Genomic DNA, 59261 nt, shown 5'->3' on the forward strand with positions numbered 1-59261 from the left:
GATGTATACAAAACCCCACTCACATCTTGGCTTCCAATTCTCCCTGCTCTTCCTAAACACTCTCTCACCAGCCACTTCACCTCTTTCATCTTGGTAAACTATCCTATTTCTAGCCCCCCTAGAATCAAATTAAATTCAAGAATCATGTGGGTGAATTTCACGATTCTCCCTGTAGCTTGAAGAGGCCATAGTTCATGCACCTATGCTTCATTTTCAACTCGCAAAATCTAGGCAAAACCACCATTTCCCCACCTATACTTCAGTGCACTAGCCGTTGATTCAACTTCGTAAAGAAAGTTAGTTGGTACTTATTTTTTTACTCTTTGTTGTTTGCACTTACCTCCCCTCATTTTTGTTAACATAATTTCATTTTTTCACTAACACAACTTATACATATGTATGTATAAGGGGTATTTGTGAAATCAAAATTTCACTCACCTTTTTCCTCAAAGTACTTTCTGAATGGTACTTTTTCAGACTCGAACCGATTTTATTATCAAAATCTTAACTTTAGAAGAGATTAATGTAATTTTGCAAACTTTGGAAAAGGTAATTGAAACTGTTAGAAACCTTGAGGGAGGTTTATGAAATTATCCCTCATATAAGGTCTTGAACAGTTGAGAGCCCTTGGCTTGCATGCACCTGCACTATGAAGTATGCATCCATAAACACACCCTAAAGTACCATACTGCATCATGACTTTGACACTAGAGTCGTCTTTATGGTGTTCCTACATAGATGAATTAGGGTTCTAAGCGAATCGAACCATCTCATAATTGCTGGAAAGCTAACTTGGTTATAAGATGGATTTTAATTGGTATTGGTTGATTTTCGATTGATTTCAAGTGACTCGATCAGGAAACTGAATGAGCATGAGTGCAAAGATACTAATGGTTAGAACTTGACTAGGGATAATATATACACATATTAGACTCAAGTAAATTCAAAGTATAGCTCGATTTGAAATTTAATTAGGCTCGACCCCTTGTGAAAAATACTCAAGTCAAGTTCAAGTTGTCATTAAAATCTGGAATTGAGTTTGAGCTCCACCTTAGGTGCTCAAATGGATTCGTTGGGGCGAGGTTGAGCCGGTTGGTAGTCGATGCTACTAGAGCTTAAACAAGTTGAATCGAGCGGAGTTTTGATGTAATCAAACCGAGTCACGACCCAATTTTATTGAGTTTGAATTTGAACTTGAATTAGATGAGCTTTCAATGTAAAATTTGAGTTCAAATTCGACCTTAAATTCGAATCTAGTCGAATTCGAGATTGAGCCTAATCGAACTTAAAAAATAAAAAATAATATATATATATATATATATATATCTGTGTGTGTATGTGTATATATATTCGGGTTGACTTGCAAGCTAACGAGTTGAGTTTCTCTATACTCAACTTGAGTTCAATGGCTCGACTTAGTGGGTTCAATTTCGACTCGAGCTTGAGTCGAACTTTTACCGAATTGACTTGCAAGGGACTTAATTCGTTTGCAACTCTGGGTGCAACCCTAAAACTTTGAAAATTTTAGGTCCCAGCCCCCCAATTAATAAAATAATAAGATATTAACCCCTACCTTCCCATCCTCACCGCGAGTAGAATCTCAATTTCAAACATGATAAACGAGTACAGCACCACACATCATTGGATTAGAACCATTTCATTTTTGCCATCTATTTTCCTAGTTTCTTTTTACTTCTTGCATTAAAAAGGACACTCAGTTTTGGCCAAACTCTCAAATTCTCATGTATCCTTTTCTTCACAACTGTAGCAGGATAGCTCTGGAAGTGTCCCGGCCCCTCAAAGTTGAATTCTGGCACTTGCTATCGGTTTCAGCTATTTAATCTTGTACTGATTGATGAGCCGGTCACCCAGTACAACAATTGATAAGCTCCAAATTCTCCGAATTACAAATTTGTCAAGGATCAGCAGATTATATGATATACATCGTTGGACTTCACAAAAAATGTTCTATGTTATTTTTGTTTTCGAAATGATTCACATGGTTGAACAAAAAGACTTGTGATTTTTCGTTGAAAAACATTTTTTCGTCCCGCTCATTCGCGTACATCAAATCGTTACAATATATTTTTTTACAAAAATTTTTAAAAATTTACAACACTCTCATGTGAATTTCATACACCACATGAAAAATGAAATAGTACATCATCTCAACGGTTCGCCTGCGGCGCCGATTCCACAGTTTTCAAACTCGTGCATCATAAAGCTAGGCGATAGCCGATCAAATCTTCATCATTGATGAAGATGTGTAATGTAATCGGTGTTTTTCAAAGCCTCGTGTGTAGTGTACCAAACAACTTTTCTGTTCTTGATTTTTCAAGTATTCGGTTTGTCCTCATTTATTGATTGCGCAACCTTTTCTCATCAAAAATTTTGATGGCGAGATTTGTCTATTGAAATTAAATTGGCTAAAGTAGTACATGTTTTATCGGTACAAAATCATTTTTCACCAAAAAAAAAAAAAAAACACAGCAGGCCAGTGAACTGTGTTAGGAAATTGGCTTAATTTTTTTTAGTCAGATTTTTTATTTTATGTGGAAATAACTAGTTTTCTAATTGATTTTAGTTACGTGAAATAGTAACTAAAGAATTTCCCATTTGTATGAGTTTAAGAATTGGGAGTTATTTCCTATTCTATTTGAGATTAGGAATTAGGAGTTATTTCCTGTTATTACTTAGATGTTGACCAAATAATTGAGCTTATAAATAAGTGGGGGTTGGCATACCATAAGGTAGCACACAAGGGCGACACGTAGCTTTACACATGGGGGGTAAGAAAGGGTTCTTGAAATATAAGAGATGATATGCAAAAGTTGGATTTGAATTCAAGTTGTATTCTTGTATAATGTTTTCCTCTCATAATAAATAATTGATTTCTCTCAATGGACATGGACTCAATAATAGAGTCAAATTTCTAGTTTGTGATTAAATTGTTGTATGTTTGATGTCTCAATTTATGTACCAACAACGTAATGGTTTTTTTTTTATACTAATAGTTACGGATGTATGGCACATGCGCATAATTTGAATTTTATATGAATTTAGCATTATGATCTAAGCTTGCTATTATACAAAAAAAAAAAAAAAAATTGTATGACAGTGTAAAAAAAAAAAAAAAAAAAACATGCTCCTAAAATAATAGTTATACTTATATCACAAACACATTTTCTAAATATTTTTTATTTTTAATTATTTTTTATCCCACATATATATATATATATATATATATATATATCATACTATAAAAAATAGTACTATAATAATTCTAAATAATACTAGTTATCTCAAATATCACTCTGCCTGGAAGCCAGCACTATTACTTGTTATTAGTAGACAAACCAGCTGAAAAATATGGGGCTTAGCAGTGAGAGGGACATTGGGCAATGGGGCACGCAAGCTTTGCTTGTAGCCTCCCAAAGTTGTTCTACTTCATATGCCTACGTAAACCATTGCCCAAATTGAAAGCATTGGGCGTCAATTCCAAGGCCTCATTTCAGATCCAACAAATTGACACTTTCCAACATACCAATGGGAAAATTCTCTCTCAATCATCACGTTATAATCGATGATGTTTCAGACACCCCAACCCAAATGGTTCCTTACAGTTTGGTGAGCAATTTCGACCTTTTGGTGTCATATGTATTCATGGTTAGGTGTACTGTATTCAGGGTTAGGTTCCTAACAGTTTGGCGAGACAAACCATGGGACTTGTGTGGCCAAATACCACCAGAAAGGCATATATATATATACATTGATCCAAAAGAACCCTGGATGCATTATCCTCCACCACAATAGTTTTAGCTAGCTGCTAATCCCGATCCCATGCTTTGATACATGAATCTTTTACAGGAAGAAGAACACAAAAAATGGTCAAGTAGATCTCAGAATTTGTCAAATCTTCAAAGATATTAGAATTCATGTTGTAGAGTCCAGGTATCATTCTTAACTACACCCATGCGATTTTTGTTGTAGAAAACATTTCCCAGCAGCAATTAAGACAGACATTCTATGCATTGCAGCATTACATATAACAAGTAGAAATACTCACCTGAATTGCAGGCAAACTAGTAAGTTTTGTTCTCATAAGATAAACCAAAAATCACAATCCTAATCCAAAAGCAAAACTTTAGATATATGACCAGTATCGAATATACGATCTGGATTTTAATGTACATATCAAAAATATTTCAGGCTGTGAAAAAGGGGTGGGCCGGAAGAAACAAACACAGTTGAACATCCATGAAAGGAACAGAGTGGAGCAGGGAAAAGCATCTTTTCAATGCTCTTGTGCAGTACCCTCCTGTTGCTGAGTAGAAGATGCAGGTTTCTGGGATATTTGAGGGGACGTTTCGTAAGGATTAATAGATTTCGCAGAGGGAGGCAGGCACCTCTTGGAAAAAAATGTGGCAATGCTCTTTGTCCTCCCGCCGCCTTTTTCTGCAGAATATCAAGAATCTCACTCAACCAAACAATACAATGCTGACTACTGGTGCTCTCAAATGCAAAAGAATAATTGAGTTCACAAATGGAGGAATAAGTAACCATATAGTAACCAACTACCTGGTGATATTGTTAAACCGAGCTTCACCACTACCTCTTTCTTAACCTGCATCAGAAGAGTAAGCCAACATAAACAACTAAACTGCAGTCTGAGAAACAAGCTTCAGATTAATTAAGCATGTCCCTCCAGAGGTCCAAGAACTAAAAGTCCAGAACAAAGGCACCAAGTCTTCCTAAGGGAGGAGAGAATGAAGCTTAAAAGAACTGTAGAATTGTATTGCAGTTCAGATTAGACTTGGACGCATAATGCTATGGACAACCCTTTTTTTTTCAGTTCACAAACAGATGAAGGTTGATTATTATCAAAACTCTTATGTCATGCGAAAAACATTTTGGAAAACGAAAAAGCAAATATAACCCGCCATATCTTCTTATTGGCAGACAGCTGGAGGTGTGGGCAAGCAAAGCATAAGAACCTCCAGAGTGCATGAACTTGCCTTTGTAGTGCCCGATATTTCTTAAACTCCACATTACTTGTGCAAAGGGTTTAAAATAGATAAATATCTCAGAAGTTAAAGAAGAACCTATTATTATTCAAGATGCCTGTTTATTATTCAGCAAATTCGAAAAGTCACGAGTTTAATGTAACCATAAGATCATGTTACATGCTAAGAGTGAAGCAGCTTTTCAATCTATTGTCATATAAAGCAACAGAAAATCATGGTTACCACCTCAGGTCAATAAACTTTGTGAGATTGAAAGGTCAGGTCTCAAACTAAACAGACAAAAATCATCAGAAAGGGAATTTTAACCTCCTAAGCTTGAAAGAATATATACATGAATAATTGAAAATAACCTGCCACCGATTGTCAACAAAATCTGATATTTCTCGCACTTTGTTTCTCAATTGAGACTTGGAAATGGTGGGAAACTTCTCATGTAAACATTCCACCACTTTGTTTATGCCATTGGAACATGATTGAATAACAGATACCTGAAAATTCAGTAGAAAATTAGTCTGGCATTGCAAGCTTTATCAACATATGGATTTTCCAAAAGAAAACTCCAATCCACATAATTAGGCCAATCTTTCTCCATTGTGAAAGAATGTTGACAAACTTATAAATATCATATAGCAAGAGCCATGGTAACTATACGCGAGCAAAGCATTAGAAGCTTTTGAATGAAAACATCAATACTAAAGGCATAAAAATAACTTACAATCTGAGCCAATTCAGAGTCCAATATGGTTGGTGGACTTGCAAAAGTTGTGGAGTTGGTTTTTGTACTTGAGGTGCAAGCCCCTTGATCTTCTGTGTCATCACTGATTGAAATCTGTACAAATGTGCCGACTGGGAATGCACATATACTCAAAGCTTGCAAACATATTTGCTCATGTTTTTCAGCGCCAGTGACATTATCAGCAGAAAGCAAAGGGGCTTTTTGATGCATTATATTCAGAACGACTAAAGGCTGGTTTTTCCGAAGAGCATGCTCAGTTAAATTGTATAGACACTTTTGCTGTCGAAACAGCTGATTTACCACCTCCTTGGAACTGGGCGAACTTTTGGTCTCCTCAGCCAAGTGATTCGCCTCCAATTTGTCAACTTCTACTCCCTGCAAGACGGAGTGTTAAAATGCAGACGGATGAGGAAAACTAAAACATTGCCTAAAAAGAAATAAAGAAAAAAAACACAGAACAAAATCCAACAACAGCTGATAATTCTTTCATCTTGTTCGACCATGCAAGTTTGGTTCACATCTTTCCTTTTTTATCACACTTAAAACCAGCATTTGGCAGCTCAATACAACAAGGATGATACATTACATTAACACCATGTCACTGCTGGGCATTTCTGTACTGGACAGTTAACAATATGGGAACTCAGGGACGCAATAACATATAATACATACATTGTTTGAAAAAAAAAATCCTCATCTCAAAGCTTGAAAAACTCCATTATGAAGATCTACGAAAGGACAGGTACGTGACTTCCTCATTGCTTATGAGAGAAGAAGGCTAAGTGGTCAATTTAATAAGATAGACTTTGAAAGCATACACATGAAAGCACCAAAATTGATTATTGACAAAAAAGAAAAACATGGCAAATAAAAAATAAAAGAACAATGAGGAACCTAAGCAAATTTTATGTCAAAAATTGCTTTGGACAATCATGGTGAAACTTCCTTCACTAAATGTAACAAACAACTTAGCATGATATTCTTGGTTCACAAGTGAGTTAAACATGACTTCTTAATTTGTCACACAAACATACTCCATTTCTTTGGTTGAATGCCCAATTAATGATCATCTTTATGTACTGATTATCATTCTGGCAATGAATACAATAAAGATACTAGAAACTTTTACGCAAAAGCTCTTGGAAATACCTCATCTTCTGAGAGATATCCATCAGGAACAAAGAAGCCATCTTCACTTTCATCATCACCATCATCCCTTGAGCATCCTTCATCCAAACTTTCCTCTTCTCCATCCTTTTCACAGTCTGATAAGCTCTCACCAGGTTCCTCCTGTGCAAACAATTTTGTAAAGATAGTTTTCGAGACAATCAAGCAACAATTAAGCTTAAATATGCACCATACCTCTTCCCATTCTTCATCACTGTCAATCTCATAATCCAACTCTGGATCCTTTACGAAAGGGTGACGTGCACTTACAACTTGACTGAAAAGAGAGCAATAAATGAAATTAGAGCCACTCTCAACCAACCTCCTGGATGACATTCAGCTATAGCCACAGAACCAAATAACGTAGTGGCTACCATTCCGCAATAGACTTACCTTTTCTTCAGCCTAAATCCGTAAAAAGCAGGCCTATGACTCTTATCAAATTGCAATAACTGTTTACTTTGTACATGTGCTCGGCCGTTTGCAGTTATGCTGTCTGAATTGGTAGGAGACAGTCTACTGTCAGTACTAGAACCAACCCATCCATCAACAAGTTTCTCAATATTCATCTCTTCCTCACGAGCCAGTCCTTTATTAGCAGTTAGCTTAAGTTTCTTGACAAGATCAGTCTTAGGTTTCCGACGAATGCCCCAATGCATATGTCTGTTTGAACGAATTGAATTGCCTAGGCAGTGCCAAGAATTTAGATGCAGGCTGCAAAATGTAACCAAAACTAGTTATTCTTTTGGAAAAACAATGGTTGCTTCATTGCATGAGCACAAATGAGGAAAACGGAAAAAGGGCCTCACTTCCATATATCTTCCACTTTAACTTCAGTGTCCATGGAGAGCACAGAGTCCATTGCCAGAGTAATTGAGTCAGTTTTCTCTTTGTCCATCTTAGGAGACGGATCAGTTGCACTTCTTGGAGGCTGATCATTTTTTGAAAATGGATTTGCACCTCGTTCAAGAAAACGCTCCATGAGTGATGCTTGCTTTTGCAGAGAAAGTTTCTTTTTGTTTTCAGCTTCTTCCTTCTCCTTGCGCCGTTGATCTTTTTCAGCTTCCTCTTGGTGCCTTTTTATCTGTTTCTTCATTTCAGATTCTTTTTTCTCACGACGCTTCTCCTCTTTTTTTGCCTCATCTTGAGACCGCTTTAGCTCTTTTTCCTTTGGAGGATGTAGACAGTAAGAGACTTGAGGATAACAAGTATCACATACAGAAGAAGATCTCAAGAATCTCAATTACACAATGTTCCATCAAATTCAAAATGGAATATCAATTTTCTCCATGGAAACATTGCATAGATACAGTATCACAAATCTAACAAACCCATCAACTGGTATAAAAACTAAACCTGTAACAACAGTTATTGAAAGACAAACACTTTGAAAGCAAGGGCTTACATTTTGCAACTTCTCCTTCTGAAGCTCCTGCTCCATCCTTCTCTTCTCTTTCGCCTCCTCCCGTTTGTTTTTCTCCAACTGCTTAATTAACAACTTTTCTTCTTGTTTTGCTTCCTTTAATGACCTTCAACCATTACAAGATCACCCTAAGATAAGGGAAAACCATCTCTATAACAATCAATGGTACATAACATAACTATGGATGCCACATACCCTTCAGCCTCATTTTTCTGCAAAGAATTACCAACAAGAAGACGAATCTCTGCTTCATTAAATGTTTTACCTAGCTTTTCTGCAGCTTTCATCAGCTCTTGGTGGTTCTGATGGTTCTTTGATTTTTCTAGTGCTGCTATCATTGCTGAAACAATTCATAGGTATCAGTAATCCACTGGTTGAGAAAATCTTAGAGGAATGAACTAATTATGCTACTTTAAACAACATTGTGACATTTTTTATCATATCTTCCTACAAGATTAGAAATAAAGCTTAAGCATCCAGCAGGCATCTGAAATTGTTTTTCCACAAATATCGCAAATACTGAATTAAAAACGGATGAGAAACACATACACTCTATTCCCACAAAAGCATTACTAAAAAGCTTCTAGATTCACCAACTTGAAGAAAAACTCTATAATGCCAATCAAAATTTCTAGCAAACATCTCATGAAAGATCACATTGGTTTGAAATTTATCCTTTGTATATGATAGATTAATGAACAGGGTATAAACTCTCAAGAGACCAAACAAAACCCTGGTTGATCCAACTTAACAGCGTTGCCTCAAAAAGATCATAATCTTTTGAAGATATGGGCCACACAACTGTAACAATTATATGATAAACCTCTTGTTTGGTTAAGCAAAAAGCCAAGCAGTAATTATGGACTGAATGAATGATCGGTTACAAACTTGAATTAATCCAGGAAAGGAACCAACTGTAAGGCCTACTGGACCCACTTGCATCAATTAAACAAAAACGCGCTTCTCATCTTAGTGGTACAAAGTGAGTCAAGATTACCACCCGTAAACTACTCTTAGGTGACTTTCAAGTACTGAAAAACCCAATATGGGGCACCGCCCCATATTGGTTCTCCAATCTGTAAACTAGTGCTTGCATATGTACCAACAAGAAACTGCCCATTGTACACTAAAGGTTCCTACAATCTTATCGATGCAGAAATCAGAGGCAGTTGAACAATGGCAGCTCGGTAACTAATTCGTATCACTATATAGGCAACAGGGGCTAGTCCAACAAAGCGAGGAAGGGGAGCTATTTCAAACCATACACCAGTCGAAATGTGAAATCCTAAACTATTTTGACAGATGGGCAAAATTCTTAAATTCCCCTCTTAAGAACCACATAAAATTCAAAATTTTAATCAAAAGAAGTAGAATCCTTGATTCATTAAACAAAAGCAAGTTAACTTTTCCAAAAACAAGAGTTATTTAATGCAGGATCCCTCCTCCATTTCTTTTTTATTTGGTGCACCAAACCAACTACTGAAGGAATACATTAGACTTTCATTATAGATTTGCTTTTGCCCCCTATTTTCAACTACCCCACCAAATAAAAAACAGCCTCATTTCTCAATTTGGCATAGTGCTGCTGCTCATAATAATCTTTCCCATGAACAAATTGAATGTAGAAGGCTTCCTTGCTTACTTACCTGAAATAGCAATTATCCTCTCCTGGATCTTTTTCCGATAAGTTCGACGACTTTTCAGCACTGCTCGCATAGATTTTGGCACGAGTTTCATATCTCTTGTCTGCAAAATGAAATGTTCAGACAACAAATCAGCAAACAACTCTCTAAACACAAACAAGTAGATGACAGCCCAATAGTAATGTGATACTTTCTACTAAACATGGACCACAAAATGGAATGAACAACGAACGCGTGTGCTTTATAAGGTTGCTGTATGAAAAGACAATCAAGGGTCAATATTTAATGATAATATGAATGCATACACAGACGCTTACATGTCGATGAATGACAACTAATACGTGTCTCGCATTTAAATTGGACAGCAAAAGCAAGACACTATACTACACCAAACCAAAACATTTTAGTAACTGCAATCACTTCGAATGTAAAACTGCACATTAATGCCTCACCAATGCAAAATCTTACGCACGGCACAACTACATTTAAATCATAGTTTCCATTTCTCACAAAAAAGGAATATGCTAAGATGGGCTATTCCCAGCTAGTTCTGAGCTACTACTAGAACAGCAAGTTTACTAAATACAACTAGTAATAGCAACGAACTTAACTACCATATAATGCTACATTTAAAGAACCCATTTCAACTAGCACATAATTAACCCCCAAAACTAAACTAAAAAACAATACGAATCACATAAAAACCCTATTAGTAGATGGTGAAATAAGGAAATGTAATTTGACCTCCCAACACCAGAGAGCGGACTCAGAATCATCTTCCAAGAGATCAGCATCCGCATCTGAAATCCCATAAAAAACCCTCTGCCCAATCAAAAGAAGTCTGCTTTTCACACTAGCCAAACTACTCAAACCCCCACCACCACTATTGTCACTTCCAAATTTTCCCCTGAGTTTCTCTAAAATCTCAACCGCCAACCTGCTCAACGGTAGCCGACTCTCCTCCATCAACACTGCAATTGCCGAATCCACATTATTATTATTCAAAGAACCATCCTCCACATTCTCATTTTCTTTATTCCCATTTAATTCCAGGTAAAAATTGAACAAACTTTTCATCTCCTCCTTCAAAGCTTTGATTTTTGCCGATTTTTCTTCTGGCGTGAGGTCTGGTAACCCTCCAGCAAACCCCCGCTTCCGCTTGAGGGCTTTCCTCTTATCTGAGCCGCTCATCTTCCCCGTCGGTGCCGCCTCGTCAACGTCGATTACCATGGGCTCCGCCATTTTACTATTCCTGATGATAGATATTGAAACCCTGATTCAAAATCACTACATGCAAGTGCTTAGATTGAAAGAAAAATGAAATGGAGGAAAATGGAAAAGAAAACGAAAGAAGATTTCTGAAGAAGATGCAGCAACCTTTTGCCCTGAATAACTACAGAGTATAAAGCATTAATTAATGGGTTATTTCCCTTTTTTTTTCCACATTTGCGAAAGTTTAGTAGATTTTACAAATTGGATTCCCGCCGAAAAATTGGTTTGGCGCCCAGCGCCACTGTAGTAAAGGATAATTTTAGAAACCTCCCCTGAAGTTTCTAACTATTTCATTTGCCGCCCTCCAGATTTCAAAAGTTACACTAACATGCTTGAGATTAATTATCTCGTAACATTTAAACCCAATCAATAATTAAAAAGTTGTATTATGACAGAGAAAATAATATGATTCCATCATTGCTCCCCATCTACTACATTATTTACTCAATTTAATACTAACTGACACATTAAAAAAAATACTAAAATTTGTTATTTATCATTTGAGATCAAATCATATATAACATCAAAAAATAGCACACCTTTTATATTTTTGACTTAATACAATATCCAATTTACTTTATCAGTTACATATACGTTGTCCAACATGATTAATAGCAGATAATCTAAAATTTTGCCACCAAAATATTACAGAGAACAAACTTGAACATCAAAATTATCCTTGTTAACATATTAAAGTTAGTTGTTGAGATTTTTATGGTATTAAAGTTCGTTCTTTGTAATATTTTGGTTACTGATTTTTTTGATTATTTGTTGTTAATCATATTTAACAATAAATTTGTAACTGAAAAGAGTAATTTGGATCATATATTAAGTGAAATATACAAAATAATATACTATTTTTAATGTCATATGTGATTTAATCTCTAATAATAAACAGTAAATTCTAGTGTTTTCTTTAATATTTGGACAAATATTAGTTTGAGTAAACAATTTAGTATATGAGCAGAAATGGTGGAATCATATTATATTTTCTATCCTAATATTAAATTTTAATTATTGGTTAGATCTAAAATACTATATGATACTAGAGATCAATGGATGTTAATGTAATTTTTTAAATTTAGAGAGAGACCAATGAAATAGTCAAAAACCTCAGGGGAGGTTTTTGATATTATTCCTACAGTAATTTAGAATCTGGCTGGTTTTATCCAATCTTTACCCAACAAGTCCCAGCACTGTATAATTCAGCTCATATAGTCACATGCACACGTATGGAATGATCATATACTCTTCCGTCTCACTTTGATTGTTTTAGCATTTTTCCCCCAATTAAAAAATATTAGTTAACTTGATTGGAAGCATTAATTTAACCTACTATTTTTCTAAAATGCCGTTACATTAATATTAGTAGCATAATTGACCATTATATCTTTATATTAATTGCAACAAGTAATATTGATAAAAAGTTGTAACAATAATATTAATGAATAGGATAGGTTATATTGACTGATAACAAAATACGTCAAATAAGTACATTTTAGAGAAGTTAAAAGTTAATTATATTTTTCAATTGAAGAGTTGACTATAATTTAGAACAGATGAAAATTAAAAACAATATTATCAAATTAGAATGAAGGGAGTATATGGTTTTAAAAATACATATATGTACATATTGTAGGGTGAATTACATTTACTTCTTTGAGGTTTGGCCAAAATTAACATGATGACAGATATCTCCCATCGGTGACTTTTATTAATTATTTCAAATGGAACCCAATGAAAAGACCAAATGGCACAACTCCAAAACAATTACTAGTTTAAATAAAGGGATAAATTCAGAAACCTCCCTTGAGATTTTTGACAATTTTACTATCCTCCTTTAAGATTTTAAATATTTCACTTACCGCCATTGTCAGTCATTTGGGATCCAATGCTTACATCACTAATGGCTAAATAATTTTATTACCCTTAACATTTAGGATAATTATACATATATGTGCAGGAAAAGAGTTAAAATTTTGCAAACTACATTAACCATAATTTGAATTGTAAAAAGTTAATTAATTTGCCATCTAAACATAGAGTCAATATTAGGTACATCTTTTTTAATTTTTATATACTTGACAAATAAAAGAAATTAGATGTAATACAGCTGATAAATTAAAGGATTTAGACATGAAAAGTAATTAAACAATTTACCAACTAAATTAACCGTAATTTGAAATTTTAAAATATATATATATATATATATATATATATATATATATATATATATATAATTTGGCATCTAAAAGAGGATCCAATACTAGGCATCATTTTTCCAATTTATGCACTTTATAAATAAAAGAAATAAAAAGCAAAGAGATTTTAATTGAGATAATTTTTCTTATAATTGTGATGATAGCAAGAATCTTAAGGTACGAAAAAAAATGCTTTGTTAAATTTTGGAAGTTGTTATTTTTTGTCAGGGATAATGGACATTTTTTGGTGACCATGTATAGTAATGGCCTCCTAAGTAAATTAATAAGTTAGATCAAATATTTAATCTAACTAATATAATAGTTGAGGGGTACTTTTGGCATAAAACAAATCTTTTCACATCTGATTTTTTTTTTGTTTTTTTTATTGGACTAAATTGTTACAAAAAAATTGGTTCCAAGGGAGGCTAGTGATATTTTTAGAACCTTAGGGGAGGTTTTAGAAATTATCCCTTAAATAAATTCTCGTAACTCTCACGAGTGGTACTTAGTGGTGGTGACCGGTCACCTCGTTACCTCACGTCAATAGCACTATTTAATCCATTTGGTCACTCCCATTTTTTCAATCCAAAACATTTTGTAATATTGGATAGAACAACTATGATACTTTCTAAAACATGAGATTTATTTAAGGGTTAATCGCACTTTATCCCCTTCAAATATAGGCCATTTTTCACTTTACCCTCAAACGTTTGCTTTTCCTCAATTTACCCCTTTCGTTAGCAATTGCACCATTAAAAACTTCAAGATTTCGAAATTGCCATACGAAAAGGGCCGTTGGTTTTACCTGACAAAAAATGTCCCTCAATGGCGTTTGATGCTTTTAGCCTATTTTTTCCCTCAAAGAGCCGTTGGTTGGTTTTAGTCGTTGGTTGGGTTCTATAAAAGGTGATATTTTGCAGCCAATTTTTCTCATATATTTTAGCAGATTTCAAAGTTCCTAAAATTTCTCTCCAAAGTTCCTAAAATTTCTCTTTGTCAACCAAAAGCATCATAAAATGTCACAAAGTACTTCAAATAATGTTGAAAGATCACCCCAAAAAATGTGTGGATGTGGTAAAAAGGCACCATTGTGCACCTCTTGGACACTTGAAAATCCGGAAAAAAAGATTTTACGGCTGCTCAAATTATAATGTAAGAATTTTTCATTAATATTTGTAAATATTGTCTTTAATTTGGTTCTATACCTGAATAAGTTGGAAAGAGTTTAAACAACTAAATTTTTTATTTAGAACCGACATGCATGTGGGTACATTCATGGGCAGATCCTGAAGTTTGTAGCAAAACAAAAGAAGTAAGTGCAGTGCTACAATCTAGACTGGTGGAGCGAAAGGAGAAACCAATGTACTTGCAAAGGGAGCATGAAAAATTGGCAAATGAGCATGAAAAATTGAAAAGCAGATATAAAGCCTTAGAAATAGGGATGTTGCTGCGATATGTTTATTAGTCAAATAAGAGGTGTGAAAATGTGGGGGAAGAGGAGGTGTAAGTGATTGTGGCCACAAACGGTAGGGAAAATGTGTTGGATGGTCACGTTTAAAGATTTTTTGTGACTTGAAACCTAAAGACCAGTTGGGCGTTGCAGTTAAGCAGAAAGGGGATATGAAAAGTTGAAGGGATTCCAACTGTAAATGTGAAATGTGGGGCTCTTTTATTCAACAACGGGTTTATTTTTATGTTATCCGATAAATAAATTAGAAATTAAGGAAAATGGGCACTGTGTAAGTATAATGAATGAAAGTCATAAAGAGTTGGTATTTTATTCAACAACAGGTTTAAATTTATTTTTAAATGACAAGTAACTTTCTATTTAAGGCACCCTGGGTACTGTGTGAGTATAATGGACGAAAGGTATAAAGAACTGGTCTTTTATTCAATAACGGGTTTATTTTTATTTTATCCGATAAATAAATTTCTATTTAAGGCACCTTGGGTACTATGTTGTTGTAATGGTGGAAAGCCATAAAGAACTTGTTTTTTATTCAACAAAAAGTTAATTTTTATTATATTCGATAACTAAATTTTTGTTTAAGAAAAGTGGGCACTCTATTCTTATAATGAATGAAAACTTTGAAAAGTAGGGCTCTTTTATTCAACAACGGGTTTATTTTTATGTTATCCGACAAATAAATTAGTATTTGAGGAAAATGGGTACTCTGTAAGTATAATGAACGAAAACCATAAAGAGCTGGTATTTATTCAACAATGGATTTAAATTTATTTTATCCGATAAATAAATTTCTAAACCGCCCGCTCCTATTATAGGTGACACTTAATTTTTTACAAATATTCTCTTCATCCTCCGTATATGTCAGCTTTTTTACAAATATTCTCTTCATCCTCCGTACATGTCAGTTTGCAACGTGTCTGCTTCTTTGCCATATTTTTTACCTTTCCATACCTGTCTTGTATTAGTTGAATACACTACAGAATTTACCTAGAAATAGAAGTCTATGTCTTACAAGTTGAAAACCAACAGTTACAGCAACAATACATGATGGTCAAAGTTGCTCGATCTTCATCATGAAGAAAAACACTAGCCATTACATTTATAATTGCTAGCATTATGTATATGTACTCTATTTCAGAACCAAAAGGTAACATAAATCTGTTTTATCTACCATAGTTGTAAGCAAATATATATGAAAGAAAATTATATTAAGTTAAAAGCATTTTGCACATCATATTACATCTTAGCATGTGTCTGCATGGCCACCCAAACAAAGGCCATTTTAGTAGAATCTAACCAAAACATATGGGTTTTTGTTGTCTTGCACAAGTCCAGCACATGCATGGACATATGGAATTCCTGTCATATCCCACTCATTACATGTGCAAGACCTTTGAATTGCATTAACAGCAAAAGTTCCTACTATACCAGTCATCTCATACACCTCTCTTGTAGACACAAGTGCATCAAATTGAGTTACCTGTTTTTTCCTCTCTTCAATTTTTTGACAAATCCTAGGACAAATATGAGACTTCACCTTTTGAATCCAGTGTCTTTTTTCTTGAAATCTGCACATTATCTGCCTTCGAATGGCTTCAAACATAGTTAAAATAGGCTCCTCCCTAGCATCCTTAATGTATTGATTGAAACTCTCACATATATTATTATCTAAAAGGTCACATTTTGTCATTGGAAAAAATGTGTGTCTACCCCATAGGTTAGCTAGTATGGAACTAAGCCATGCATGTGCTTCTGGGGCTACTAATTGCAACTCTGTCATTTTGCTTTCATAGTGACTGGATAAATAAACCATGGTTGCCCCCCACATTAAATCTCTTAGGTGCTTATCCTTGAATTTCAGCTTGAAGTTAGCATACATGTGTCTAACACATAATATATGCTCCATTCCAGGATACTTATTCTCAATGCAATCAATTAATCCCTAACATAAAAACACAAATCACAGCAATTAGTGACAGGAGCAAGTAAGGAATAAAGGAAAGTAAATCAGATTGTAGTGGTGCTGACCTTTTTGTCTATATGATAGAAATATCCAACCCCTTTCAATTGGAGTCCCAATGGCATCGGTAAGACTGTCCAAAAACTACACCAACTATCTTTGCACTCAGACTCAACAAGAGTTATAGCAATTGGAAACATATGGTTATTAACATCCCTACCAATTGCAGTCATAAGCTACCCTCCCATGATTCCCTTAAGATGACATGCATCCAGCCCTATTACAGGCCTACATGCATTTACAAAACCTTTCTTTTGTGCAAAGAACATCACAAATATTCTCTTGAAGATTGGGCTTTTACAAAGTTGGGGTTGTTCAATTAAAATAAATGCCATTGAACCTGAATTTCTTTGTAGAAGTGTAGCACAATAGTCTCTTAATCTTACATACTGCTTTTGCACATGACCTTTTCTTAGCTTCCTCTGCATTCTCTTTTGCTATATACATTTGAGAGTTTGTACAGTTCAGGTTATGCTTTCTTTTTATGCTCTTCTTGAACCCTCTTACTTTCATATTTGGATGGTCAGCAATCCCCTCTGTAAACATCCTAGACAACCACCTAGAATTTTGGGTGACAATCTACTTCACCACTATCTCTCTCTACATCATCTATAGGATCACATGCATTATTTAAATCATCCCCATCTAGGAAAAAATCAAAATCAGAGTCATATTCAACTTCCCTACGACCATCCCTATCACCTTCCTGCGAAGCATCTGAAGCATCACTTTTGGCCTCATCATTTTGGGGTTGTTCAGCATTAGGATTTAGATTTTATTCACCATCAACCTCAATATTATCCTTTACAACAGTTCCATTAGCATGCATATCTTCTTCATGGATCTCACCAACATAAAGTTTTATGATGCTTTGAGTTCTATTTGCCTCAAACATTTATAGAACTATCTGGTCACTGTTTAACAGTTTTAAGACCAACCTGAAGGTCAAGATTTCTAACCCTATAGTACACTGATGTTTTATGTGAAATTCTAGCGTCTTTAAAAGCATCTCTTAACTAAAAAATTGACATCAAATCAGGGTCAACATCATAAAAATTAGCAACTTCTCCCCTCACATATTGTAAATTTGGGACATGGGCAAAATGACCTCTGTAGTGAACCTTTTAAACATAGGTTTTAAAATCCATTCTTCTGTAATTACACAAAGGCAACTTTTTTAGTGCATGCACAGGTAATACAGAGCAGGCATCTTTTATTGTCCCATAAAAATAAAAAATCATAGTTTGTCCATCTAACAGGACATATAACCAACCAAAGTAAACAAAGAATTCAGCAAATTAATAATTAAAAAAGACAAAAGTTGATAAAAACCCATCATTTTCATCCTAACCCGACAATGTAGCATATCTTCAAGGGACCATACCAACAGATGATTCAAACAAATAATTGTCTACACATTAAAGCCCATGCAGCCATTAAAAAAACCCATACCATTGTTTCTGTGCAATACAATTGATTAAAAATTAGAAATTTCTAAAATCGAGAAAAAATTGCAAAATCGAACCGTAAGGGCTGCCCAAGCTCTCATAATCTCCTTTCACAATCCTCAAATTCAATTATGTCATCTGCTAACAACTTCATCGATTGCCCGTTTTTCCATTCAAGATGCCGGTGAATTTTCAAGTTTTTTAATGGAGGTTTTGCTAAGGATTTGGCCACAAGTGAAGAGAAAGCGACCTGACAATGGCAAAAGGGAAGAGAAAGTGACCTGACAATAACAAAAGGGAACCTTCTATCTGTTCCCTGATTTTTTTTTTTCCTGTCCCGTGCCAAATGGAGGGAAATTTCCCTCCGTTATTCCAGGGTAATTTTGGAAACTTGCATTTCATAAACCAGCATATATGGGTATTTTGGGTTGTTCAATATTTTCATAAGGATATTATTGTCTTTTCAATATTCCGTTTATGTCCATTAGAGTTGACAATTAGTTTTTGGAGTAGACTGAAGAAAAACAAACGTTAGGGGGTAAAGTAAGAAATGACATATACTTAAAGGGGATAAAGTGCGATTAGCCCTTTATTTAATTACATCTTATATTTTTAGTAAAATGTTTACCACCCTAAATAGTGAAATATTTGAATTTGGACACTTCCCCTTTTTAATCGAAAACCTAACAAATTAAAAATGTGAGTTCGGACAATGATATTTTAGACCTGTATAGGCCAGATTTGAGTTCCAGCATTACTTTTTTCGTATTGATTTAGATTTGGACTTATAAATACCTGATTAAATAAAGTGCAATTTATATAGCTCTGCGATACGAGAATATTTTTTCAAATCTCGATCTTAGTATTTTAGAGTAAATTTCATATACACTGACGGTATATATATTATTGTCATTGGATCTATACTATGTTTTCAGAACCGGACCGGATATCGACTCGGCCGAGGTCAGGAGTCAGGGGTCAATGGGTTCGACCGGGGGTCGATAGGGGTCGAACCGGATGACGTCATAAATAAAAATTATTTAAAAATTAAATTATTGTATATAAAATATCCAATAACATATTGATATTAATAAAGGTATATTCATATATATTTGATGTTTCAAATATATTTAACACGAAAATACAAAGAAATTAGAACAATCAAGTAACAATTTATATTATTTAATAAACTTTAACAAGTTTAGAATTAAAATTATGGATTTAATTGAAAAATAACATCAAATTTTAGGACAATATTTATAAAGTATGAAATATTTGAGGTATATTAATAAGTTTCACATTTTAGGGGGCCAAAACATAATATTAAAAAAGTTTGAACTTTTTTAACAAAAGCTCCTGTTGGATCGGTTTTTCCGGTTTTGTACCGGTCAAACCTGATTTTTGACCGGAGTTGACCGGGTCTTGAATCTCCCGGTTCTGATGACCAACTCGGACCGGACACTTGGCCGGTTTCCGGTTCAACCGGTCGGACCGCCGGTCCGGTCCGAGTTTGAAAACACAGGATCTATATTATTTGTACAAATGTTGAATTTTAAATTTAAATTTTATATAATTATCAATTATTTAATACTGATACTGTTAGTGTAAGAAAGATTAATCCATTATTTTAATCATACAAACTTACAACATAAAAGTTATAGAATCCACCCGATGCTAGTAGGATGGCTAACTTGAAGAATGTTGATTGAACCATCTTAACACAGAATCAGTAGACTTTCTACAGCGTTAACTGAACCCATCAGAATTTTGTAATTTATGCCTATATTTCGTAAGGTAAGAGGTTGTTTAACCATTCATAGTACGTTTTTGAATATCCAATAAAAATTAACATTAAGTGTATGACACCTAATATTAATAGTATATGATGTCTAAATTTGTGTTAGAAAACTTGTGTACAGCATAAATTTGTGTTGATTTTGATATTCCTATGAATCAGATTTTTTTTGTGCCAATTTGTGGTGGTCTCGGCTTGTTATAATGGCTAGTATAGTTGGCAAGTCGTAAGATCCCATTTTCATTGCTCTATTTGTATCTTACAAGTCTCCTTTGCCAATGCATTGTCTCCTACAGAGCATTTCAGTCATTTGGAAATCCAAGTCTGAAAGCTTTCTAAAAGAAAACCAATACTAATTAACATAAGGAAATAAAGATTATGAAAGGGCATCAAAATGTATGGGAGGTAAAAAGATTGTATGAGATGTGAAATAATTTATGGCATTCTTGATATACTAAAAAAGGAAATTGAAATTTTCGATTTTCAAACTAAAATCAAGTGACATCGCTTAGGTGCTTGTCATACTTGTTATATGTCATGGTAATAATATGTGGAATGGGTATGATTTAAAATATTATGCATATGTATATTATATGAAAATTTTTAATAAGTATGATAAAAAAAATTTTGGTATAAAAAAATGAATTTGACAGAATCACACATATAAATCCCTACATAAATGTATGCATGCATTTAAAGTTACAAAACTAAATGTACAAGTAATAATTATGATTTAAAATATTATGCATACGTATATTATATGAAATTTTTAAATAAGCATGATAAAACATTTTGGTATAAAAAATGAATTTGACAAAATCACACATATAAATCAGTACACAAATGTACGAATGTATTTAAAAGTTACAAAACTAAAAGTACAAGTAATAATTACTACAATGAGTTTTAAAAATGATGCTATACTAGTACAAATTTTGATTCTAAACCTTGTGTGTGAGACATTAAACTTGTAAAATTTTATCACTTAATTTGTGTATATATCGATAGATCTATAAAAATTATGATATACATTGTTTTTATTTTATATACAACTCAAAAGAGACGTTATGTGATATACATTGTTGTTATTTTATATATAACTCAAAAGAGATGTTATTATCCTTGCACAAATATTAAAAAATCGAAGCATAATTTGTAAAGTATAATATGTCAAAAGTTTATCGTGTTGTATACTATTACTTGAAAATTATAGCTATTTTAAGAGTATTTTTTAAATCTATAATATACAAAATATTTTCTCAATTAGAGCTAGGTACGTACAAACATGTACCATACGAATATAGCACAAGTTTTTACTAAATGGGGCTTTTGTAATAACTTTTTAAATGAGGGAGCATACCTTCCCTTCAAGAAAAGAGGTAAAGATTAATTGTGTTAGTTAACACATCATAACGAACCAATAAAAAAGGCCATCCTAAAGAATTTGATCAAGAAAATTTGTTGAAAGTACCCAGTTTACATCCCAAATACTTTTGTGGTCATATTCATGTAATTTAACATTGCATGTCATACTGGCTTTTTTTTAGCAAGAAAGAAAGTAATATGTACATTATACAATTAATGAATCCTGCAAGAAAGTGCCAAGAAATTAAAAATTGTTAGTAATTGATGCATCAATCTTGAGATTTTAGGTATGAAGGAATAAAGTAAAGATGGCGATAATACACCAAGAGCAAACACTTGATACAAACTAGCCATGATTACATGTTGCTCTTTTACTTGGTAGGGGAATTTTTTCAAAAGGGCATGCCACAACACAAAGTTCATGAAGAGGGCATAATTTGACAATTCAAATAAAATTTAAGAGTACATGAGAAATTTGTCCAAAAATTATATTAACGCATGAAACCATAATTATTGCTAGAAATAACAACAGTCGCAGTGAAGAGGGAAAGATCTTGTATCTGCTAAGAAGCTAAGAAAACTTAGAGCTGGATAAGTTACCTTCCAAAGAAACACTAAGAATAATGCAACTGAAAATGATCTAACAAAGAGCAACATTCAAGAATTCCTTAACCATAACGCAAGTATACGCAGACACCAATTTGAATGTGTTGTGTTAAACTGAAATACAAGCAAGCCTGTCGAATGTCTGTAAGAAAATGCACGAGGCTGTTGGGGTCAAATGTAAGAAAGGGGATATATTCAAATTTTCAATTGACTTGCTGACCAATTCCACTTCAGTATTCACATTGAATATATCGACAATATCTCCATTTTATACTAATGCTCCATGATATGCTTGCAAAACCTTCTAAGAAATGCATAATGATCCTGAAGAATCTGGGGGATTTTCCCCTCTAATGAAGATTTCTCTCAAGTACGTTTGGTCCATGAAAGAAGAAGCCGCTCAAGGTACAATGGTTGATTAAATTTTTATCCATGATTTTCTCTTGTAATCAGTTGAAGGTGGTTAAACTTCAAGAACTAATTTGTGCCACTTACATTTACCCCTCAGTTATTTTGAAGGTATCAAAACAAGTTTCTGCGCTTTTACTGGCTGGTGTTGTGATGCCAATAACCACGTTAATCCAAGAATACGATAGATTTTTATGGACAACTGGCAATCGATGCTCCTGGTCTCTCCTGCTATCCATATATGGTATAAGACATCACCAAGAAATTCCAACTCTTTAAACTAAAGAGACAAATACTAGATACCCTGTATAGTTTCAGAACAGATGTGCAGTTTATTGAAAGACTAAACAGGATAAACAGAAACAGGTTAACCTACACTGAATAAACAGAAACAGGTTCACTCCTATTCCTATATGCTACTCGTTGAATGTAATCACTGTGATACAGGCATATCAAAGGTGCTGCAGGTTCTCAGGAAGTATGAAGCGGATTATTGAAAAACAATTCTGGCCCAATTTAACTTCAGCAAAAATCAACTTAAGGTGGATAAGGAAAGAGATATCAGATATCCCTAGAACTTGATCATAGATATTGTAAGAAAAGGGCATATTTATCATATTTGAAAGCAAACGGAAATTGTTCATTCCAAAATGTAGACAAAGCTTGGATTAGTACAAGACATACAGATCATGGTCCAAGTAACTGAAGTCTATCCCAAGCTCCAGCAATCCTTTTGGAGTGGATCAAGTACTTGTTTCATGGATCCCTAGACGATCTTAAATTTTTGTCTCTGAGATCCCACCAAAGGTTATACATTCATTTGCTTCGCCCTTGATCGGTAAGCCCTCTTCACTATAGTGACGCCAAAATATTTCAAATAATTTTAAGAACCAATGAATTGATGACATACCCAACATAAAGCACACTCATACTATACTACTATATTATCTTCATTATTATCATCTGATATATGAAATTAACAGTTCGTTAAAAGGCCTAACCAAGGCGAAGCTCCAAATCCACCTCATCTTCTTCCTCCCAAGTGTTGTTCCCATAGCTTTTACTCATGTTTTCGTGATGATAATGATCAATATGCATACTCAGGTTGAGACCTTCATGGTGATCCCCATACAAGCTAAGATACTCCTGCCTTGGAGCAGCGAAATCACCCAAATGATCATACCCCTGTGAAAAATTAGGGTTTGATCCGGGAAAGAAGTACTGATAATTATTCATCTGGCTTTCCGTAGGAACAGCATAATATTGAGGTTGCTCAGTTGAGAGCCTTTCATAATTTCTCGAACTCATAACTTCTTCACTGGATTTGCTCGCAACCGAAGACTTTCTCGCTTTCTGCTTCGCCTTTGCCTTGTCTTTCCTATGTATATTCATGTGACCTCCCAAGGCCTGAGCATTTGTGAACCCTCTTTTGCAGAAAATGCACTCATAAAATCGACCAGCGCTGGTGTTTTCATTGGTGAATTTTTCAGCTGGCTGATCATTTTCTTCGCTTGATGTCTCAGAATTGCTAGGCTTTCCTTCGTACTCCACGTCCATCTTGACAAATGATGATCAAGAAATGATCAGTACAGTGAACTTCTTGTCTTTCAAGAAAACTTCAAGAACAAAATTTGCTAGGTGCAAAAGGGCACAAGATCAAAAAGTATTGATGATATTATCTCATTAGCTAGAGAGGTATAAGATGATGTTGAAATTATTTAGGGTTGAGAAAAGGGAGAGAGAAAAAGAGAAGGGGACAAGTTCAGAAGACTTTGAAATTTCCTTTGTGTCTTGACTGTTATTTGTATTGATGCAGACATGTTAAAATTTTTCACCTCCTAGCCGGCTCGCAGATGCCCCTTTTCTTACAATCTTTGTCAAGACTTTCTTTTTGGGAGTTTGGAAAGAAAAGAACCGGTTTTTCCTCCCTCATTTCAACGACAAAGGAGAAAAGTATGGCTTCTAGTGAATTAAAATAAAGAGACCAGAAAATCAACCCTTTCACATGGACAAAAGACTTGATGGTGATTACTTCCAAGAATTAAACCTCATCCATCTATAAATCCGAAGTGAGTATCCAAATAAGGTTTTAAAGTGAGATTAACATTTTACATGCTTTCAATTAGCCTGATTAATATGAGAGAAGTAACTTTTTTCTTAACTAAAGTGACAATGTTAAGTTTTAATTGCCTTCTGTCATTGTCAGCATTAGTGCTAATTCTATTTTTGTGCTTTGCACTCCAAAATCCAACTTTTAAACATCTGTGCATGCTTTTAAGCTTATCTATCCATATCTAGTCTGCACATAATAGCTCATGCAATTTTGCATGAAAATTTGGCAATTGTATGCTTAAGATACGCTACAAAGAGGCTGATGATCATATCTTCTAACCAGATGATCTCGTTCATTCTGATTTCTTGAAATTTTTTTTTATCTAATATTGTAAAAAATGAATTGATTGCTCATGCTACTGAGAACTGGACACAAATTAATGTTCACAAACTAGATTTTCGCCTATAAAACGTCCCAAGTCAGTAATTTGAAGGTACAAAGAGTAGCTTTGGATCAACTCCTAAGTGGTGTAAGATCAAGAGAGATCCAATTTGTGCTTAAACAAGAAAGAAGAGAAAAATGGGAAAAACGTCAAGCTTCCTTCTACATGTGTCGGTAAGACTGTTTATACACGAGGAACGTAGTTCTTTGTTGTTAATACTAGACGTCGACAACCAGCTGGGAAAAGAAACGAGAAAGTGTATCTCTTAAGATCCTTTTCACAGGCTAAATAGTTCCTTAAAGCCAGCATTATGGAAAGAAAAATTAAATGGCATTAAGGGAGCTTAGAGGAATTACTCTGAAACATGTATCTCACTATTTACTACGGAGTAGTAATCTATCTGAATTTGATGGGATCCGGTGCATTAATTAATGCGAGTATAATGGTACCAAAAAGAAATCTATCTGAATTTGTTATGAAATTAATTTACACTAGACTTTTAAAACGTACACAATGAAAAGTTAAGTGTTTTTCTCTCTTTTTTTTTTCTTAGTTATTTCTTAATTTGGGAACTTCTTTGTTTTGTTACATGTGATGTAACCCTGAAGTCACAGGAGTCCTGTTGTTAAAGATGCAAACAAAGCATAAAAATCGAACAACATATAATATTTTAAGCCCATTTTTGTTAATAACTAGGGAATGCATTGGAAAAAGTCCTCCTATGACATATTCTTCAACTGCTGTTTTAACTTGCTAGTTCTTGTTCTTGGAGACCAATTAATAAGACACTGACTTGGACGGTTTCTTCCACCTCTTACTATACTCCCCAAATGAGCTGCATGGAGTGTGCAAATGAGCATCACTGATCACGTTGAAGAAATACTGGCTAGCTAGCTAAGAACTTCCAAATGAGATAGCTGCATGGAAATCGTAAACTCCATAGAAAGGTTCAGAAGAAGAATTAGTACTCATGACTCGTGAGAAGAACGAGGGCTGCACAAATGCATGCATAAAAATGAATGTACGTTCCCTATTCGAATTTAGTAATTGTCCTACTGCTACATTCCTAGCTTCTGGTCCTTCTCGATGGCAAAGACGGCCAAATTACGCGTCTTAGTTTTTTTTTTCTTTAAGTGTTCTCTGCAGGGAATTGTCTTATGAGGAGATGCTCAGCATATTTACCATATTTATATAGCTTTGACCATTCCATGTGATCGAGCGATGAAATCAGTACTTGGACTAATGCTGGAAGACGGCCTCTTCTTCACAAAAGTTTTTGAATCAACAATGCCATTAATGGAGGAGAGAATCCATGACAATTACATAAGTGCAGCAAATTAAATTTTGTGCAATTCAATCAATTTAGCACAAGATCGTCCTTTGTCTTTTGATAGATAAGGGATATTTATTAATTAATGAGATTTTTGGAAATCGTTCAGCACGATTTGCTTAACAAAATTAGAATTGGCGTTCCGTAGGAGTCACTACAATTGGCAGATTTTGCACGGAAGCTAGATTAATTATGAGACATTTCCTTTTCCTCATGGATTAATTACTTCTCAACCAAAAGTTAGTTGCACAAATCTGATTTGCACTAAAAGTTGAAGTCTTTAGAAGACACATTAATGACATTTTTGATATACTATTAAATTGTCAGCTACTGCACAAAAAAAATATTTATTGTCAAGGTGAATCACAATATAATTTTGTTACTCTTGTAAATATCACATAACCAATTCGTATACATATTGTATTAGCTCAACTTATTTGGCCAATAATTGCTTTGCTCCTAGTTCTTGGGTAAGATTTGTGTTTTACTGCTTTTGTTCTCTGCTAAGAACAATAAAAAAAAATGCTTATTATTTTGTTCTTAAAGAAAAATAGTATATACATAATGTGTTTGATTCATAATAGCATTTTGAAAACAAGACAATATGTCTATATTTGGTTGGACATTAATTATTATTGTGTTTTAAAAAATGATTATTGGAGCTTAAGGGTAACACAATCTTAAAATTGATGCATAATTAAAAGTGGTTCGGCTTGGACCAAATTAAGCTCAACGTAATATGTTTAATACTTATACATGTATAAAATAAATAAATAAATTCAGAAGAAATAATTGTGTTTTTGATAATAATATATTTATCTTAAAGCATTATTGTTTCTATTAAATAATACATAATTCAAAAATTAATAAATATGTATAGTAAGTATATGAATTTAGCACTTTTTTACTCGTATATTATATGTAGGCATTTTAAAATCGTACAATATGTATGCTTTTTTTTTTTTTTAAAGAAAATTTAACCTAACCCAATCCCCCTCGAAACTCATTTTGAAAAGATGGACCAAGACAAGGCTCACGCGTGTGAGCTTTGGATGGGCCGAGTTCATGCTAACAAGTGATTTGTTTTTCCTCTATGCAGTTTGGGCTTGTCAAAGCCCAACTGAATAAGACCAAATTGTAGGTTTTAATGACAACATATGAGTCGAGCTTAGTTGAACTAGGGGATAAGTGGTTGAATAGGATGGAGTATGGTAAGATAGATTAATGGTCTGAGGTTTTGGCTCGTTGATTAATTATTCGAGATTATTTTATCATAGCTGACATTTTGGGCTGCATTAGGCCGGTCGCAGAGAGGCCTCCCTGTACACAAGTGGTCAATCCAGCCCGAAAAAACCGTTAAAGTCAATCTTGGTCCAAAGAGGGAACAACAGAAGTCAACAAAGGACGTGGTTTGCCACTTTGCCAGTGGGGTCGGACTATGCCTGGTTAAAAAGTATTGAGCTCGAGTCAAGATGGGCTGAACGTGGACTGGAAAAACTAGTTCGAACCAAGCCCAACACTTTCTGAGTCAACAAAATTTGTCGAAAAATAATTAAATAAAATATTACTTTTACCAGGTCACTTATAAAAAAAAAAAAAAACGACTCTTAAAACACGAGCTAACTCAGTGATACAGAAGTGTGCGAGGGCGGGCAGGAGGGTTAAAAAAATAACAACCCTAGATTTCTTATCAAGAGATGAACCATCTTTTAACTTGTTCATGTCATATAAGTCGTGTCTTGTCAATTATGTTGGTTAGTAGAGATTTTTCAATTTTTCTAGTATTTAAACTAACACTAGGAATAAATTACTCGATAAGTTACTCAATTAGTGATCGACTGATAGTGTATAAGTAGTGTTAAATTTCTTTGAAAAGCTAAAATAGACCACGAGAAATTTGGTAAATAGCCTTTCAAGAAATTTGGAATATTCTTACACCTGAAAGTATTAAAATGCTAGTTTTTTTTTTTTTTTTGGAGGACTTGATCCAAGCATATTAAAGAATATCATCCCCTTCAAAAAATTAAGAAGAAGAAGAAGAAACAGTCTAAGGCACCAATTTACTTCTTATCATCACATACGCAACTTTTTGTCTTCATTTATGTAATATGTACTTATAGTTGCACATTGAAAAACTCAGAATGCCCATGAATTAGACAAAATGACATTCAAGACTGTGGAGCTTAATCAAAATGACATTGAACAAGCTTGCAAGCCATTCGATTGAATTTGACTCGTTTGTAGCCCTATGCCACAGTTTAGAGGATAGTTCAAGCCAAAGCAATCCAAGTATTTGGAGAGCTGGAGATCTTAAAAGCAGTTCTAATTTATGCGATCTATTGAAAGTAAAGGAAACTGAATTACAGGACACCAAACCAGGAAACTCTTTCACGGATACATTATATGTTCTACCCTCTATGATTCAGTGCTGCAAAACTGAACTGCCAAATCTCATGCTTCCCTGATTCGTCACAGTGCAAAAACAACAAAGCAGTTGAACAGCTCACATGCATCAGGACTCACATACAACAGTGATATTTACAAGCACCGTTTCATGATATTTCCATCTTTCAATCTTCACAAGAAAACTGAGATAACCACCCCGTCAACATCTTTTCTTTTCTTCTGGTCAGTGGTCACGAATCCTTCTTCCATCTTCTGGAACGAAACAATCCCCATTGACCAACAATTAGCAACCATAAAATCGTCCGAGAATCTTCATTTTTTCAAGAAAAGACTTGATTCAATCTAGACTCTTTTTTTCAAAGCCAATCAAGAATCAATCAGCATCATCAAGATTAGTCACGGTTTCTTCTGAAGAGGAGGAACAAAAAAGTATGTTTCAGTATCCACTGGACTCTAAAGGTTATCAGATTCTTGATGAAATTGGTCGAGGAGCCAGTGCAATTGTCTACAAGGCCATCTGTCTTCCCATGAACTCTTCAACTGTGGCTATCAAATCCATTGATCTTGATCAAGCTAAAGCAGATTTTGACAATGTCAGGCGTGAAGCCAAAATCATGTCACTTCTTTACCATCCTAATATCCTTAAAGCCCATTGCTTTTTCACCGTTGATCGTCGTCTTTGGGTGGTGATGCCATTCATGTCTGGCGGTTCTCTTCAGTCCATCATCACCTCTAATTTCCCTGATGGATTACCTGAGCCATGCATTGCTGCGGTTCTTAAAGAAACCCTTTCTGCTTTATCATATCTTCATGATCAGGGCCATCTCCACAGAGATGTCAAGGCTGGCAATATTTTGATGGACTCAAATGGTTCGGTGAAGCTTGCTGATTTTGGTGTATCCGCTTCGATTTATGAATCAAGCTCATCTTATGGACCGTTACAAGGTTCTCCTTCATCAAATTTGATGCTGACCGATGTTGCTGGAACCCCTTATTGGATGGCACCAGAAGTAATTCACTCACATACGGGTTATAGTTTTAAGGCCGATATATGGTCTTTTGGGATTACTGCATTGGAATTAGCCCATGGAAGGCCTCCTCTGTCCAATCTTCCTCCTTCGAAATCTTTGCTGATGAAGATTACCAAGCAATTCCGGTTCTCTGATTATGCTAAGTTTCATGAAAGTAAGAAAAACAAGTTTTCAAAGTCTTTCAAGGACATGGTGGGACTATGTCTCGATCAAGATCCATCAAGAAGGCCTTCTGCTGATAAATTGTTGAAGCATTCATTTTTCAGGTACTGCAAAGGTCCCGAATTTTTGGTCAAGAATGTTCTTCATGGTCTGCCCACCGTGGAACAAAGGTTTCGGCAGTCGAAAATTCAGAGACTTCTGTCCTTGAATAAAACTGAGGAGGAAGATGAGGAAGATTCATTGAGGGAAAATATCAAGCAAAGAAGAATCAGTGGTTGGAACTTTAATGTCGAGGATTTTGAATTGAACCCTGTTTTTCCAAATGAGAAAGAAGAAGACAGCATTGTAAAACAAGTCCGATTTGGTGGTGAAACTATTATACAAGAGAAGGGAGGGGACACGGATGGATCAATTTCAAGTAATTCTCCAGGGCAGACTGTGAGTGTGGCTGGAACTCAGATTTTGTCTGATCAAGTCTCTGAGGTTTCTGATGATTTGGTGCAAAATGTTGGGAGCACTAGTGAGGCTGAATCTGTGATTAGCGCCAGTGATCAGGGTAGTGTGGATGGCGAAATGATGTTGAGTAGCCTCTTGTTCCTGAAGAAGAGTTTGGAGGATCAAAGGAATGAGGTGATGACCATGATTGGCTTGATACAGGGGAAAAAGTTCACAGAAATGAGCAGGGAAGAGCAACTGATGCAAGTGATTGAGAAGATGAAGGTGGAATTGGAGAATGAGAAGAAGAAGAATGCTGCACTGGAATTAGAATTGGAGTTTCTGAAGTTGCAATACAGCAGTGGACAGTAATATGATTAAGCTGTATTTAGTTCTACATGGGGATTTGAATCAATTTCTATGCAGTACATGGTTTATTCCACTCCAAATCCTGCTGCCATAGAGAACCATATAGAACCTTAGTTTCATATTATAGGCGATCTCCTTTTAAAACTCCTATATGATGATGTTACCGGTTAAATTTTATACAGCCAATTTCATATTGGTTTGATTGTTAGTACAATTTAGTTCCAAAACGTCAGTGATCATTGTCGACCAAAATTTGTCAAATCACCTCAAGAATCAATGCAGATTACAAGATGTTTGGTCATTTCATCAGATTTCCCTTGTTTCCCTTTTCTTGCTATTTTATAATTTCTATGATCAGCTTCTGCTTCTTATTTTTTTTTCCTTCCTTAATTGGTATATTGCCTAGCATATATAGGAATCAAGGCGAATTCAAACCCGTCTGGATTGTTATTTTTTGGAGTTTTTATAGAGAAATGTGCTATAGCGATTTGATGTACGTGAGATAAAAGAAGTGATTAAAAAATGTGTTCATGGAAAAAGTAAAAGATTTTTGGAGGAAAATAGCAATCCATACAAAAGAAAAGAAGCAAATTTGCATTGAACAATTTTATATGTAGAGGAATTTGCAGTTTAACAGCAGCCATAGCCAGGACTTCAGTTATTCCAATTGTGTCAGTAGAATAGAATGTCAAGATATTGCATCTAATCTCATGAGATGAAGAAGTTATTATTGAATTAGGAAAAAAAAAATAAGTTTTTAGTTGAATCACACAAATGAAAATTGTAATTAAAGAAAATAAGAATGCAAAGAAAGCAGGTATTCTGGGGGGTTTTTTTTTTTTTTTAAAAAAAACAACAATAAATGAAAATAAAAATTTCATAGGAAAGTCAAACTATTGACTGATCCAAGTCAATGTCAAGCAGCTCATTCCCACATCGACTACTCACCGCAAAAATTAGTGCTTTACTTGAAGAAATGAGCGAGCCACCGTGGCATACAGCGGAGGTGGTGGAGCGGGGGCCGGCGCATGCAATTATTAACCCTAAACCACTCTGTCATCAGAGATGTTTAGTTCTCAAGGGGGTGGTTTACCCCGGTGTTTTCCCCCGCCGGAAAAACAAGAAACACCGATGTCCGGCATGCATCGGTCCTCAGTGGCTGAAAATTAGCTCCAGAGAGGCTTGCAGGGAATGACTGCCGGCGTGTAAGAAAACATGCCTCGTGGTTGTTGATTTGTCTCCTCGCCTCTCAGCCACCTCCATTTTCATTATCTATGTGCCAGAATTTTTGTTATTTTTCTTTTCTAACTTTGAAGAATATAATTCCATCAATTAAAATGGCAGACCAAACTTTGAATTATGTATGGATTAGTCGATTCAAGGTTTGTTATCAATATTACTTCAAAAAAAGAAAAGGTTTTTTATAAATATCATCGTTGCTTTATGCTTTCAAGGATGAACAACAAGACAAATTATTTCAAAATGTGTAAAAACTAGCCTGACAATACAAACAATATCATGAACAAATTGGAAGGGAAAAAAGGATAAATTTTTCATGTACTAATAATAAATAAACTAGTAGATGTAAATACATGTCACATAAATTTTAGATTTTAACTCTAAAGTAGAATCATATGGGATATTTCAAAACCCATTAATTTATATATTATCAGTGTTTACGAGATTAATATATATATATATATATATATATGTGTGTGTGTGTGTGTGTGTGTCTCAAAAATTTTTGGCAAATAAGACTATTTTTTTTGTCTTGTACAAGCTAGCCCGCCCTCCATTTACACTCTAATCTCAAGTTCCACCCTTCATGTTTCGATTGCATCAATCTCTATCCTTAATCTTTTTCAAGTGGATTATAATTCTTCCTCTGTCCCATTTAATATGTCATGATCAACTTTGCACGCAGTTTAAGAAAAATACAATTTGACCAAAACATAAAAGCTAGTATTAAAGTAACTTTTTCCATTATTGCCCCTCAATTGACATTAAATATTTTGTTAGTTGAGTTAAATGTCTGAAAAAAAGAACAACTGCCAAGATACAGAAATGATTTGTAACACTATTTATTAGGAGAACATGACTTGAATGTGTTTTCTTGGAAATTGTATAAAGGGTACAATAGGAAAGTTGGGCATTTTTCATTTTTATTTTTAAATCATGACAAACATTTTACCAAAACATATAAAGTGAGACGAAGGGAGTAGTACCATTAATTACTATTCTGACAGAACATATATTTGCACCCTTGATTGTGTATATATATATATATATATATATATATATATATATATATATATATATATATATAGTTATATTTTTCTGGGTAAATTTTTGCCCTTCAATTCCTAAAAGTTATTTTTGGGAAAATGCATGCTAGTTGTTAAAGTTTCCTCAAATCCAACTTTAAAGCTAACAAATTTTTTGTTACGCTATAATTTATTCATGTCATGAAATTACATAGGGAACAAAGGCCGGAGTCTTATTTCATTGAGTAGATTACTATTTAACGGAATGAAATGAGTTCATGAACGCATGCAATATGTCATTTTAATCACTAGAATAACAGCAGAATTTTTTTTATCGGAAGAGGGATGATACCATTCTTCTTTCCTACTAAACTAGCAGATTTTATGTCTTTTCCTCTAAATACAAAACTTCAATCACATCCCCAGGCTGATTGACTAACAAATTATTTTTCTTATCATTTAATGTTTTTATGTTAGCATATGTATGTATTAGGATTTTTCAAACCGATGGGCAAAATACATTGATTAATTTAACCATCCAATATACTAAAATCATTTTGCTTTTAAATTCAAGAGAATGGCACGAAACTTGTTACTAACTAGTCTGGATAGGAAAAATTCCTAATACCAATGGTCTCGTGAAATTGAAACAAAGACGGAATTGCAAAATTAGGACAAAGTTGATGAAGACAAAAAATGGAAGTAGCCATCTTTCTTCATAGTGGATCTCCTGTCTCACTCCCGATGCCACTCTCTGTTTCATTTTTTATTAGATTGTTATTTCTCCTTCATAAACATCGTATTTTAATTCTTTTTTGTTTCTTTAAAATCCCATAACTATTAACATAGTAAAAGAAATAAATACAACAGTTTCAAAAGTAACATATAATAAACATTAACAAGTATAGCAGAAAATTCATTAAAAAATCTCATTTTTTTTGTGTATTTTAATTTTCTAAGATTGTTGAACTTTGTGTTTACTCGATGAACAACAAAGAATTAAAATATGACGTTTATGAAGAAGAAATAGCAATAGAATATAGAGTGACATAGATAGTGGGACAAAAAATCCGTTGCAATCTTTCTCTCAATTTCCTTTTCTCTCCGAAAGCGCAAACTGTCTCACTCCTGCGCCACTCTTTGTTTCACTTTTTTATTATATTCTTATTTTTCCTTCATAAACATCATATTTTAGTTCTTTTTCATTTTTTTAACATCTAATAACTATTAACTGACTAAAAAACTAAAAACAACAGTCTCAAAAAAATAACATGTAATAGAAAATTAAAAAATACAGCAGAAAATTCATTAAAAAAAAAGTCTCATTGTTAATGCATGAACTAAAGGGTGCATGGCCATGAACTAGAATGCAAGAACTGCTTAAACCAGAACAGGTGTAGTTTCAAAAAGCCCAGAAAAAGCTCACAGCCATTTGCATGGACTTCTCTAAATCTCTGATCAAGTCCATTTTTCAGCTCACAAGGCCCATCTATATGAGTTTCTCAACCTTTCTTCTTCTTTTTTTTTTTTTTTTTTTGAAAAAAGACTTTCAACTTTTGTTGGTGTTCAGCTCTCTAAAACTTATATTACAAACAGTCTAGCAAGTTAGCAGCTGTAAATTCTGAAGGTGAATCTTGTAAAAATAAAAAAAAAAGTGTGAAATTTTGCGAATGCCAACTGGGGTCGACTTTAATTTGTTTTCAGTTGTTACTATATTGTTCTCCATCTTCTCAATCTAGTGTAAGGACACATTTCACAGTTCATACCATATATATCAGTAGTAATTAGGCTGACATTTGTAATCAGACAACTTACTCGGCCATTTTGCCATTCACATGACAAAATTTTGCACTCCACCACCCCACCAAGCATTCAATCCTCAAGCCAAAAAACCAAACAAACACAGCAAATTCGACTACATATTTGAATGCGAACAAAAGTAAAAGAAGAAACAGAAGACAATAGCCATGATATTCGTACTACTAAAATCCATACCAATTATGTCTAATTCAAAGATATAATAATGAGTTTTACACACCAATTTTTCCAACCAAAGTTTAAAAATGGGCTAGCTCAAGGGTGTAGACTCCTATCTGGACCATCTTCAACTTTTGGTGTTTCTGCATACAAACAACACACAGGAGGAGGAGTACCAGCTGACTTAGATATAGCTGATCTTATCATCATTGTGATGGTATCTGCATCACTATTTAATCCCCATAGATAATGAAAAATAATAAGAGATGACCACATTAACTGCATCAAGATGCAGTGAAATGGGATGATTTCTTACTATTGATGAAGGAGATATGACCCTAACACATGCATCACCATGTGTTACGTAGCATGTAATTAGGGAAGAAGACATATTATTATCAGCACACTTCTTGATCCTACTATTACTTTTTTTTTTTTTTTTTAAAGTTTTTAAGGCCTCGATACTATTATCATCATTATGTTACGAGTAACATAACATTAATTTTTGCATACTTGGGGGTTCTGTTATCGTCTTCTGCCTCCCGAACCACTCTCCCTCTGGCAGTTGTAGTAAACTGCTGCAACAGGCGAGCCTAGATTGTAAAGTTCAGCAAAGTCCCTGGTGTTGAAGTTCTGGCGCCACCCAGGTGGATAGACCGTCTGCCGCCCAAGCTGCCGGAAAAGCACGAATATGAAGCGGTGGATTCCCATTGATGGCCGTGGGCTCTCATAGCACACAACTTCTTGGCCTACAGGAGGGTATCAATCACGCAAAAGAATGCAAAGTTATTTCTTCAATGCATTCATGACCAGCAAATTTATGGCTTAATTACCTGCTGTTATTTTAGTTTCCCAACTTTCGATGACTGCCATTTTATCATTTCGTATCACCTTCAAAGTTTTTTTTTTTTTTTTTTTTTGGTGCTAGTAGAGTAGACACTACTAAAAATGCAACTTAATTAATTATTATTGCCAACGAAGAAAACAAGCAAAAAGAAAAAAAAAGGGCATAATATATTAATCTTCAAGATCCTCGTCTCTTGTGGGTTTGATCATATATTATAGCATTCCACGATTTTTGATTCAAATACTAATAACATCTACATTTTTTTTTCTTTTTAGGAGTTATATATAAGAGGAGGTTTTGAATATATACATTTAAGTTTTTCAGCTGTAATATTATTACTATTTACATTTTCCAGAGTATCTGGTTGATTGAAATAATGGTCCTATCATCATCATGAGTTCCGTGTAATCTTAGTTAAAAAGAAAAAGAAGTAACAATGATTCACATATCTCTTGACAGAGACATCCTTTGACTAAATATGATTGAGAGAAAAGGCACAGAGAAGAATAGTGATCCTGGTAAAACAATAATTGATACAAATGCCATAATACCAGCAGCTGTCACAGTCTACCATTTTTTCAAAAGTTCCACAAGCATGTGGCTTATAATGGGAGCAATCAAATGTAGCTAGCCTCTTTTTTTTTTTTTTTTTTTTTGGGTTGGTTTTTCCAGGAAATAAATCTCTGGGCTGGCTGGCTGGCTGGCTAATCAAAGTCCTTTAGTTTCAGCACCCACGACTTCGACTTTTTTTTTCCTCCTTTCATTTTGATACTCAGTAAGTACCCACGTCTTAAAAGAAAGAAGGGTAGGATAATGTTGGTTCAAAAATGGAAACAGGAGAAAAGGAAAGTTCGAAGGCTCAAAAAAGTATAAGCAAAATTTGATCACATCTCTCGTCAACACTCCCACCAGCATGTGATTCTGATCACCTCTACTCATCCCCCTTCTTTTAGATTGGTGCGTACAAGTTATGATGTTCGAGTTGTCCAAGAAGTACTCCGTGACAACATCTAGTGGAAATTAAAGGGTAACTCCTACTACTCGACTTTTTTTTTTTTTTTTTTTGCTTTCTTGTTTTCGCTTGCTTGCTTGTCGAAAAAAATCCTCCGTAATCATTCATGTAATGATTGAATGAACGAATGAATGAATGAATGTTTCACGATGCAGCATTTAATTTAATTGGTTCTTCTTCTACAAATAAATTAGTACGACATTTTGATCCTCCTACCTCTAGTAATGACATGTGTAGATGGATAGACGTGAATCGCCATTTTATCTATCTACAAAAAGCATATCAAAATGCTGGAATATATAGGGGGGAATAGATTTGGTGAACTTTTGAAATTTAGAGGCCAAAAGTTTAAGGACACCTGGCCAATAAGGTAACCAAACGTATCTTCTTCTTTCAATATAAAATGAGGAAGATTAGTTCTTCAATCTTTGTCGGCAAGCGGGAGCTAGCCAAAAGAGAAAAGGAAAAAAAACCAAGTAATAATAATGTAAATTCTGAACTAGAAAGACCAGATATGATTCCTTAAAAAGGTTGAAGGACGTCAACTGTAATCTAATCTACCAGTGGGAAAGAGGAGCAAAAAAAAAGAAGCTTTCTCTCTTCTTTTTTTTCCTTTCTTCTTCTTTCTCATACATGCAACCCCCTTTTTTTTTCTTTTCTTGTTTGGTTGTCATGATGAAACCAAACGTATCTTCTTCTCATTATACATAAAAAAAAAAATCAAGGGAGGGTAGTCAGTCAGGTTATGTATAGCTTAGCTAGGTAGCCCACATCATATCTTGATTATAAAATGAAGGTTTTAGTCGTGGAACCAAACGTATCAAAAAAGAAGAGAGCAAGCAAGGAAGGAAGCTTTTCTTTCTTTGATGATGCCCATGTGGTGTGGCCATGTTCATGATTCCCTTTTTTTGTTCTCTTCTTTTGGTCCCTTTTTCCTGTTGTTTGATAAAGAATTTATTTCCTGTGTTCATGTGCATATCTAGTAGCCATACATACACACACACACACATATATATATATATCCGAAGAATTATTGATATATATATGTATATGTATATGTATATGTATATATATTTGAGTGAGCCGAGAGAGAGAGAGAGAGAGAGAGAGAGAGAGCTGAGAAGAAGAAGAAGAAAGAAACATATATATGGAAAAGCCGAATCTTCATGTTGTAACAAAAAGAGATACTCACCAAACGATGCTCCCGTGGTGGCTGGAATGTCAGTGACCAACCTGTAAAAAAAAAAAAATGGTTTACAGCAGCAGCATATATATGTATGTCAATGAAATGAACCAAGAAGTCAAGAATCATCACTATGCAACAAAGTAGTGCTTCTCGCATTATTGGATTGAAGGAGACAGATATATATATATATATATATATATATATATATATATATATATATGCAAATTAAGAAGAAGAAAAATTTAATGGATTAATGGAAGCTAAGCTAGCACGGTCGATCAATAATAGCTAGGAGTTTCTTCTCATCCAAAGTTTGCAGAAGCCCAGTTGGAAGAATGAATGAATTGATTGATTGATATATAAAATTAGCAATTTTCGATTATTAATTTTCAGATATGAAGCAGAAATTAGTACTCTCTAAAATCCATATATGCCATATATCCTTGTCTTCTTTTCCAAAGGCGAAGAAAGGAGAAGAAATATATTCTACAGTAAAGCAAATTGATCAAAACTTTGTCTCCTCTCTTATTGTATGTATGTATTGTATATATGCCCATTGTAAGGCAAGAAGCTGATTGAACAAGAAAAAGGAAGAAAAAAAATATTTAAAAAGAAGCTGGAGTTCGTACATTCCATATCCACCTTGAAAAACAGATTCCTAGTCCGGGCCCAAACATGGCATACCCCCTGCCTTCTTCTACTATAGACCAGAACATACGAAAAAAAAAATGAAGCTACGATCAAGTACAAAATAATTTCCCTCATCAGATCGATCATCCATGTAAATTCGTCCTTTCCTACTACTACTACTATCACATCAATAATTCCATTCCGATGAGTTTCAGGGCGGCGGCCGGCCAACAAAACAAGAAGCTAGCTAGCAATTACAGCTAACTATAATATATATCCATGGTTAGTTGGTTGTATTGTATTGTATGCTGCGATCTTTTCTTGAAAGGAAAACTATAATTATGGTCCATTGTCCAGCAGCTGTTATGGTAATACAATTCTGAACCAAAAAAGCCCCCCCCCGGGGAGAGGGAGGGAGAGGAGGAAATTAATAGGCAAATATATAGGTGGAGGTACTGCATCAACCATCATGTTTTTGTCTCAAATTCTTTCGAATCATTGATGAGCTGATTTTGCTCCTATCATCACGAGAAAGTTGAGTTCTTTGGAAAGTTTAGCTCAAAAAATTACAAGTCAAGAGATCCAAGAATACTGAAGTGAAAGGACCATATATATATATATATGAAGCGTTTATTTGCTTCAAGCATAGCTCACCTCATCTAATATTAATGAAGAAACGGCACCCTAACTAAGGCCTTGTTTAGATTGCATTTTTTCGTAAAAAATTATTGTAGTGATTTGATGTATGTAAAGGAAAAAAAAAAGTAATAAGAAAATGTGATCACGGAAACGACGCAATTTTTTGACAAAAAGTGACTGTCCAAACAAGGTCTAAATTTGCATCACTTAATTCATCATCGATTGATCGAAGTAAAAATTAAAACTAGCTTGCCTAGAACACTGCACTAGTGGCCTCCTCCAAAGCAAAATAAATAAATATATATATATACACAAAAAAAATCATGACATTGAACCCAAAAAAAAAAAAAATTTGAAATTACCACAGCCACTAGACTTTGGGAGAACCCGTCAAGTAGACAAGTAGGGACCATAGAGCGGCTTTAGAAGTGTATCTGGGATAGAATTCGTTGGGGCTGTGAATATTGTCACAGTGGGGAGGTGAGTTGAGTGAAAGATATGTGCAAATCAACCAATGAAAAAAGAAGGCAAAGCAAAGACAGACGGATTGGTCTCATTCCTGAATATTCACACGCTAACAACAACATCAACAAACAACAGCAACGTGGACTATATTTCTTTCTTTCCTTCTGTTTTATTCTTCCTGCGATCCTGCTGCGACTAGTCCGATGGGATCCCATCCCATGATTGATAATATACACTATCCCTTCCCGACCACTCGATTTCGACAATACCTTCAAGATCCCTTTACTTCAGCACGCCAAACTCTCTTGTCAGTCTCTGCTTGCTTACTATTTTTACCGGATTTTAACAGAGATTTCGTAGGCTGTGTGTCATCACTGTCTCACGTCATTCATCCTACATCTCCAGCACTAGCTAGTTGTGTCCTTCTCTCTCTCTCTCTCTCTTAAAAAAATTTTTACTTGTATTTTTTTCTTCTTTCTGGAGTACTTTGCAGTGCAACAGTATGCTAGAAAGTAGTATGATATATTTTCTTGCAGAAAAGTTTCTGCAATGAAAAGTAATGGTTAATTTCTCCCAAGATCCCCCCGTTAACCATTGTGATTGGCCAAAAGTTGAAAACTGTACGATTGAAACAAGTTTTCATATATACTTCATTTTTTGAACCAGGTGCGAAAACTGTGTCACAAATTTACCTTGTGTTCAAAATAATACTAGTAGCTTATAACTTTGAGTAGTAAACGTTTCTATAACCTTGTCTTGGATTCAGTTCCTCCTCCTCCTTCCCCGCTTCTCATATCCCAACCCTCACCTGCTTTGAAAAGAGAAAAAAGAAAAAAAGAAGCTTTTATTTTACAACCTATTGAAAAGGTTGTAAAGTGAAGGTTAGCAACGAAACTTTGCCTTTCCCAGTTGCCCAGTGTCATATTTTGATGTTTCTAATCAACATCCAAGACGACCAATCCTAAGACCCCAACCTGAGCTGCATGGACCAGTGATTGCATGCACGAAACATGTAGAGAAAGAGAGACAGAGAGCCATTTCGAGAGTCCGTACGTACCAGTGCAAGTATTCCCTAAGGTTTGGATCGCTGGGACTTGGAGCATCAGGGTCCACCATCACCTTCATAAACAACAATCAAAAGTTGGTGAAACATGCTCTCATGACGAAAGAATGAAACCCTAAAGAAGAAAAAACCATCCATCTGAACTCCGCTTCCTGCCCTAGCTAGGCTGGAATACTCAATATTCAAGAAAAGAGGTATGTTCAAAACAAAAAGGGAAAACAAAAAACTACTCCTGGGATTTTTCTTGAAGTTTACTATACTTACCAGAGTATAGAAGGTGCGAAGATCGTCACCTCCAATCTCAACCCTAGGCTGATTCACAACCTGAGAGGGTCGAAACTCACAACCATTGCTCACTTCTCTGCTACCATAGGTCACGCTAAGGCTTAGGGACCTGGTGAACTGGTCCAAAACATCCCCTATTACTCGTCCAACCACCAGTGGGTCTCCTCCCCCTCTAGGCATCGTCTTAGTTTGTTTCAACCTCGAAAATGGATACTATTAGACTACCCCAGGAAGGGGAACAAAGCCTGGTTCTACAAGCTGCTAACAGTAATGGGGAGGGAAGCGGAGGGGTGCTATGTACGTGCTCATGAAAGCCTTTCGCTATTTATAGGTTTTTTTCTAAGTTGCCTCCAGGTATCTATGACTGGGCAATTTTTTCTTTTTCTTGTTAGGAATCTTACTTTTTCTTTTTCCAAGAATTTTCTTTTGTTATCAGTCGTTTTGGTTTTGGTTAATTGATAAGGTTTAAGAAATGGACAGCCGAAAGAGTGTTTTAGTTTGTGCCAAAACATTAACTACAGCACAAGAATTGGAAAAACGACACATATCCTAATGGTATTAACCTGTAACCGCTCTTTTAATCCAACTTTCAAGACTGTAAAGCAAGCTACCCCAATATAGCAATGTGGACCTGCGGGTAAAACATATTCTCAATGATGGTGCTGAGGTTGGGATTGGTCCAGAGCATCACAATTCACAACAAGCATCCTATCATTCAATTTCAATCTCAATTTGCGGTAAGAAAAGTCATAATTTACTTTTTACTTCACCCACGTCAAATCGTTAAGGTGCATTTTTTTTTCCACTAGAAAATAACATCCAAAAGATCTCTAAATCACTATGATTATGTGACCATAGTATAGGTCGATAAAGATAAAACGAGAGTCTTACACCTTATTCTTCTGCTCTTCTTTTTCTCTGCACGCTCTATTTTCTAGTTTGTTGTAAAAATATATTGCAATATACTTTCACGTTATTTAGCAATGCTGTCCAATGACTATAAGAGGGCTGAGCAATTGTTCCAAACAATATCAAGGGCCACATTTTTCCTAAAATTTGAAAACAGATCAATCGATGTTTGATGCTGGCAAAATGATGTTCATTTTTCACATTTTGTCTAAAATCATACATAATTGTAGACACGAGATATGCAGTCTATTGAAAGCATTGCCTGACTCCTAGTCCTGCATCAATGTCATATCTCACATGGATTGATATTGGCGTGTTTAATAGTTAATCGCAAAGAATTTTCTATTCCACTTTTTATCCTACTCATATTTCACCTTTCATTATGTTACCATTTGTCCTTCATAAATATATTACTTTAATTCTTCTTCTTTTTTTTAAGCTCTAATAACAAATAACAGGGTGAAAAACAAAATACAACATACTAAAAAAATATCAAAGAAAATGGAATTTTTTGATGAACTTATTGCTATATATATTTTTGTTTTTACTGTATAGTGTTGTTTTAACTTGTTGTAGTTTGTTTTTTTTTTTTTTTTTTACCCTGTTTAGTTATTGAAACTTATAGAAACCAAAAAAGAAATCAAAACATGATATATATGAGGGGCAAATGATAATAGGATAGAGAGGGGAATAAAATATAAAATGTAGAACAGAAGATCGGTTGTATTACTTACTCTCTTCTTGAAACTAGTTGCTTCATGTATCCGTCCAGCATTGGATCATAACCATCAACTTTGGCCCATGTTTTTAGCAGGATGAAGCCCCCATCGACCAAATTTTTCCCAATTGGCCTTTGACCTCTTTATCAATAGAATTTTTCCAAACGTTAGGATTTGCTACTCGGGGGAAGAGGAGAAAGGAAGAAGGAAAGAAAAAAGTAAAACAACTTTGAAGACGACAAAAAGATGGAAAAGCATGAAAAAGAAAGCAAACACATTAAGATGATATGTTTACCAATTACGGGGGACTAATGGGGCGGGGGCAATCCCCCGCGCTTAGAAACAGGGAGGGGCCCCATCTCCTGCCCCGCCACCCGCATGAAAAATATAAATATATAAAAAATATATATATTTATATGTATGTATATAATTATATATAATATATCATTTAATTAGTTACAGACTTATGATAATGATATTATTAGTTATATGTATTATATAATGTATATTAGTATATGTAATATAATTGATATTATTAATTATACTAATAATTATATATATGTACTAATACAAATTATTAATTAGTTATACTAAATTTGCTAATACATTTATACTAAATTCCTAATTACACTTAATACAATAACATTTTTTTCTCAAAAAAAAAAGCACAAGCACAATAATGAATTAGTGATTGTATTTATGTCAAAAGTGAAAACTTGACTACTTTAGTTGTATTTATTTCATCATGTTCGATTGTATTCAAATAACTTTTATTTGATTGTTTTTATAAGTTTCAATTGTGAAATTACAATGAATAATAATTTGGTGATGTGTTGATATTTTAGTACCTGATTATTTGCTAAAATTTAACTATAATAAAATTATATAGCAAATTTTTATTAATCGCACGGAAGTACTCGCTAGAAAAGCAGGGCAGAGCGGGGATGGGACGGGGGGAGGGGGAGCGGGGGACAAGAAGAATTTGCAGGCAGCGGGGCGGGGGACGGGAGGGTTGGGGCTGCCCCTCCCCCGCCCTGTTGCCATCCTTAGACGAAACGAGTATTGGTTATCCTTGGAATTAGTTCCTTAAAAGCTGAACTTTTTCTACCTCAACTTCTCATTGGTATTGGTGGATCAATTGGAAGGCATGAACCGGAAATTATATTCTGTACTTGGCCTTCAAAAAACAAAGAAATGTCCACCGAAATATAGTTAATAAACAAAAGAATAAAACATGGATCAACAACTTTCGGCTAAGAACCAAACTAAGGGGATGGGGAAGGGCCGCTACTCCGAAGTCCCTCCGAAGTCCATGATATTTGGGTTTTCCCCCCTGAAAAATTTCTATACTGCCAAAAATGTCCTTGACAATTTATTTTTGTTACCCTTCAAAAATCTTAGAAACCTTTTATATTCAGTCCAAATTTTGTATGTATGTGAAATTTGCCTCCGCAACGTAAATGTTCTGATTCCATCTCTGCAGTTTCACTAGGCTTAGTTATTTTCGAGTATAAGGGATGAATTTAGTGTGAACAATTTATAAACGTGCGTCTCATCACTTGTTTTGAATTTCACTTTCTTCTTGAACAAAACTTGAGATCAATATGTGATTAACTAATATAATTTACAAAAAAGGTATTTAGAAAATTTTACAGTGTCAATGTTCAATAGATTAATCGATTCTAGAGTCCACGGACCGTGTATTCCAAAAACATTCTTGTTTTGTTTCATTATTTGGATTTTACATGCGATGCCTCATTTATCACGCATTAGCTTCTTCTAGTGTTCATATCCATTCAACTTTTAATTCTTTTTTTAGGGTAAATAACATTCCTTTTATGGTTTGCAAAACTAGCTACTTTTATCAGTAAATTATCCTCCAATAGTTTACTATTGTTTTCACATATTTTTTTTATGGTTTCAAAAACTATATATGATTCTTTTCAATTTTGAATTAAAGTGTTAAAATGATGGAATTTACCCTCTACAATGAAACTGTTAAAATATCAAGAATACCCAAATGTCAAAATAGATACTGTTTGTTAACTTTTTTTTTTTTTTTTCGGAAACGTTAGAAGATTAGATACTGTTTGCTAACTATAATAGGTTTATATATAGATTTTAAAAATCAAAAGAGAACTATATGAAAAAGCACTAAATTATATATGGAGTTAACGTGTAATATATGCTATATTTGTGAATTTCGGCCACTTTAGTCATTATCGTATCTAAACGAGGGTAATTATGTATTTTAATTGCTTATGTTACAAAAGACAATTTCCATTGAGGAGGTTGTGTATAAATTTTGAGAATACAGGATGATTGTATGAAAAACTGCTAAATCATAGGAGGCTAAAGTGTAATTTACCCCATTGTTTATTTATTTTTTGTGAGCAACCAAGCTATCCATCTCAGAAAAGGCTACCCTTAGTTTATCCCGCATGTTCTGCATGTACCTACCTAATTAATCCTCTATTTTTTTTTAATTTTACTGTGCCATTTGATCCATAAAGGGATGACATGATTATGTAGCGGACTTAACTATCATGTACAAATAGCTTGAATCACTTCCATTCCTCAATTTTAACGAAGAATACATGAGATGAAAGACACTATCTATGGTAACCACGTTCTTCAATTGTGTTTCTTTTTCTCGACAAATTGCCATACTAATTAAGTTACCACTGGCTTCACTAGCGGATGGAGCTGACAAATATTCCAAACTACCGCCGCCTGAAGCAAGTTTTGGGCTGCTAGCTAGCTAGTGTGTAACACAAATTTTCTACCTTTGCATTAGAGCAATGGCTGGAATTTGACAAGGCATCAACTTATTTCCTATAAATAGGAAAGGAAATAATTTTTCTAATATTTGTTCCTATGCACTTTACTGTAGACGTTAATTTTGTCAAGAATGCTCATTGTCTGAAGAAATGTCACGACAAAAGAGAAAAGGAGAAGAAAAAAAAAAAAAAAAGGGAAGAAAAGCATTTAACAGTTACAAAACACCCACTGTGTTGAAGCAGAAAGAATGTGGCTGAAATTTTTTGCTTTTTTTTTTGGGTAACTATATATATGTGGCTGTAAATAGGCCAAGAGGGAGGGTGAGATATCTGGAAAAAGAAGAGCAAGGTCACAATGAGAGTGACCTTGATCACGCATCGTATATACCTCCAGTCAATGTGCAATGCATGCAGTCTAGCTTTTTTTTTTTTTTTTTTTTTTGCTTTTGTTGGTTTATGGGTTCTCCAATTTTCATATAGTTTCAGAAGTATCTTTATCACTTTCTGTCATCAAGAAAGTTTTCCTTTACAATGATTCGGTTTTCCATATCCAGGACTTCGAGGAAAAGAAAACAAAGGTTGGAAATAAAAAACAATCCATTAATTTCCAGCCACATATTAAGTGAACAAAGGTAAGAAGCTGGAGGACTAGGTGTACATTTTCTATATTATGTGCTTGTACTTTGTTGGCCATGTTGTGTATGGACTATTCGTATTATTATACCTTGAAACGTTGAACCAACAAATCTATTTGTCCAGTGTCTCCAATGGACATGCAGCTTCTGCAGCTAGGCTATATTTTCAACAGCCATGACGAAATGGAATTCTACTACATGGTGCCTTATTTGGTTTTCCGTTCGCCTTGCTTCTTGTTCAGGTTGGCAAGTTTACATGCAGGCCAGCTTAATTCCAACTCATTCTTATATTCTCTCTAAGGGGGAAAAACTCTCTTTTCTTTTAATTGCACAGGAAGCCCTGAAACGTCTTGTGAAAATTTATTTCTGCCCCTAAACTTTTTCAAGTTCGTGATCTAGTTCGTTTTATACCGCGGATGGAATACATGCTCTCCTATACATGTATATTCTTGCACAATACTGTAGATCAAAAGTTTGCGTATCCTAATCGAATAAAGATTACTTTAAGAATCGCGTTCAAAACGACAAACATGTCCAAGTCGTTCGAAACGATGAAAAATTGCATTCTACCAATTGTAGCGAGTTAGAATATGTTGACCTACATGTCATAGTGTTGATACAAGGTCTATTTCCAATATGTTTGTGTCATTGATGTAATATGACTTCTCTTTCTACCGAAGAAATCATATTTTTTCCCCGTATGTTATATATAGAAGGAATTTGTCATGGTTAGTTCATTTAGAAATAGACGCGCGCCTTAGCGTCGCGGATATTTGGGGAAGTTCCTTCCCCGTTGGATACGTAAGCTAGGGCTTCAAGCACACAAAAAGGTTGATTGAAGATGGATTGAATATTGAAAGTGAAGTATTGTAATTTAGCATGTGATTATTGATTTGACCATACATATATATCTCAAGCAAAGCCAAGTATACCATTGAATATTTTATATGAGCCGTATTCCTTTCAGATACTGGAGGAATCCTTGAGTAATTGTTAGAATTGAGTTTATATATATCTAATTGTATGATCGTATTTGATTCTGGAAAGTAACAATTCTAATGCTGTTATTTAACTCATTTACATTCTGTAGTCTGAATTTTTTAGCTACTGAAAGAAGGAACTCGGGAAGATGCATAGCAATAATAGAAAATTAATAGCATTCATCGTGTCCTTACTTGTTTGGCATTTGATGTCCATTTTGGCTTTTGAAACAGTAATCCTTCTTACATTTTGCATTGCTAAACCAATCGCTATATTCATTTCTCTGTTTGCTTCTAATGAGCTTTTTATTACTGAGAGATTTGGATCACATTTATCTTCCGAGATTTCGATTTATCTTATTTGCATTCTCTAATTCACAAGGGGTGCAACATGTAGTCTTACCAAACTGTGGGAGTCTAGAAGAGGTATGCACAATTTCCAGGGGTCCAAATGCAATAAAGCCTACTGGTGCCTGATAATCATATCATTTCCAAGGGCTCCTTGTTGCTACAATTATACTTTACTTCTTCTTTTCTTGTCTGAAGCATTACGGAATACTCCACGCAGACGCTGTGGTGCAATGGCATCTTCTTGCATGCATATATTCCAGATAAATAGGTAGACAGCGGCAGATCACTACTTGCCCAGAGTCTAAAGCGAAAAAGTTTCAGAATGAGAGAAAGAAGGCTAATCAACTTGTGGAGTAGAACGAACCAAAAACTATACATGGCTGAGGAGAATACCACTCAAAAGTGCAAAAAGCCAACGTTCCCACAAAAGTATAAGATAAAACCCAACTTCCTACTTTGTATGTATCCTGAGATATTTGATATGGTAACTTAAAATTTTTCCTATATTAAATAAAAAAATATTATTGATTTTTTTGCTTATTGGGTTTCTTTGCTCAAAAAATTTCTCAAAGAATGAGTCAAGTTTTAAAGTGTGAAAGTTAGTATGTCACGCTGCAGTATTGAGTTCTCAGTTTCATTCTCTAAGTTGCGATGTTTTTCCTGCTTTTATAGCCATTGGAAAGTATCTGAACCAACTCACTAAGAGAAAAATGAGAAAGTTAGAATTCCATTGACCATCCTGAAGCATCAAAGCATGATCACAGAAAGACCAAAGATTCTTAGTCATCTGCATTCGTCGATCCTTTTAAATTTCCATTCCGAAGTTCTTCAAATTCATGACTCTTTATGATGAAAAATTCCTTCTGGTCTGTACTCCACAACATTACACTAAGTTGCTAATATATACTTTAGGACTAATATATTCACATAAACCTGGCGTATCACAGCACTAATATTTTTCTTCTTGTCGTAAGATGTCAAGACTTCCTTGCCAATGCTGATAGATTGTACTCTTTTCTCTATTTTCCTGTTTAGTTGGATATCACAACTCCGCCAAAACCCTATCTACGCTTTCTCCTCATAGATTTTAGGTCAATCAGTAAAAAAACCCCTCTAGTTTTGCATATTACCACATGATTCTCTAATTTTTTTTTTCAAATTATATACATAATCCCCCATGGTTTTAGGTAAAATAAAAATAGAAGAAAAACACCTTTCCTTTACAACGTTTGAACTAGATGCCTTCCAAAAGCATGTGCGATGAAATCATAATATCCACTTAACCTTATAGTTTTGCTTAAATGTCTATTAATTTCTTATAATTTTACATATATTGACATAAGGGAGAATTGCTGTTTCAGTCTCCAATGTTTGACTTGTGTGTCAAAATGGTCTTCAATGTTTTGATTAGAGCTGTTAATCGAACCGGGTAGCTCGCGAACCGAGCTCGACCCGGCTCGATAAGGGCTCAACTCAGCTTGTTTATTGAGAAAAATGAGCCGAGCTCGAGTTCTAGATATACTCATCTATTAAACGAGCCGAGCTATGCTCGACTCGTTACAGCTCGACAAGCTCGAATAATAGGGACATTAACATCATTTTATTGTGTATCTGATAGTTTTACCTAATTCATTTCCGTTTCTAGCCCTAATTTTTTCTTTCCTCTTTCCTTTTCCCATTCGGCCGTTCCACAGCCATAGCTGCACCCTCCGGTCCTCACCACCATCACCAATCCATCCATCATCTCACCTCCGTCACCAATCCGTCCACCATCTCACCACCATCATTGGTGGTGAGATATGCATCTTGTCCTTTGCTCGGTCCGTTCAATAAAAGCAAAGCTTCCTCATCCCATAACCACAAACGCCATAGAATAGAAGCACATCCATGTAACCATTTCCAAAATAGAGCACGGGAGCTTTAAATCAATCTATGCTTGGTCATCGGTGGTAGCATCTCTCTGTTACTGCTATTTCATTCCTGCAAGAATCCCAAAAGGCTTCTTGAGGCTAGTTTCTCTCCTACCTGTCTTCTGTCACTTCACAGTTCTCCCTATGTACATGCCCTCCGTCTTCTTCAGAGGAGGCTCATTACTCTTCATCACCTGGCTCGCCAACTCCAAGCTCCTTCTCTTTGCCTTTGGATAGGGTCTACTCGCCTAGGCCCAATCCCAGTTTTCTGTTCTCTCTCTCTCTCTTTTTTTAATCTTTTGGGTGGAAATCTGAGTTAATTTCTATAGGAGATGACAGAACGAATATAATATGAAGTAGTTGTTTATTCATTTTGTTTGTTCTCTCGTTGATAGTTACTCTTGCATTTTACCTTTTTCCTTTTGTTGAGCTCTTTCAAACAAAGTAGGTTTCCTTTTTTTTTTGGTTAATTTTATGTAATTTTTCATTTTTTAATCTGATCTGGTCTGATGTCGAAGATGAATAAGCAATTGTTTAATGGTTACACCTTTTTTGTTCCTCCATTTGATAGTTGTCGTTGCAGTTTTAAGTTCTTTTTCTATTTCTTCATCGTGTCTGCCTTGCATTGTCCATCAATTGCATGGCTTGTCGAATTGAAGATGATATATCAATGAATGTGTATCTTTTTTTGTCAGGCTAAATATAAGTGTACAAGAAGCTGATATGCTATCTTCCCTACCGAGTTTAAAAGCTCAAATAAATGTTTAATTTGTCAGGCTAAATATGAGTGTACAAGAAGCTGATATGCTATCTTCCCTACCGAGTTTAAAAGCTCAAATAAATGTTTAATTCCCAAACGAGTTCGAGCTTGATAAGCTCGGCTCGATCTTGAACTCGAGTTCGAGCTCGAGTTTCGAGTTTGATAAGCTAGGTTCGATTTTTAACTCGAGTTCGAGTTTTCGACCGAGAATGACGAGCCGATCTCGAACAGCTTTTGAATTTCGAACTACTAATCGAGCGAGCTCAAGCTAGCTCGATTGGAGGTTTGAGTCGAGCTCGATTATCATGTGCTCGAGCTTGATTCGGCTCGATTAACAGCTCTAGTTTTGATCAAACTAAATCCAGTCCCAAAAGTTGGTGATTATAGGCAAATTTAAGATAGCTAACGGAAATAGAACAATGACTAATGGTGACTATCAAAATTGCCATTAGTCAAAAACTTTGACTTTCAGTTTTAATCTTCAATGTTTTGATTTTGAATCATTATATTTTTCTAATTTTTAAATGTGTTTGGATTGTGAATTATTAGAGATATTTTTACTGTAGCACTTTTTGTGATGTGATGTATGTGAGATAAAAAGGTAATTGGAAAAGTAAAAAGGTGTATTGGAAATTGTAATGATGATGTAAGCAAATAAATTTTGAGAAATAAAGCTCAATCCAAACAAAGCCTAAAAGAATTTAAGTATAAATTGAGATGTAAATTAAAATGAAATAGTATTAAATGGGAATAAGAATTCTAATTAAACTTCTTTTTCTTCTTTTTAAAATTTATTTCATTTAATTATGCTAATAATTTATCATATGTTTCTTTTCTTTTGCATAGTTAGTCTCAAATTTGGTATAATATATGTATATTATTGTTTCTCACTATTAATTAAAATGCTTTATATTGGTACAATCTTAGTGTAGTCAAAAAATAGCATATTTTTGTTAAATAAATTATAATTGGATGATAATATACCAATAATAACTAAAACATAAAGTCATTGAAGAAAAGGAGAATTATACTTCTATAATCTAAGTTTATTATAGTTACTACTACAAAAATTGTTGTATGTCTTGCGTATATAGGTTTCAAATTGTTGTAGTTAGCCATTGTACTTATGAAAACTAGTGAAGGTAAGTATCAACGTGAAATACTTTTAAGAATTCTTAAAAAAATTATCTTTTATTTTTTTGTTGTCTTTCCTGCCAATTAAAAGCTAACATTTCAATATTATAATTTAAAGCATTTATTTAATAACATATACCTTGATAATCATTTAGTGGTTCATATAATGTGTATAAAATATTAACTTCATTTTAAACTCAATTGATAACCTATTAGATACTAAAAAAAGAGATCAACTTAATATAAAAAGTATATATTCCCTATATTTTAAAGGGACATTTAATTAATTTTTTAAATTATCATTAGAAATAAAATATCATAAAACTCATTATCAATTAATTATTAATAGTGAGAAATAATATTATATATATTACCAAATTTGAGACTAACTATGCAAAGAAAAGAAACATATGATATTTTATTAGCATGAATAAATGAAATAAAAACAAAAAAGAAAAACAATAAGCTTAATTAGAATTATTATTGCCCATTTAATATATTTCATTCTAATTTACATCTCAATTCATGTTAAAACCCTTAATATCATTATTTAAAAATTAGGGAAATACGATGATTCAAAGTCAAAACATTAGGGGATCAACCAAAAATGTAAAGTCAAAGTCGTTGACTAATGACATTTTTATGTTCACTATTAGTCATTATTCCATTTTCGTTGGGTGTTCTAAATCTGCTTAAAATCACAAATTTTGATGGTCGAAATATTGGGGAATAATTTGGCACACAAGCCAAATGTTATGGACCAAAACTGAAATTCTTCCATAGACATAATTCTCCTACGGTTTTAGTTAAACCCTCATTTTGTTTAGTGTTCAAGTAAACTATTATATTGGCATTCCGACTAATGACGTTATGAATGCTGCTATTCGAATCCCTAGTATACATAAAACCATAAGGAGGTCATATGAATATTTTGAAACGTTAAAAAGGGTCATGTGATAATATGCAAAACTACAAGGGAGTTGCTAGTAATTTACCCTGTATGCTGAGTAAGAAGACAAATTCTGTCTACTGTATGAGTTATGACCTTACTTTAGTTGGATAATCTCATCGGTTTTGCTAAAGCACCTTCAATACTTCCAGCTGTGTGGCACTAACATCGTAAATTCATTTCCTCATGACCTTCCTGGTAATAACCATGCACGTTAAGCGGACAAGGATTTCAATAACGTAGAATTACCTGACAACTTGGTAAAATTAACACTTGATGAACTTGAGTCTGTGACAATCTGGGAAGAAAGTACAAACTCTTTCGAGTCTCATGATCACGTAAATGAGCTTTTTCTGCTACCACTACGCGTTGTTGCTATGATCATAGAATCCTGTAACGTTTTGTTCCATCTCTTAGAACAATCGAGGTACAGCTGAGAACCCCATCAATAGTCGAACGCAGAAAAAGAACTGAAACTTGAGAGACAGAAAGAGAGAGAGAGAGAGAGAGAGAGAGAGATAAACCCGTTTGAAAGCTGTGATTGTGGACCATTGATGATTAAATAATACGACGAAACCAACTCATGAAACAGAACCTTCCCCAACCGAGAAGAAGCTGAAAGAACCTTCCCAAGTGAGAAAGCTGAACGAATATTTGACCCCTTCGACTCGCTTTTGCTCCAGCAAAAGATTCAAACCCTTTTGAGAATATCACGAACCCAATCACATTTTCCATCTATCCATCACTCTTTTTCTAGTACGAGCATCAATCAAAGAAAACAGTTTTTATAAATATTGCTTTTGTACTGCAAATATTTTTGCTAATCTTTTTAGTAGCACGAGACTCGATGACTAAGGGGCTTCTTTTAGATCAAAATTGAGGGTCTTCTAATTAGCTTTTACCAAAGAGATTCCGTCCTTTTTCTCTCGCAGAAATGTGGTCTAAAGACGAATCACACTAAAGATTAAATGCCATGACAAACATATATGCTCATGCCGGCCAAACCACTAGCTACATTCACAGAAAGGGACGCATGACATGGATTTATAAAATAGTTCATACAATAATTCTCGCTTTTATGCATTACTCGGATTTATGTCCAATCTATGTTTAAAAAAAAGAACAGTTTGAAGGGCATGAGATGACAATTGAAGAACTTTGTCCCCTATGATATTGGTCCTGTGCAATGTTAACATTTGAACTCCAGAAAAAAAAAAAAAAACTTAGTTTTTGTTCTGACTGAATCTCGTGCTTTGATTAGTTTGTGATTCAAAATCGCATTCCTCCTCGGATTCCATAAAATTCTCTAGCACTTGAGACAACATCATGTCGTGTTTTTTGGGGGCTACGAAAGAGGGAAGTGAACTTTTTACAGGATTTCTGAGATTGTCTAATTGAAAAGTCGAAAAACAAATGAATTAGTTTGAGATCAGAAGGCATCACAAATTCTGGAAAATATAAATGGACGGAAAAAATAGTATATTCATGATAATAACAAGTGTGGATATCTCGATTAAGAAAACATCTCAGTTAACCTGGTCCATAAGATATCTCAACCTAACTGTCTTTTGCCAAGAACTTATCTCGGAATGATCCATCTAATCGAGATATCAAAAATCTTGACTCGTTACTATGATATGACTAGTAATTGATATGATTGATGTGACAGACAGCTAATCTATAATTCAACCCTCCTATTGACATCGTCGCCATGTCTTATTCTATGAAGTCAGACTATCAGCAGACCCCATCATTCTACTCCCTATCTCATCTAATATAAATATCAGCACCTTATTCACTGGAGAGGTATGCAATCCAATTCACTGAATATAACTTTTGATAACTTTTGATTTAAGTATCGGAATGAAATCGGAAAATTTAACCCCAGCCACTTTTTATTTTACAGGTGAGCTCGTCTAGCATTTAGCCTCAGTTCAACTCGCTAGTCCTCGCCCGTACAACAAGCATAGGGAGAAAAAAGGGGTTGATTACCCTAGAGAGAAAAGAATCCTCCACTTCTTTCTCAAAAGGAACCAAATCTTTGCTACAATGATGTATCTTCTTTTCACTTTCACAAGTGTGTAATCTTCCAATGTCTTGGAAAGAAAGTAAAAAATCCTACTTAGAATTTCTTTTTCTTCGTATTTATTTATTCTTTTATGGCAGTGAACTATTTCGATTCGACCCATATACGATGATTCTAACCATGCACTTAAATATGTTTTGTTTTCTCTATTGTCTGATCGAGAGAAATCATATAACAAAATCTTCTTCTAGTGCTGAGCAAATTGGAGTCCCTCCCGAGGCAAGAAAAGCCAAACACTGGATATCAATTTCTGTTGCGTTGTCAACAAAAATTTCATGGCATATTCTTTTTTCAAGAAAATGCAATACAGATCGAGAATATAAAAAACCCTTGAGATTTTTAATGATGCAATCTTTGAGCTTTCAGTAAGAAAAAGAAAAAAAAAATTGCATCAAATGTGATAGAAATCCAAATAAAATTACACATTATTATTTTGAGAATAGAAAAGTGAAAGTTCGCACCTAGGATTCGTCAGCCACTGAATGATGGTAGAATGCAGCATTACCCGGAAGTTTATGTCTCACACGTCTACATTTCCTGAACTTTTTGTCAGCACTTAATATGTCTAGACAAAAATGCCAAAAAGACAACCTTTTCATTTTCGTCACATCTTTTCCTAATAAAAATGTTTTGGCCAATCTTGGTATAATACCACTCCAATTGATTCTTTCCTTTTTTCTTCTCTACATTTTTGGAGACGAGAAGCACCATACAAGAGCATTGGTCTAAATGGCACTGATTACCACGCACGAAATCTCCTTTATTTTGCAGCCTTTTTACTCCCAATTCAGCTGAAAAGATTGACAAGAAGTCAGACAAAAGTTGATAGGCATTGATATCATAAGTCACTTTGATTCTCATTTTGGATCACTCAATAAATGCTTGGCTTTGCAAGGAGAGAGTTTCCTTCCTTGATGAATAACCGCAATCAACGTTACAGGAAAGGCTCTAGCGAAATTTTGGAAAGCAGCCCTATCAACCAATCTCTATAGTTTGGTTCCAAATTTCTTGTCGCATGTCACATCTACTATAAAATCTTGGGTTTTTTTTTATTGAATGTACACATCTAATCTAATGTTCGTCTAACTTAGCATGTATATATACATATATACATATATATACATATACATGCATATATATATATACATATATATTAATAATTATTATTTTTTTATATATTTATATATTTTTTTAATATATTTTATATTTTTAAAAATATAATACCTGAAATATATCGTGCTCTATAACATATGTTATGCAGACAGTAAAATCTTAGTTAAATGAACATATTCTAGCAATCTTGTTGCATGTCACATCTAGTATAAAATCTAGGTTTTTTTTTTTTTTTTTGTTGAATGTACACATCTAATATTCGTTGAACTTAGCATGCATAGATACATATATACATACATAGTATCAATTATTATTCTTCCTTATGTTTATATATTTTTTCTAATTAATTTTATATTTTAAAATATATAACACCTGAAATATATCGTGCTCTACAACACATGTTAGACAGACAATAAAATCTTAGTAAATGAAAACATTCTAGCATGTGATTAGCAGCTGTTTCTTTCCAATCAATGAGGAAATGAGAGATTTTTTCACTTAAGTAACAGAAATCGGCTGTGTTGAAATAGACCAACGAAAAGCTAGTGCACTAAGCCCAATAGCTGCGTTATACTGCGAGGCCCAATTTGAGTCCCAATTGACTTTAGGCCATGATAGATTCTGACTATTCTTTAGTCCCAATTGACTTGAGTCCCAATCTCCGAACTTGTTTTGGTCATCATTTAGGTTTATTGCCTAATTTGCCTTACTCAAAAATAGTTAATAAATTATTTAAGATGAATCTTTGGTAGAAGCTCAATTATCAAGTTCGTCCGTCAAAAGAAAATTGTAAAAGTAGGATATAAAAATATTTGTCTACCCATAATATTTGTCTCGTCTCATAATATTTGTCTACCCACATTCCCTCGTTAAGTAATAATCTACTGCCTTAATAGTATTTATAAACTACTAAACTTTCTAAACAAATATAATTATAAAATGGACTTACTTGAAAAATGATTTGAGATTTCTTAAACTAATATGAAAACCAAACAAACGAGATACCAATTAGGAAAGTTAATACTAAAATAGCTTGGTTTAATTTCCTTCGCGTCGACAAGCAACTATCCTGCTTTCTTTCCCTCCCGCCTTCCCCTCCTCCTTGTTTGTAGTTCTTACTTGCTTGTAGTTATTTATCCTACTTTTTAATGCTCAAAAAATTCAACAGTTTTTCATAATGTAACCATTTGAAAAGTTGAAAGAGTTTAAGATTTTTACGAACCTATTCTCTTCAAAGAAGTTGAATCCTTTAAACTAAGCAAACAAAATGGAATCACATTGAAAAACAGGGATAAAAAAAAAGTGCTTTAAAAAAAGTGGAGAAAGAATATGGATTACAAGACCACGTGGTGGATTCTTACAAAATAAGGTTTGAGAGTTACAATATACGCCTAGAATTTAAGGAAGAAGCAAGGGAAAATAAGATTGATTTCGGAAAATTGAACAAGTTGGTTAATTAAAGTAAATTACAATCAAGTATGGGAGAATATCCATAAAACACATGTACGATGTTGCAAAATGTTTTGCCTCTGTTTTCACCTTAAAAAAAAAAACCAAAAAATCTATTTTCTTGTTTTGGTTGCCATTGATTAAAATTGTAAAGAAATGAAATATCCAACAAGCCTCAGTTGATTCAACAGAAGACAAAAAAAAAAAAAACAACACAAGTTACCTACTACAATTCAGTCACTACCATTGATGATCCTAAAACACTACAAGAAAAACTGCTTATGTTTACCATGTTTGCTCGAATCTGAGCAAATGATTTCTTCCCGGTATTATGATTCGTGGTCTTCATTGCCCTTGCATTTTTATTTTTTTCACTAGTTTTCTATATCACATACAAATAATTTAGAAATAACTCTAAAATACTGATATACTATTACATAAAGGGAATATACATATACCTTTGTTTCTTCTAACTCCCAATAATCAGCAATGACTTTATATTGATCTTTTACCACTCTCACATCTAAATTGAGCATTTGAGTTTCAACTTGTATATTTGGCTTGTAGTATGTTGCTTTAATCCATGCCTTCCAATTCCTCCAATATTTGCCCAAAGCACGAAGAATCCAAATTTTTGCACTGGGAGGGACATCAAATTTTTCCTACAAGATATTTCATGTGCTTAGATTCCACCCATCATATCATAAATAACTAACAAATATTGATACAAGTATTAACTGATTTAAGCTTTATTACCTTGACAATCTTTAACATGTCTTTCTTCCGAGAATTGTCAATTTTTCGCCAATCTTGGACGTCAATTGGGGCATATGAACCATTTCTTGATATTGTACCCAAGAACTCTGTAAATCTTGATTTATTTTTGCCCACTGGTTTGCCAAGTTTGTTGAATTTAACTTTATAACGATGAGATGTAGGCTGACCCCAAACACTTGTCATATATGTTGGCCCTCGTGTTTTTTTTGCCTCCACATCACCATCAGTCTCATCATCTAAAAAAATAAGAACAATATTTATTAGTGTATATGCAATAATATACTTAAAAATCTCAAATGCTCTTGCTAATACCTGTATTCTGAAGCTCTTCCACTCTTATAGACTGATTTTCCATATGCTCATCAATTGGTTCATCAATAAGTCGGCTGCTGCTGGAATTTCTTCGTTTCTTAGTCCTAGCCATGTCTGAACAACAAACTCAATTCATGTAACATTTAGTCAATTTAATAAAGTTAATAAACTACAACTAAAATTCAGCACTTGCAATGTAAAAATGAAACTTCAGCAAGTAAGAAGAAATAAATAAATAACTAAACAACATTACTAGCTAAGTAAACAGCATCTTGTTCCAAAATTATAACATGGTACATCAATATTAGGCATAGCCAGAGATAATTTGATAAGTCTACATGCAACAAATTAATAAAACATAGAATCTACAGTGGAAGCATATCATGAATTTGGCCTAATTGGAATCAATCCGACTCCTTGAACATCATCACGGATGTAGCTAACATCTCCATTGTCATCTCCCAACTGTATGTTTGAAATTGGACTTTGCAAGTACATGTCCACATCACCCACATGATCCATGTTGTACTCAGCTCTTGGTCTTGTGGTGATAACAACATGCCACCCATTTTCAAGAGGATCTTCCACATAAAATACTTGTGATGCTTGAACAGCAAGAATATAAGGTTCATTGTGCCGCTTTACATTCGAAAAGTTCGCTAACATGAACCCATCCTCATCTTGCTTTAGCCTTTTTCCTTTGGAGACCCAATCACATTCAAATAACAACACTTTTCGACCTTCTCTGTAGTCTAACTCAATGATGTTAGTCAAAATTCCATAATAATCCAAATCACTCAAAATTGGATTATTATCTTTTGCACTTGCAAAACTCGAGGTTGTGGCATTAACCATGACTCCACTATTTTGTGTTTTTCTTTTTTTCTCCAACTCTCTTGTATGAAATCGAAAACCATTGACAATCAGTCCTTTGTATTGTATCCCAACAATATTTGGACCCTTAGCAAGCTGCTTCAAATCCATAAGTGATGTATCTCCCTTGCACTCTATATTGTGCTCAATCTGTATTTCATATAAGGACGTTAGAGACAAATTTGTAGTACAAAAACAGCTAATAACTAGCAATGTTTAATAACATACATGATTGGCAAACCAAGATGCAAAATTCTCACTATGCATGAGTTCAATAACATGTTTTCCAGCTCGGGGATTCCTTTCTTCAATCAATTGATAATGCTGGCTGCAATTACAATATTCAATGAGT

At 34.3% G+C, this 59261-nt stretch overlaps 5 protein-coding genes across 6 annotated transcripts in view; 1 reads left to right on the top strand and 4 right to left on the bottom strand.

Moving 5' to 3' along the window:
* Positions 1 to 3885: 3885 nt before the first annotated feature.
* LOC140003772 (chromatin assembly factor 1 subunit FAS1-like) lies at positions 3886 to 11415 on the bottom strand. Of its 2 annotated transcripts, XM_072065238.1 has the most exons (13): positions 11371 to 11415; positions 10738 to 11245; positions 9997 to 10096; positions 8546 to 8690; positions 8333 to 8456; positions 7737 to 8095; positions 7321 to 7641; positions 7123 to 7204; positions 6910 to 7050; positions 5740 to 6135; positions 5375 to 5512; positions 4579 to 4624; positions 3886 to 4455 (listed from the first exon to the last, which is right to left on the bottom strand). In XM_072065238.1, the coding sequence occupies exons 2-13, from the start codon at positions 11233 to 11235 to the stop codon at positions 4295 to 4297; spliced, it is 2511 nt and encodes an 836-aa protein (XP_071921339.1). In that variant the 5' UTR covers positions 11236 to 11245; positions 11371 to 11415; the 3' UTR covers positions 3886 to 4294. The 2 variants fall into 2 exon arrangements, with proteins under 2 accessions (XP_071921339.1, XP_071921340.1); XM_072065239.1 differs by lacking the exon at positions 3886 to 4455 and having other exon boundaries at positions 5356 to 5512; positions 10738 to 11413.
* Positions 11416 to 23572: 12157 nt separating this feature from the next.
* On the bottom strand, positions 23573 to 24133 carry LOC113709071 (uncharacterized). The gene has a single exon (XM_072064674.1). It carries the CDS (start codon positions 24131 to 24133, stop codon positions 23573 to 23575), a length of 561 nt encoding a protein of 186 aa, XP_071920775.1.
* Positions 24134 to 29044: 4911 nt separating this feature from the next.
* On the top strand, positions 29045 to 31105 carry LOC113707679 (serine/threonine-protein kinase BLUS1-like). The gene has a single exon (XM_072064195.1). It carries the CDS (start codon positions 29239 to 29241, stop codon positions 30805 to 30807), a length of 1569 nt encoding a protein of 522 aa, XP_071920296.1. The 5' UTR covers positions 29045 to 29238; the 3' UTR covers positions 30808 to 31105.
* A 3917-nt stretch (positions 31106 to 35022) lies between these two features.
* LOC140014332 (protein HEADING DATE 3A-like) lies at positions 35023 to 41607 on the bottom strand. The gene is made up of 4 exons (XM_072065029.1): positions 41152 to 41607; positions 40882 to 40943; positions 38097 to 38137; positions 35023 to 35794 (listed from the first exon to the last, which is right to left on the bottom strand). Exons 1-4 carry the CDS (start codon positions 41350 to 41352, stop codon positions 35571 to 35573), a joined length of 528 nt encoding a protein of 175 aa, XP_071921130.1. The 5' UTR covers positions 41353 to 41607; the 3' UTR covers positions 35023 to 35570.
* Positions 41608 to 57236: 15629 nt separating this feature from the next.
* LOC113705964 (uncharacterized) overlaps positions 57237 to 59261 on the bottom strand; it is a 7286-nt gene continuing 5261 nt past the window's right edge. Inside the window, exons 5-9 of the mRNA XM_072064357.1 lie at positions 59138 to 59237; positions 58037 to 59059; positions 57704 to 57960; positions 57406 to 57609; positions 57237 to 57329 (exon numbers count right to left, since the gene is read on the bottom strand). Of these exons, the coding sequence (XP_071920458.1) occupies positions 58418 to 59059; positions 59138 to 59237 (742 nt within the window). The 3' untranslated portion in view covers positions 57237 to 57329; positions 57406 to 57609; positions 57704 to 57960; positions 58037 to 58417. The remainder of the gene's footprint in view (positions 57330 to 57405; positions 57610 to 57703; positions 57961 to 58036; positions 59060 to 59137; positions 59238 to 59261) is intronic.

This window comes from Coffea arabica, chromosome 9c (genome assembly GCF_036785885.1).
Source record: "Coffea arabica cultivar ET-39 chromosome 9c, Coffea Arabica ET-39 HiFi, whole genome shotgun sequence".
Lineage (NCBI taxonomy): Eukaryota > Viridiplantae > Streptophyta > Magnoliopsida > Gentianales > Rubiaceae > Coffea > Coffea arabica.

What these genes read in the sequence shown, in the direction of transcription:
- LOC140003772 (XM_072065238.1), bottom strand. Translation starts at nt 11,235, where the DNA reads ATGGCGGAGCCCATGGTAATCGACGTTGACGAGGCGGCACCGACGGGG. An exon ending in GAGGATAATTGCTATTTCAG is followed by an intron (nt 8,691 to 9,996) that starts GTAAGTAAGCAA and finishes GAATTGTTTCAG; the next exon opens with CAATGATAGCAGCACTAGAA. An exon ending in GATATCTCTCAGAAGATGAG is followed by an intron (nt 6,136 to 6,909) that starts GTATTTCCAAGA and finishes TCCGTCTTGCAG; the next exon opens with GGAGTAGAAGTTGACAAATT.
- LOC140014332 (XM_072065029.1), bottom strand. Translation starts at nt 41,352, where the DNA reads ATGCCTAGAGGGGGAGGAGACCCACTGGTGGTTGGACGAGTAATAGGG. An exon ending in TTCGCACCTTCTATACTCTG is followed by an intron (nt 40,944 to 41,151) that starts GTAAGTATAGTA and finishes TTGTTTATGAAG; the next exon opens with GTGATGGTGGACCCTGATGC. An exon ending in CACCACGGGAGCATCGTTTG is followed by an intron (nt 35,795 to 38,096) that starts GTGAGTATCTCT and finishes ACCCTCCTGTAG; the next exon opens with GCCAAGAAGTTGTGTGCTAT.
- LOC113707679 (XM_072064195.1), top strand. Translation starts at nt 29,239, where the DNA reads ATGTTTCAGTATCCACTGGACTCTAAAGGTTATCAGATTCTTGATGAA.
- LOC113709071 (XM_072064674.1), bottom strand. Translation starts at nt 24,133, where the DNA reads ATGGACGTGGAGTACGAAGGAAAGCCTAGCAATTCTGAGACATCAAGC.